Source organism: Nothobranchius furzeri, chromosome 2 (assembly GCF_043380555.1).
Source record: "Nothobranchius furzeri strain GRZ-AD chromosome 2, NfurGRZ-RIMD1, whole genome shotgun sequence".
NCBI lineage: Eukaryota > Metazoa > Chordata > Actinopteri > Cyprinodontiformes > Nothobranchiidae > Nothobranchius > Nothobranchius furzeri.
In genome coordinates this window covers 22,611,153-22,682,544 of record NC_091742.1, presented here as the reverse complement: position 1 = coordinate 22,682,544, position 71,392 = coordinate 22,611,153, and the positions used below count along the sequence as shown (strand labels likewise).

Here is a 71,392-nt window from a genome sequence, read left to right as displayed (position 1 = left end):
GTTCTGCTTTTTTCACAAATGTTGTGCAACTTTGACCATAGCTCCTGCAAATCAATCAAAGCTCAAATTACCCCTTCTGCAAACTATTTACAATTACTACAATTTATTTCCTGAGTTACTGCAAATCTTTTTTATGTTAATTAATACAATCCTTAACTAATGAAGCAAAGGTTTCTCCTCCAGTTGATCCATATAATGGGACGTCAAACATATTATTCAACGGTTTATATAAATCCAAAGGTCCACAACAAATAGTGATTAGAAAATTCCTTTCATTAAAGAAAATTAAACAAAAAATGTACTTGAACTGTCAGTCTGCTGCAGTTTGATTAACTTCATTACTTTTTCAGGCCTCAACAAATAACTTGTTTTCACAGAAAAAAAGAATTAAAGTTGAAGGATCACTGAGTAAAGGCTGAAAAATAGTTTTTACACCAGGTTTCTGTGTTTTAAATGTCTCAGGGCATCTGTAAGTACAATATAAAATATGTTAAATGCTATCAAACAAAATAATTATCCAGACTCTTGAGAATCATTGATCTACTTCCCATCAGAGGCTAGATACAACCAAATGCTCTTCCACATGAAAAGAAAACACATTTGATGGTTTGGAAAATGTCTTTGGGTTTCATTAAATTCAGAACCTACTTGGAGGATAATCACTAAACCTCGGGAGTCATTTGGCAGTGATGTCAGACCCAGCAGTTTCATTAAACCAGTTGAATTGGACAATAGTTCTGATCCATCACCAGGCTGCCTATATTTGCAGTAATAGTCACTAACAATGTATTTGCAACAACCTGATCACTTATTGAGGTTATTACTGAGACACAAGCCAACAGAAATGAAAATAAACCATTTCTTCGATCATTTTGTCCCTTGCGAGGCAGCCATATTTGATTTTGAGTTTGGGGTTTGTCTGGAATATTAAACTTTCTGAGTAAAATTTCTGACTTTGTTGGATTTTTCTGACTGGAGACTAAATAATTTCCAAGTGAAAATGGAAATGTGGCATATTTATTCATTTTTACCTGGGAACATCCCAAGATCCCTTGGGAGGAGCCAGAGAGTGTCACTAGAGGGCTTCCGTCCATGACATGTTGCTTCATAGTCAGTTGTTTCGTCGTAATCACTTTTTCACTTTCAACCAAAGTTCAGATGGTTAGAATATATCTGATGACAGAATATAAACTGACCCCCAGTCACATTTGACAGGTTCTACATCAAATCCAGAGGAGAGGAGAAACCCCAGTCCTTCCAAGCATCAGTTGATCCCAGTTATGAAAACCTGAGACCTGTTATGAAGTTCAGGGTCTCACTTGGTGGTCTATGGGAACAAGCTGGTGCTGAAACTTTTGTTCTTAGAGCAGAGTACCAGGAGGCTGCTTCCAGATGAAGTCCACTAGGGTAAACAGACTGGGTGGTATGGGACCAACCCATTCCCCACACTTTTCTCATTAGTGTAATAGGCTTTGTGTAAACCACTGGACTGCCATTGTCAAGGACACACGCACATCTCCTTCCTCCACTCATCCATCCATCCATATCTGTCCAGATGGCACATATGTTGAACTGTTTCTCATTGGACCTATGCATTTTAGAAAAATAAACAATACTCCATTTAGCTGTTGGTGCATTTAATCCCAAAAGCAGATGCTGTGAGTGCATTTGATAATTTAATTGATGAAAGAGCAGAAAGCAATTTGATTCTTTTAAGAACAGTAACACTATTCCTGCACACTTGTGCACGGTGAAAAAAAAGTCAGCCACTTTGAAAGGAGACGTCATTAATCTAATTGTAGAGGGAGATGACAGATGACCTGTTTAAGCAAGCAAGTCCAAGACTCCTGGGAGCCCCAGCCAGTTCAGCCACAGAGCGTAAGTCACAGTCCTTCACATCACACTCCCACAGCCTGTCACTGGTATGGCAAAGTCTGCCTCACCAAGCTTCCTGTGACTCACTTCCTGTCCCAGCCCTGCACCTGCACTCCCCTGGGTGATGTCATGGCAGGTTTTCCTACTTCAGAGCACACTCGCCATCTGGTAAAATATGCGTATGCATGTGTTTATGCGTGCACATCAGCATGGCTAGGGCAGACATTTGTCAGAAGACATTCAGTGAATGTGGGCCTTCATAACTTCAGCGATGACTTCTGTTTTTATGTTTTGCTGAGGAAAGTACATGAAACAAACATAAGAGGAGACGGGCTGTGGCAGTAAAAGTTTGACTGTTCCTCCTTTCTTTACTTGCACATGCACTTTTGTCCTCTTAAAAGAATGGCAGAAAGCATAGAAATGGCCTGTCTCTGATATAGCGCCTTCTAGAGTCCTGGAACTCCTCAAGGCACTTTACAACACAATCAGTCATTCACCCATTCACACACACATTCACACCCTGGTGGTGATGAGCTACATAGCCACAGCTGCCCTGGGGCACACTGACAGAGGTGAGTCTGCTGTACACAGGTGCCACCAGCCCCTCCAAACACCTCCAGCAGGCAAGGTGGGTTAAGTGTCTTGCCCAAAGACACAATGATTGCAATAGACTGAGTGGGTCTCGTACCTACAACCTTCTGATTACAGGGCGATAACTTAACTCCTGTGCCACTGCCACCCCATCTAAATATATAAATATAAAGCCCCCATAAAACCAATAAATGTTTTGAGTTATTGTACTTTCTCAGATCTCTAACTAGTAGAGTGTTTTATGGATCTTTGATTCCCATTAACATTTTATTTTTATTTTGTTATTTTTGCGAAAGAGCACCTTGTTCTCTCACGTGGTCAGTGCACACCTTGCTACCTGACACAAATGCCGAAAATTGTTAAACTAGTAAGCATCCATCCGTTTTTGTCTGCTTGTCCGGAGTCTGCTCACGGGGGTAGTATTCTAAGCAGGGAGGCCCAGACTTCCCCCTTCCCAGCCACTTGGGCCAGCTCCTCCAGGGGAATTCCAAGGTGCCGTATTTTCACGACCATAAGGCACACCTAAAAGTCTTAAATTTTCTCCAAAATGTACGCCCCGCCCTATATGGTCGCCTATTGTGTTGTTGTGAGATGCGAATGTAGTAGAAGACAAGGGGCGGGGCGTGAACGTGCGGACGTGGGCGAAGACAGACCCCGAATAGTTCAAAAGGGCAGGTATGCGCGGTATGCTGAACATTGTTCTGACAACCCTGAGAATGGCACCTGCTAAGATACACGCCTATGACGCACAGTTTAAACTGCAAGTGATCAGCTACGCGGAGAAACACGGGAATAGAGCAGCGGCGAGACAATTCAGCATTGAGTCCATGGTTCGCAAGTGGAGGAAGTTGGAAAACGAACTCCGACAAGTAAAGAAGACGCAACTGTGTTTCTGCGGGCACAAAGCCAGGTGGCCTGAGCTGGAAGACCGCCTCGAGCAATGGGTTAACGAGCAGAGGACAGCTGGGAGAAGCCTCTCTACCGTCACCATTCGTCTGAGAGCAGTAACGCTCGCACAAGAAATGAACATCGAACATTTTCAAGGAGGTCCGTCTTGGTGCTTTGATGATTTTGTTCATGTGGAAAGTTTATCCACCAACTACCAGTAAACACATTCTGAACTTCAACACAGCGCATCAGCTCATAAGAAGAGCACGAGCCATCAGTGCACGCAGTGAGGAAGTGCACGTGCGCTCTAAACCAGGACTAGACCAGTAAAGTGAATCATGCTTTTGGCTGTTCATAATTTTCACAATGTCTGGCTTGCACTGATATCTTCCGAGTCCTGAGCCCGCACAGATGTTTTACCGGTACGTTTTACCGTGCTCGCGCCCGCACCCTATAACCCGGTGCGCCTTTTGTATGTGTTAAATACCAAAAAGACACCCGTAACTGAAGCTGCGCCCTATGACACGGTGCGCCCTATGGTCGTAAAAATACGGTATTCCCAGGACAGCCAAGAGACAAAGTCCCTCCAGCGTGTCTTGGGTCTTCTTTTAGATCTCCTATCGGTCAGACATGGCCAGAAAACCTCACCAGGGAGGCATCCAGGAGGCATCCTACCTAGATACCCGAGCCACCTCAACTGGCTCCTCTTGATGTGGAGCCCTCCCGGATGACCGAACTTCTCACCATATCTCTAAGGGAAAGCCCAGCCACCCTGCGGAGAAAACCCATTTCATACCCGCAACCTTGTTCTTTCTGTCACTGTCAAAAGCTCGTCACCATAGGTGAGGGTAGGAACATTGATCAACTGGTAAATAGAGAGCTTTGCCTTGCAGCTCAGCTCTCTCTTCACCATGACGGATCGACGCAACGCCTGCATCACTGCAATCGCAGCACCAATCCTTCATCAATCTCACGCTCTGTCTTTTCATGAAACACCCCAAGATACTTAACCTCCTCCACTTAAGGCTAGACCTCGTCCCTGACCCGGAGAAGGCATTCTACCTTTTTCCGACTCAAGACCATGGTCTCAGATTTAGTGGAGCTGATTCTCATCCCAGCTGCTTCACACTCAGCTGTGAACCGCTCCAGTGAGAGCCGGAGATCATGTTCTGATGAAGCAAACAGGACCACATCATCTGCAAAAAGCAGAGACCCGATCCTTAGGCCACCAAAACAGATCCCCTCAACACCTTGGCTGCACCTAACAATCCTGTCCATAAGAAAGCAAAAAAGACCACTTTTTTGCCCTCAGTTGATCCAAATGGAGAAGACTGACTGAACAAGTGGACCTTGCAACTGCATGGGACAAATGCCAAGACAAAAGTCTCAAATTTACCTTACGTCAACATATTCCCCATTACGTACCTGTTGCACTTGGGATTCAACACTACTATGCATCTACAGTTGTGAAAGCACTAACTGATGCTCTCCTTCCATAGTGCACATGTGCTGAGAATCTTCTTTCTCCAATTAGAATGGGCAGAATTTAGATGGTTGCAGTTTACCAACATTCAAAGGTTGATGTTGGACTGCTTCTCCACAGTGTTACTGTGCAAACACCAGGCGTTCTATTGACTGGGACATAAAATAGTGCTGTTGGGTTTTAGGTTTCCAGAACGGGACCAGGGCTGCAGTATATTGAGTCCATGTGGGGAGTACGTTTTTAATCTGAGCCTTACCCACAGTCCTTCCTGTTTCTAATTTGGCGCTGCAGCGGTTTTGTCCCGAGGCCAAAAGCCTCTCTTCCACAGAGTGTCTATTTCCTCTGAAGTGAATAGTAGCAGGTGTGCTGGCCCACGATCCCTTGGAGAAGTCTGCTTATGAATGGCCCACATCACACTCTTTCTCGCCCGTCTTTGTTTTCTTTTGTCTTCCTTCCATTTTTATTTTTCCGCCTGTATTGCAATCTCTCCTCCTTCTCTCAAATACTTTCTGCCTCTCTTTGCTGTTATGTCTTTGCCCTATGTGGTGAATCCTCTCTCTCTCTCTCTCTCTCTCTCTCTCTCTCTCTCTCTCTCTCTCTCTCTCTCTCTCTCTCTCTTGGCTGTATTAGCTTCCTTTCAGATCAAGATGAACATGTTGATAAGTCATGAAGCAACAGCTTGTGGGGATGAAAACAACAAAAGACAAAAGCAAGAACAAGGGCAGCACGATCACACATCAACACAAATCAGACATCTGACGAAACAAAAGCGTCAAAACATCTAAATTAGTCTCTGACTTTGAATGTTTCTGTTTGTGCTGGCAGACACACAAACCCTTACTCACCTCTAAACATTAACATCATGAATTGATTTGGCCATGCAACTTTATTCAGCTCCAATTACATTAACAATGAGCACGATTGAGCTAAGAACTGCGTTTAAATCTTTTGTGTGTGTGTGTGTGTGTGTGTGTGTGTGTGTGTGTGTGTGTGTGTGTGTGTGTGTGTGTGTGTGTGTGTGTGTGTGTGTGTGAGCAAATTAAAGTCCCCATCTGGCACATTTTGTCATCTACAGAAACTCATCTGATCTGACAAGGCATGCCATGTCAGATCAGATGTCACTTCAAGGGTGTGCTGTATTTTAAACGAATGTTTTGACCTTTTGTTCATTCCACCTTCCTTGAAAAACACATTCTCTAATGAGTCGGGTTTGAATGTGTGCAGAGTTCGCTGTAAGGCAAATACATCCGAGCATGGCCAAGTGGTGTTCCTACTTATCAGTGAGAAAAAAAAGCAAGAGAAACAACGCTTGTTGCCAGTGATTTGTGACAAACCAGCAGTGGAATACAGCCGCAAAGCCATTAAGGAAATGAGAGTATAACTAAAGGGTTGTTTAACTGAAACACATGAACTTTTAATGATGTTTGTGTTTCTTCAGTTTTGCTTCTATATCATTGTGCCAAGTAGAATTTGGTGTAAGGGTTATGAGGTAGGAGGTTACAGATTCTTTTCCCAGAGGTTGCAAACATAATGAGATTCACACGTCTGAAAACTTTTGACTAGTTTATAGACGACAGGAATAATAAAAGGGGCATGCACTTTCAAATTATCTCAATCCTCCCACATCGTAGCACCCAAAGTCAACCTCTAAGCTGTTTTAGACCATCCAGTAAAAAATGGGCCAGTGAGTGTTCGATCTGTGCTTCTGATTCTTTTCCAGCGTCAACGACGGGCATTTTTGTTTCCAGCCGTAGCATTTCCGGGATCTGCACACGCTTGTGTTTACACAGGATGTTCAAATTTGATACAGAGTACACAAATCCAATTTGGAGGCTGAGTTCAATCACCACTTTTATTTCATCATTAAGGAGACGAAGCTGGGAGCCTGATCACCACGGCCTTTTCCAAGAGGATTGGCTAAGGGGAATGAACTGAACACCAGGAAGGCCAGAAGGTGTTTGTTAAAGACACATGTCATCAACAAGTTCCCACAGAGTTGGATTTGAATGGATATTTTTTTTTATCTCTATCACTTGTCAACAGAGATTTTTCCGACATCCAAAGAACCACGAGTAGTTCAAAATGCGTTTATTCTCCACACTTGTAGTGAAAATGGAAGCCTGGCTTTTTGCTCATGTGCACAGGCCAAACACACATAACACAGTTCAGATTGATTTTGCACTTTAAATCAGATAATCGCTGATTACTGAAACTCAGGAAACACAGTATGGCTCAGACATGAATTGTGCCAAGTTGACTTTCCAAGTTTGGCCGGCAGACCTACAGGCTTGCTGGCCCAGTCCTTTGTTCGAGTCAGTCCCCAACTCAGGATAGGGAGGGGAGAAGCTGCAGAAGACTGGATGGTCTCTGACCTTTTCACAAGTACAAAAGGACCTTTTTGTGACCAGAAAACCTTTCATTAGTTCAACAGGATTTTTAATTGCTGCCCACTCAAAGCAAAAGCCTTATTTAGCTAGTGTTTGTGTCCGCACCTGGGTCCTCTATCGCATTTGGGAGGGACGTTGACCTTCCAAGACACCTGTTTGGCTAGGGTTTTGTTTCCAATCTACTCTTAGAGGACACAGTCATCCCTTTTCTATGAAGCAGATCTATTCAGTAGAGCTAGCTGTCTGCCTAATTGTATCACATTCTACAGCTTTGTCTTGGCCTTCCCAAGCCAAGCTAAAGGTTGCCAAAATCTCATCCGCCACATCAGAGGAGCCCTATTAACCACTGACCCCTGGTTGGTGTGCGAGGACAAGGTCGCTCCTCACACCCAACTGGGCCCATTAACACGTTGCCCCACAGCAGAAAAACTATTTTGACGGGCTGTAATTGGTGCTAAGTGACGGCGGACAAAGGCCCCCTTTGTGCAGCCTACTGGACTGAGCATCATTGACCACTTTTGGAACTTCACGCTTGAAATTTTCCTTCTGAGTCGAATGTGAAAAGAGAGGAAGTAGAGAAGCCCCTTCTTGAACAACCTCTTCCTTCGTTTCTCAGTTTGTTCAGCACCCTTCCATTTGCCGTGGTGCTCCTTTGACAATGTGTGATAATGAGGTCCCAGTGGGAAGAACAGGCTGGAGCAAAATTGCATGGTCAAGATCAGTAGAGGCTGATTAATCCAATGGCGGACCCACTCCTTTCAAAGCCACCCTAATTAGTTTATGTTAGCTGGTAAAGGTCAGGGGGCGCGTTTGACTGAGGCCTTTTCGGTAAATGCCACATTGGTGTGATGATCTGTGCATGCAGGTGCAGCGTTCGGCTGCTTTCATGTTGCTAAGCTGCTTCGGACACTCGTTGTACGCTTCAGTTGCAAACTGGCAAAAACAATGAGGCCATTTACTTGTGAGTATATGACAGATTTAAAAACCAGCGTCCAGAAATTTTGTTTCCTGATTCCCAGACTTTGAAGATTTACTGCCACAAACTCAAAAATTATAATCCTCTGCAAATAACCAGGGGAAATCCCTCAGCTTTTCTGTCATTCAGTTCCTAGAAACCTGCAAAGATGGCGAGTCAGAACTTCTGAACACCGTAAGACTGAGGACAATCATCACACTGGTAACCTTGGCCAGTCTTAATGTATTCCTAATCCTACCCACTACAAGAATTTATGATTTCTGACTGAATTATGTTAGTAAGACATCCCTCCCCTTTCAATGGTATTGCAGTTTATCCTGGCTGAAATCATGATTACACCAAAGACTAATCCCTCTAAAGAATAACTGCAATTTCGGACTTCCTCCTTGCTGTGTATCGCGTGAATCCATAGAAACAGTCCAGTGGAAGCTGGCCATACTTCCCTCACACAAAGCTCTAAACTTAAGACAGGTTTAACTCCCTATCCTGTAGGCCATGCAGGCTCTCATCCCCGTATTTAAAAATCTGACGTCAGACAGGAGCAGAGGAGGCAGTATAGGAGACTTTAATACTAAATCTCCCTGTCATTATAGGGCTGTGTGACCGCCTATCAGGGGCCCGTGAGTGATGTGGGAAAGCCTGGGCCATGTCCTCCCAACTCCTGTAGGCTAGGCCGCCTGCTCTGTCCAAACCAAACTGAAAACTAAAGGATAGGCACAGCTACAGCTGACATCAATGAGCCGCCAGGCCCTTAATGCCCACTCTGTGGTCAAGAGGAGAGAAGCTTATATATTAATCTCTTTCTAGTCTTTCCTCTTCAGCCTTCTCACCACACAACCTTTAAATCTGGGCTCTCCATACCAATAAAACTAATCAAAGTCCTCTTTCTAGTAGGAAGCTTCTGAAACACTGCTGCTAGAAGTTGAAGGTAGGGGTTTAGAAAGATGTTAAGCCTGATCTGCCCTTGACCCAGTAGTGTGATGGATCTTAACAGCAGCTACAGATGATGTCTGGGTCATGTTTTGCTGTTAATCTCTCCTGTAATAGTTGCCTAGAGTGTTCAGCTTTGGGCTGAGGAAGTTAACCTAACTTTCTTTGACACTCATAAATCCACTTTTATTTCATCCACAAACATGGACGTAGTTTTGCCTTTAGAAGTGTGTGTGTGTGTGTGTGGGGGGGGGGGGGGGGGCACAACTGGCATGGGGGGAGACAAGGGCCAATCCCATGTTTGGCCCTGAAGGCCCTAACTATCACTCCAGTCCACAGGTTGTCTTTGGCCTTGCTAACTGTTCCATGAAATGGGCCCCAGGAAGAGTGCAAACCTCCCAGAAACAGGCCGCTCACTGTTAGCTAACAGTGCTCTCTTTGTGTGGAAATGGTCAAAGCTGGCCCTTTTCTGCACCGGTCTTGCCTTTCTTTTGAGCCTCAGCTGTGAGCAAACAAAGCTGGATTAAAGGTTTGCAAGATGGCTAGCTCGGTAGCTGACTAGCCATATTATTGTGTGTGCCAGTGAGAGCAACGGACTTTGTGCTTTCTTTGTTCTGCAGGTGGGACTTTAATGGCCGAGGACGAGGGACCATTCTCACAGTTCAAACGTGTAGCACATCACTTCCATACCCATTTATTTAGAAATATTACAGGAACAACGTGTTTGTAATTTCTAGAGCATCCTTTCATGATAACAAACATGTGGCTTTCTGCATTTTAATTAGCTAATTTAAGTCCTTGCATGCCGTCCATTGGGTGGTGTTTTATTTGGATGTATTTGGATGTCAAATGAGCTTTGAACTTTAAAAAACCCTCTACTACAGCAGAATTTACTATCTTCTTAAAATATTTTAATGATTAATTCCACCACTAGGGGATCACAATGCTCATCACAGGACCTATACTGAGCCCTGACATAGATAAATTAATTCTAAGGATTATTCCTGTGTAAATAAAAAAAATTTAAGTTTTTCACGAAACATTTGGGCATCCATTCCTAAATATCAAAGAGTGTGGATGTGAATTACATGCCACCATTGCTTTATACTGCACAGTCCTCTGCATTAAATTAACTCAGTTAACTCTGTTCACAAATATGCTTATTAGCTAAGTGGCTATTATAAGTTATTCATAGATTTAAGTGTGTATGAGTGGTTGTGTGTCTTATGTTTTCTGTAATGGACAAACAACCTGTCCAGCATTAAAGAGATACTTTGCAACTTTTCATTTTTTTAAATCCTTTTCTTGAGCCAGTATGTGCTAAAATTACCCTTTACAGGGTTAATGAAAAACGAGTCGGACCCCACTGTCGCATTTGCAAATTCAGAGTGTCATTCAGGTCTGTTGGACTAGAAAAAAATTGAGCTGACATACCTGGTGCTGCAGTCTGCTTCCAGCACATTTCCTGCATATTTTAGATCATGAACACAACTGTTGGGAGACGATTCAGCTGTTAGAATAAGGTGTTAAAAAGACGAACACACAGCAAGGAGAGAAGTTTTGCTTTCTGCTCTACTAAACAGACACTAGGGGGTGCTAAAATTGAAAAGAGTTCTGATGAGAATTAAAAAGAGGGATCATATCTCTCCTGTCTTAGCTTCCCTACATTAGCTGCCAGATAAATTCAGAATAGATTTTAAGATCCTCCATCTCACATATAAAGCTCTTAAAAAGCAAGCACTTTGCTCTCAGACTGCAGGTTTACTGGTGGTTCCCAGAATATCTAAAAATAGGATGGGATGCAAATCTTTTAGCTATCGGGCTCCTCTCTTGTGGAACCAACTCCCAGCTTTAGTCCATGAGGCAGACACCTTGTCTACTTTTAAGACTATAGGACCTATGGTTAAAATCTGATGTTAGCCTAGATCTGGACAAGTGGGGGAGTAGAGGGAGGTGAAGAATACAGTCGGTAAAGATGGCTCTCCCTTGCCCTGCCTCCAACATGACTCCATCTAAAAGGCAAGGTTATCCAGAGTCATCTCTGTAGTTATGCTGCTATAGGCTTAGACTGCTGGAGGGCACACTGACCACTTTTCACCCTCTACTACTTTCCTCTACAATTTGCTCTTTAAATGTATTATTTACTGCTATTTCAGCTGTTAACTTTATTTTTTCTCTAAGTGTTTTTCTCCCCAGAAGAAGCTACAATGATGTTCTGTTGAGCTGTGGTAGCCTCATGGAGGAGGCCATCATCTTGAACACTGTTGTTAACCATTTAAACATTCTCCCTCTCCTGATAATAACTTTTTACTTTCTTTGAGATTGAATGTGCTACTACTAGTTTACCTGTTTAATCATAGATTCACTAGGATAAATACAATAATGTTAATCTCTCAACAAATAGAATATGTGCTAAGACATCACAATGCAACCATGGACACACTGGTGTGTGTGTGTGTGTGTGTGTGTGTGTGTGTGTGTGTGTGCGTGCGTGCGTGCGTGCGTGCGTGCGTGCGTGCGTGCGTGCGTGCGTGCGTGCGTGCGTGTGTGTGTGTGTGTGTGTGTGTGTGTGTGTGTGTGTGTGTGTGTGTGTGTGTGTGTGTGTGTGTGTGTGTGTGTGTCTTCTCAATCCCCAGTGAGTCGTGGAGGATGGCTGCTTATTGTGAGCCAGGATCCTCTGGAGGTTTCTTCCTGTTAAAAGGGAGTTTTCCTCTCCACTGTCGCTAAATGCTTGCTTAGTCTGAGGATTGCTGTAAAGCGATGTGATAAAAAAATGCAATTTGCTGGGTTCCTTATATAGGATACTTTTAAATCTAATTGGCTCAATGAACCGAACTGTATTGGAATGTTTACTATGTGAAGTGCCTTGAGACGACTCTTGTCGTGATTTGGCGCTATATAAATAAACTTGAATTAAATTGAATTGAATTAAAATCAAGCAAAACTGCCTAGTCTCCTTTTCCAAACTGAGGGATTAAATAAGTTTGGGGGCCATAAGTTTTCATTCCTCAGCGTGGCTTCTGTTTTGCTCTACACTAACGTCTGAGAAATACATCGAAACATTGAAAAAAACGGTTTGACTTGATCATCATTTATGTAAAATGTTCTGACTGTGTTGTCAGAGCATGCAACACGTGGTTAAAACAGAATAAACCATTAAATGTTATCAGTTATGGGTTTCATTTGTGGCTGAAATGGACCATCAAGTAACCACAGCTTTGGGTTTGCATTAATGAACTCCTCAGAAGATGTGTTCACTTTTACAGCTGTGTGTAACACAAAGAAGCTACACAACATGGGAAAATGAGCTACAGCTACCTCAGCCATGAAATGAATAAATGCTTCAGCATATTTATTAAGTTGGACAAACTCTCCTTAAACCCTCTTGTACATTTTTTCCTCCTGGTGGATGGAGTAGAAAACCAGTAGCATTTGGTTTAACAGCATTTTACATTGCTTAATTGTTCCCAAGGTTGCTGTTTTTTATTTCAAGACTTTCTAAGCCAATATAATTCAGATTTTGTGGCCAAGATAAACATTTACAGCTTGGCTTTTGCTTTAAAGCTGGAGTGTAGTTTGAGTGAAAGAATTTTGCCTTGCCACCAGCGTTGCACAGACAAGACAATAATTTTACTCACAATAACCCTGCAATGGTCTTTTTTTTTAAAAACAAGCTCCCCTGATCCTAAACAAAAGGCTTTATTCAATACCTTGCAATCTACTACCAAACAGCAAAAGGCTTAAAGGCCAAGTTCACTAATTTTTTAATTATATTGTAATGAATTAAATTACATGTTATTTAATAAGCCTTAAGGCGTAGGATTCCATCTGAAATATGAGATTCACCTTATGAATCTTTGAGGTTATTTAAACCAGAAGATTGGAACTTTTTATTGCAGGGATTAGATAGCTTCGTATTCACTCAGAGACAACAGAAGAGAGAGAGTCAAGTTTAAAAGTTTAAGAATTTTATTACTAACAAATTAAACTAGACTGACTTTAAACACTAGATGTATGGTGTAACTAAGGTGGATGAGACGGTTAATGGGGTGAGGTGTGATGTTGCTCAGAACCAGCAAATCCGAAGAAGCGATTAGCTCTGATGGGAACTGAAGGTGATGTCTTCGCGTTAAGCTTTGGTTAGGAGATTCATAAACACATTCAACGCCATTTTGCCGGTCTGCATACCCTGGTGGATGTCCCCGTTAGATCAGGAATGTCGAGGTCCAGCTTGACCTTTCTGGAACTGCAGCCGGTAGGAGAAGCAGCGGTTGCCGACCAGACCAGTCTTTGAGATACTCCCGGGTCACGACAATTTTATTGGCGTCTGGTGAGACCCGAATCTGGGTCTTGATGGTTCAGCTTTTATTCTGAAAGGAACCGTTGCAGCAGTTGGAACAGCAACGAATTTTCAGCATGCCGTTGGTTCTTTTGGTTGAAGAGGAAAGTTACGGATTGGCCACTCTGACAACTTCTCTAGAACGCTTTGAACTGGCGTTAGAGATGACGTGGGCATAGTTTTATACTTCGGATGTTATGGTTTATTGTCAAATGAAAATTACCAAACACCATCAAAACCACGCCTCCATCAGATCTGTCAGATTCTGATTGGATCAGTGAAAGTAATGTGTCATGTCTTTTAACGCTACGTGAAATCAGTCCTGTTGGAACATTTAAAGTCATAGTACCTTTATATTCTATATAATAAAGTAATTAATATTTTGATTTCACAGATTGGTCACATCTTATTTATTGACTAACACTTGGTTGGATTATCCTTATTAAAATAGAGTTTGTTGATTAATTAAAAGAAAAGAGTCCATTCTTCATTCTTCTGTTGAGCTGAAAATAAGCAGGTTAGAAGCAAATGCATGAGACCTTGAGACCGTATATCATGCAGACTAGTCCTGTGTCAGAGGAGGGGGGAAACAGTCATTTCATTCTGTTACAATATTTACTGTGGTCTCTACTGTTGACCTTTTGCACGTGACATCTCACCACTCATGGTGTCATGTTTGGGTGTAAACTGTTGACCCACGACACTTAGAATCACCACGGGAGACAGAAGGTAAGTAAAAAGTTATTTATTATGCTTGGTTGAGGTGTATGAGGAGATCGGAGGTCCGTGGCTCCGGTAGATTGGTTTCCTGGATGTTTTGGGAGCTCGAGGGGAGGGCAAGTCAGGTCTGGCTGAGCGGGATGGTTGAGAGACAGAGACGCTGGCTGGGAGCTGAGCACGGGCGAACAGGAGTCCAAATTTTTCCAGACTGGCAGGTGAGCGGTGGAGAGCAGGCGGCCGGAGGTGAGCGGCGTGGCTGGCAGGCAGGGTTGATCCAGGGAGTTTTGTTGAAGAGGAGTGAAGTCTTAGTGGACGAGAAGAACCTGAGTGAGTCAGAGGAATAGGGCAGGTTAATACGAGAATCGCTGTGAAACACAGGAAGCAAATAAATCTTGACACAGGCAAGAGCATAGGCTTGACACTACCCAATACTGAGTAATCATCCGGCACTGGTGAGTTGTCACGCCGCTCCTTAAATCCTCTGACCACTGATGAGATGATCTGCAACAGCTGCTCTCCGGAACACTCCAGCTCAGTGGCCTAGTGGTAGAGTGTCCGCCCTGAGACTGGGAGATCAGGGTTCGATTCCTGGTCGGGTCATACCAAAGACTTTGAAAAATGGGACCCAATGCCTCCCTGCTTGACACTCAGCATTAAGGGGGTTGGATTGGGGGGTTAAACCACCAAATGGTTCCCGAGCGCGGCTGTGTCTGCAGCTCACCGCTCCCCCAGGGGATGGGTCAAATGCGGAGAACAAATTTCGCACACACATCAGTGTGTGTGACAACTAATGGGACCTTAACTTAACTTTAACACGCCCACCTGCAACAGAGAGACTCAGATCCAGACAGAGGTTAGCTCAGCACAGACCATGACACATGGGGTCACCCCTGTTGTGATTTGAAGTTTGTATATTTATATACTGTAATAAGATAATTTAATTACCTGATTTTGTATATTTATACAATCTAAGTAATCAATCAGAAGACTATCTCAATGATGAATGCATATGGATGTAGATGTTTAGTGTTGGTGTGTGTGTGTGTGTTTTGTTCAGAATCTCTAGGCTGAGTAGCGGATCTGGTTGTTATGACTAGGCTACCACGAGGCTTCGATTGCTGATGACATGAGCCGCCATTTTGCCGTACCTTAGATGGAGTCTCCCGTGTAGATCAGGAATTGCCAGGTTCCAAGACCTCGGTTGTACTGGAGCTGGTTGAAACAGCGGTCACAGCACACAACGCCCGTCTGAGGATAACTCCGTTAGTGGTTGGCAGGCGTCAGCAAGTTCACTCTTATTTTGAAGGACCGCCGTCTCGTTGGTATAAACGACGGAAAATCTCCAGCTTGACAGATTTCAGCTCAAAGTAGGAAGTACAGCTGGCCAGTCTGAACTTCTTAATGATGACGATGGAAATCCTTAGGAACTCGGATGTCCTGGAGCTGAGTTTAACATGTAACTGCTTAACGTGGAACTGACTGAAAATGGCGTTGCCTTCTTTTTATATCTCCCAGTTGTTTGATAATCTTAGTAAACCGGATTGGACTACTTTCATAAACAAACCAGATTCTGCCCTACCACAGACGAAAGTTCTGATTGGTTGAAAACAATGTGTCATGCGTTTCCATGATAATGCATATCAGTGTGACTGGTGCAGCCCTGTTTATTCATTTAAACACATAACTCATGACATCTTTATTTCACAGATCATTCACCTGATTATTAATGATCAACAAATGCTTTGATTAGCTTATCACAAATAAAGTACTTTGATTAATCCATGAAAAGCATTCTTCTTCTGTTCTTCTGTCTCTTCTCCTGGAATGTAAACATACTGAACCAAGCGTCCGACCTTGGCGGTGTTACTGTGTGAAGGGGCAGCTGTTAAGGGCAGACCACTACAAACTTCCCAACGCTACACCCCCTTTCACCACAATGGACGACAGAAAGACAGTTTACACACGTTGAAACTCCAGTGAAGCTAGTCAAATCAAGCCAGTTTGTAGCCTTTTATCGCTTTTATTTAGCTGATTTCACCGTCAAATGGTAACAGCTTCCTGAGCGGTTGGCTGCGCTAACAGACTTGTTTTGTTTCTTTCAAATAACTTTGATGGAGACTGAGGATGGAGATGAACTGCAGCGATCAATCAAATGGACTAGCGGCCCTCAGATTTGCAGCAAACATTTTTTTATTGGGTTAAGATTAACATTCACTTATTTCATGAGGAAGACAGGTACAAATGTGACGCGTTCATGCTACTCATTGATAATCCTGATGGACGGATATTTCACCACGGTGGACGCACAGTACTGTCCACTATAGTGAAATGCGAGATCATTATTTACAATATTATTACTCCAATGTAGGATTATATGTGTTAAATTTACATTATTCATTTGGTGTGAGCATCGCCGTTCAGAGATCTTCTCATCCCGGTGGGAGAGCAGCTGAACCCGGTGACACCACCAGCAACAAAAACTGGTAGGCATCCGGACTTTTTTTAAAATCAGATTCGATGTGAAGTGAAGTGCTGTTTATGACATAATGTTTTAAATCCAACGGGGTAAATTTTGGCAAAGTGGGCTACTTATTTACAGCGGCAGAGAGAACTTAAGCTAACGTTCATAAGCTAGTTAACATACCGCTCTCTAAGCCCCGCCTAGGTGCGCTACTTCTTCTGATAACTGAACTGGGCTTGAACTAGTTGAAGGACTGCTAAAGTTCACAACATTTTCAGGCTTTACTTTTCCCTTTGTTAGTACTCATGTCGCTCACTGTTTACATGCTTTTGCTATCCAGTATGGTGGACCCACATGATTAGGTGACGTAGGTGTAAAGGGTCAATAAATTAACACCTTGTAATTTGACCTCTTTGAGAGGGAAGCTCTGGCGCTCCTGTTTCAGGAAGAAAAAGTTAGTGTGAAGAAAACGGCAGGATCTAGGGTCTTATTTCCTGATATTCTGACATCTTGCCTCTGATTGGCTAAGAGCATCACCACTCAGATTGCTTTGCAGCACTGATATTTTACGTCAACAAATTACACAAGCGTGAAGGAGTTCTGTTGTGTTGTTGAGTTGATAATGCTAACGGTTAGCTTCTTCTAGCCAAGACGAGCTTTGCTCTCTCCTGGATGCTAAATCAACTCGTCGTGAAATGTAGATCTGAGCGGCTTTTTCTGACCTGAGTGCATCCCTGTCTATTTTCTATCAGTGGCTAATGCAGGAAATAGGGGTAGAAGACTATTTTGACAGCCATTTCAGACAATGAAGACCATTTCAGACAATGGATGGATGATGAATGGATGATGGATGGATGGATGGACTATTTTGACATTCAGTCTGCATGTGAATCTCAAAGTGGCGGATCATATTCAAAAAATAACAAGTAAAACCAGTTTCTCTGTGAACTTGCTTTTCAATGGCAGTGTGACTGTTTACTAGCATTTTAGGAACAGATGACACAAACTAAAGTCATTTACGTTAACTGGATTCCCCGCTGAGAGGCCCTGGTAAATGTTTCTTCCACAGACCTTGCTGGGAAATATTTGCAATGGTTTCCATCCAGATCTGGGTCATTCGGTTCTACAGCCGCTGCACAGGTGAGCTGGAGCAGGTTTGTTTGGCATTGCTCATTGGCTGTCCTTTCCTTTCCACTGGACTGGGAAAAAGCAGCACCACAAACAGCTTGGGACAACAAGAGATGCTTTTGTCCACCTCACCGCAGCAAGATGGCACCGCTGAGCCGCCTGTTGCCAGGGCTGAACAGGTCTCCCTGGACAGTCCCCCCAGTGCCACTGAACCAGCTGCAGGCCAGTCAGAAAGGGGCAGAAGGAGAGTAAGAAGTCCCAGGAGAATAGGTAACACTGTCAGCCAGTTGTTCTGCTGTGGCATGCAGATGAAAACAACCTCTTTCACATAACGTGTATTTTGGCGTCCAAGCCTATAATCATGGATGATTAGCTTAAGAACTCAATTCTGAGCAGGGGACTATTTCTTATTCCTGTCACACTGTCAGAAAATATATTTACCTACCACTTTTCCCAGCTGTCTCAGGACATGAAGGGAGGCTTGACTGATGAATGGAAATAAGAATGATGTGTGATATTAATTTTATTGTTTTAAAAGTCCTCCTAGATGTCAGTCGCTGACATCTGGGTACTCAAAGGTGATTTAATGATAGGCATTAGATTCACTTCAGAATGTTGGGATTAAAACTTTCTGTTTGGCACACTGAGATAAAAACCTAGGAACTGCTCAGCAGCCTTACATTCATCTTCCTCGCATCCTAAACATAAAAAAATTTGGTTAAAGGAGTCAAAAGCTGTTTTTACAGGACCATAGCATTTGCAAAACGGGATTTGCCTCGGCTCCCTGGGGGGGATAAAGGTTGTTTATAAGATCAGACCGTGGCGGCAATGTAGCTCAATCGTGGCAATTTTATAAAAGATTAGGTGATGGCGGAATAAAGGGGGTATGGGGGCGGTCTCTGCGCTGCCACAGACTTCCGTTTATCTTGGACATAACTTGCTTTTTATTGCGATTGAACCCGTTATCGTTAAGTTTTTTTCAACAAGCAGCTCCTAAAGGTGTCTGTCCCCATCAGTCCCTGTGCATTCTCTGGTGATCTGAGCTTCAGCTCTAACAGAGAGGCTCATGGAGCGCAGCGGTGCTCCAGTTTGCCATCTCAGCTAATTTTGTTCAAAAAGCAAACCTTACTGCCTCTGTTTACTTTCATTTTCAATAAATTTGCCAGCCGGATCTCAGCAATAAATCCCCACGTCATCATGACATCTGCCTCTGTTGCACCAGGGCGCATACGACAAAACGTTACCACAATATTACTACCAAGCGAGGCGGAACGAATGCCGCAAAATTGGCGCAACGCCATGCCGGCACGGCGCGTTTATAGACATACCATTGTGGTAATATTATGCCAATTTGCCGGCATGGTCTGTCTTATAAAAGAGGCTAAACACTCATTTAGTCAATACACTTTAAATATAGTTCCCACAACCGATCCACCATTTCCAGGATAGAAGTGAGCCACGTCACAGCTGAGCTTCAGGCAACAGGTTTTGGAGTCTTTTTTTCCTGATGTTTGGACATCTCGCTTTGGACTGGATAACAGCAACGCGACTTTACCACAGACTTGCCACAATTATGTTTTATCTCCACAAATAACACAAGCCTGGAGGAGTTCTGCTATGTGGTGGAGCACCTAATGCTAATGGTTGGCTTCTACTAGCCGACACGGTCTCTGCTGTTACCTGGGCGCTAAAACAACAGTCAACAGCCTTCCCCGTCGCAAGCCAAGAGGAGCAAGTCCATGAATCAGTGCGTTTACATGCGCATCAGAAAACCGAAGTATTGCCCTGAAAAGACTCATGTCGGTTTTTTAATTGCATGTAAACAGGCTAGCCGAACTAAAGCAGTACGGAAGGGACAAGACCGTAAAAGCGGTCTTCTGATAATATCATCGCCACAAAGTAACTTGTGTTACACCATCAAACAAGACAGGATGTACCAAATAAGCTGTGCTGCAATGTTGTTGTCCATTCCTTCAGCCCTTTTGCATTTCCTGTTTGATTTCTGTCAGCTTCATTCCCGCCAGGCTTGTTTATTGCTTGTGTTGCTATAAGCTAACCGGAAGAATGCTGACATGAAAGCGCGCATGTCGACACCTACTGTATTGAAATGGATCAAACTTTATTTGAGAGTTCGGTTTTCTAATGCACATGTAAACTAGGACATTACAGTAAAATCGACCTGGATCAACTTAGATGTCGATCACTGCTTGGGGCAGCAGTAGCTCAACAGGTTGAGCGGGTTCTCAGTAATCGGAAGGTTGCAGGTTCGATCCTGGCCCCGGACAGAGAATTCTGCTGTAGTGTCCTTGGGCAAGACACTTAACCCTTAAGCCTGCTGGTGGTGGTCGGAGGGACCGGTGGCGCCTGTGCTCGGCAGCCTCGCCTCTGTCAGTGCGTCCCAGGGCAGCTGTGGCTACATCGTAGGTCATCACCATCAGTGTGTGAATGGAAGAATGATACACTGTAGTGTAAAGCGCTTTGGAGTCCTTACTCTGAGAGGCGCTATACAAGTGCGGGTCATTTATCATTTATCATGTAACTGCACTGAGTGTTAAAGAGCAAATTGCAGGTTAGAGACTCCCATGGACCAATGCAGGGGCGGCGTTAGGCCCGGCTACTTGGGCTCAAGCACCGAATGTTTTATGAAAAGACTAGTGCATGTTACGTGTGTATGTATGTGCGTGCGCGCTCATGTGTTAAGCCCCAGATCTTCTTCAGTCATAAATCCGCCCCTGGACCAGTGTTTAGAGAAACATAATAGAAACACGTTTTAAACATTTTTTCTATACAAACATAAATTATTGAGGATTTTAGAGTAATTTTTGTGGGAAAGTTTGGTTTTTTTTTTTGGCCAAACCAAGTGACGTCAGCTGAGGGAGTCCTGTTAGCTTAATCCAGAGAAAAATATAGACCCCGGCTCTGATACAGAAACTTTTAATGTTCATAATTATAACTCTGATGGACCAAAATCATAAAGTTATGAGTTTGCTGCACGCTCCAGAGAGCAGAGACAAACCAGAGGGAGAAACGATCGGCCAAAGCAGAGAGATTGAGAAGAAGCAGCGCGGGAGCAGCAGGTAAGTTAACGATGCTAGCATAAATCGTGTGCTAACATCACAATATTGTACGGATTACTATCATGTACCAGACAATTAAAATAGTATTGGTCAGTTAATACAATATTAATACTAATCAGCGTCTGTCTGCTGTCTCATACTCGTTAATATCGGTTCACGTAACGTAGTTTAGCGCTTAGAGAGAGAGAGATGCCTGTCGTTCGGTTCTGGAGCTCATGCGGGGTTCTGTGAGCTGGATCCAACCCAAACACCAGAGAGCCAGTCGAGTTGGTATTTTTAAAAGCTGCACATCCTCTCCTGGTGGTCCAGGGGGCAGTTCTGATCTGGTTCTGACCCATAAACCAGCTCGACTGGCCCACTGAGCCACATGTCTCTTCTGGTGGTCGGTTCTGACCTGGTTCTGATGGTGATCTGAGCTCCAGAAATCCGCATTTAAATATTTAAACCTCGTCCCGGATCTTCGGAGCCCAGCGGGAACCTCCCTGTCCCGGTACCGACTGATGTGGGCTACAGAAGTCCGTCTTTTCGGCTGCACAAAACGCCCTCAGACACGGAGATAGAGGCGTTGTTTCGCTTATCTGGAATCCCGTGGATTCGATGTCCAGACAGGCTGGAGTTGGTACAGCCTTCACAAACAATAGTTTATCAAAATGAACACAATCCAAAACCAGTAAACACACACACTGACTCAATAACATGACCTCTCTACCCTAAAACTAGCCACTCTCCATACGGAGCTGAAGCAGCGCCGAGCTTCTAACTCCCTTTGGTTACGTCAGAGCAGGGGTGGACTGGCCTATCTGGCATTCTGGCACTGTCCCGGTGGGCTGCTTAGCCAAGTGGGCTGCTTGCCCAGCTTGGGCCGACACTACTCCACAGCTGGTGATCTGCAAATCATTAGCTACATGGTAACCCAAAGCTAACAGCGTTTTTCCAGGCATTTTTAGCAAGAAAAATGCGGTAGAGTGATAACGTAGGACTAGTTTTACCGTGTTAGCATGTAGCTAATGTCCCGCTGATCTCCGCCCGTGGAGAATGAGCTGATCTGGAAGGCCAGGGCTCCTGGTCGCAGCGGTCTGGCCCTGCTTGTAATTTAACAGTCCCAGTCCATATTAGATCTCACATTTGGCCAAGAGACGAGTCCGTGGGCGGCAACACCCCCCACCCCCACCGCTCTCCCAATGGGGAGGGCCGACGATTCGTAAAAATGCCAGGGCCGAATTTTGGTCCCAGTCCACCCCTGCATCAGAGGTTCAGATTTAGAAAAAAAAAAAAAACTTTTTAGAAGCTTTGCTGAGAAAGGCCACTTTTTACTAGAAAACTCTGCTGTTTTAAAACCAAATATCCACATGAAGCATTTCAAATAGGATTTTTGGACAGCATTTTATATGAATTAGAAAAAAAGAATTTTACCTGCACTTTGCTCTTTAAGTGATGTAGATCTGTCAAGCTTTTTAAATCCTAGAGTCTCACCATCTATTGTCTATCAGGCGCTAATACAGGAGATGGGTGTTGAAGACTATTTGCATGTTCAACCTACATGAAAAACTCAGAGTGACTTATTATAATCAAAAATACGATTTTAAAATTTGTTTTTAGTGTTCCACACCTTTAAATATCTCAAAGGGAAGCGGGAACACAAAAGAAATTTGTGCAGAACACTTTTTCTACTTTTCATCCAGGTAATGCGTCCAGGAGCATGACTGATGTGTCCAGATCATCACCTGAAATCAGGTACAACCGTCTCTGCTCTGTCGGCATGTGTTTATCTTGCTGCAGCTTGTTGTGTTTCTACACATGGAAAACATCTGCATAGGTGGGTCCTTTGTTTTTCTGTGCCTCCAGGTTTCTTTTTCCACTTCCGCAATTCAACTCAATCGTTGATGGTGCTTCTGTCTCTTTAAAGTCAAGGTAAGGGAAGGGTTGATTGTAAATATGCAAAAGCATCGGTGCCAGAAAAAAACGGGCCACATCGTTCTGGATTCAGACGGTCAGGTTTACCGTAACGTATTTTTATTATGAAAAGCCGACATGGAAAAGGACAGCTATGAGCAGCTGCTGGTCTAATTTGCTTTAAGCATGTACAAATAGGACGGCCCACACAGACCATAAAAGTGGAGTGGAGGTTTTGCTCAACGCAGCACTTTTGTCTGACCAGAGGCGCATGGACGCCTTCCAACGAACAAACAGATCACAAAAGAAAAAAGGAGGAAATCACACACACACACACACACACACACACACACACACACAACAAATATACAGGCAATAACTCAAAAGATAGATCTTCTGTATTGCTGTCATAAACTGTATAGCACTAATGCTTAAGCACATAAAATCATGCTGAGAACACAAAAAAATGTAAAACCACTTTATCATTAATAACCAGTGTATGGGAGAATACTTTGTAAATGTATTTAGTTACAGAGTACCGAATACCTGCTTTAAAATGTATTTTGTAACGTATTCCGTTACTTTGCCTAATCCTGGTTCTGTATTCTGAATACTTGGAATGTCTCCCCTTAAAAACAGCATTTAAGTCTATTAAATATCACAGTATGTGCTGGTGGCTACTCCCGCAGCAATCAGAGGGCACTGCGCAAAGACCTATTTTGGACGTCCTACAGACGTGGTCTGGACCGACAGACTCAATAGAGACATGATCCGCACGTCCATGCGACGTTGACTGCAAGCGTGTTATGCTAAACATTGTGTACCGACAATGTGGAAGTGGAAAAAATGTATCCATCTATCCACCCATCCATCCATTTTCTGAACCCGCTTTGTCCACACAGGGTCGCGATGGGGGGCTGGTGCCTATCTCCAGCGGTCAACAGGCAAGCAGGCGGGGTACACCCTGGACAGAGAGCCAGTCCATCGCAGGGCAACACAGAGACACACAGGACAAACAATCATGCACACACACACTCACACCTAAGGACAATTTGGACAGACCAATCAACCTAACAGTCATGTTTTTGGACCGTGGGAGGAAGCTGGAGTACCCAGAGAGAACCCACGCATGCACAGGGAGAACATGCAAACTCCGTGCAGAAAGATCCCAGGCCGGGAAGCGAACCCAGGACCTTCTTGCTACAAGGCAACAGCTCTAACCACTCTGCCACTGTGCAGCCGGAAAAAAAGGTAAAACAATTTAATTATTGTGGCAAGTTGTAGTCGTGACAATTGAATAAATGGTTAAAAAGGTGGTTGCAACAACGCCACCCTGGGTTAACCCCCCCAGGGAAGGGTAGAAGGCCCCGCAGGTAAAAAATCACAGAGGGAACAGATGATACAGTTGCAATAAAACAAATCTTTATTAAAATATCTAAACTAAAAACATGTTGTTGGAGCTTAAGAGCTCGGGGTTCACTAGTGGTTTCCCCGGCAACCAGGCGTTCAACGCCCAACAATAAATTAACACCAATCTGGTAGGCGGAACAAATCCATACGGACAGAACAGCAGTGAGGAGTCTTTTGGGCCCACAACTGGCTCCGGAGATGAGATTGGTCGTGGCGGGATGGCGAGATGGATCAGCAGGGGGGTCAGTGTACCGCCGACGCCGTCAAACGCTCCGTTACTCTGGGTGGCACCGCTGCGGGCAAAGCTGAATGTAATAGCAGCTCTCGGCGCACAGACGGGCAGCCACACTGCAAACAAACAAACTGGTATGGTTCCCCTGGCTCAGTTTTGTTACTTCATTTATTTTTCTGTTTCTGTTATAAAGTGAAACTTCTCTGCAGGAGCTGCTAACCAACTCAGCGTGTTAATTTGGAAAAAATAAAGTATTTTTTATGTTAGATGTAGTTCTTACACGATGCAATGGCAGGTCTGCCCAGTTGACTGACATCCGTGTTGGTCCAATGACAGCGTTCTGTTGGTGGGCGGGATGATACTGATACAACGATGGGGACGGCTCGTTTGAAACAGCTTTGGACTATTTTGACTTTGGCTTTTCTTTGAGTCAAGAGCAGATAGTGGTACTTAACTTTATTTAGAATGCATCTTCTTTGATGGAGTTTGGCGGACTGCCCCGTTGCCTGGCGTCTGTAGCGGTGAGTGTGTTGCGTTGTTTGTTATCCAATAGCATGCACAGACAGTTTGAAAGACAACTGTAGATCCCGTCCCACTGAGAGCCGTCAATGGACCATGGCCAGACTATTCAACACAAGGTGGAGTTACGCATTGCTCGAAATTTATTTATTCGTCTTTTGGGTTGAATGTGGAAAACGCACAAGTATCGAAAGGGTATCGCGAAAGTAACTGTATTCTAAAAACAGTAACTGTAACAGAATACAGTCACTTATAATTAGTATTCTAAATTTGCAATGGCGGTACATGTATTCTGTTACTCCCCAGCACTGTAAACAATCATAACTCCTTGTCCTAGTGGTGTCATTAGGATTTGGTTTAAAAAGGTCAGTGACGTTCAGAAAATAAAAACGTACACATACACATTTATTCAGGTTGTTTCCCAGCTTCAGAGTGGCACCAATGCCCCTACTGTTCATTCTGTAAATGTTTTATTGCAGCATGGAAAGTTTTATTTGCTCTCGAGCCATTTGCTCTGGAAACCCCCTGTAGATCCTTTGAGTCTTGTAGATTTATACAAGTACACAAGACATGCAACAAGCCACATGCACACAGCTGCAAATATCTGGCCGGGGTTCCCCTTCAGATACCGGATAAATAACTCGCTTCAAACAGCAAACCAGGCGCTAATGAACTGGATCCTGACAAGGTTTGCTTTCCGCGAGCGAGGACCCACCCCACAATGGATCTATTCACAGTATCTCAGCCATGGAAAGTGTTGGTAAAGTAATCCCACTAGAGTTTACGCGACCTTTTCTAACTCTCAGTACGGCTTTCTCCCCTAAGGCCTTTAAGGTCCGTCCAAAAACAACATGGCCCTGCATCAGCTGATACAGGCAGAGGCTACCCCTATTTGCATGTTTTAAAATGGCATCCATTCACAACTAGTTTGCAAATTGATGTGGTGAGGAAAGGAACACAACGCCCCGCTTCCTCTCACGTTGTACCTGTGAGATCAACTTCAGGTTCAGGGTCAACAGTAGTTTCTTCAGCAGAGGCATGGCTGGGTGGCACTTCAATGCTCCATTGAACATCTAGCTTAGCACAAAAAGCTTCTGGAAACAATAAACTGCAACAACTGGAGTTGATTTATCATTAATAGAACATAAGCCGGGCTCCTACTGTGCGTCTATGTGCCTTGACAAAACTAATAAAAGTCACGGCGTCGTGTGTATGGCATTTGAGACGTCTGATACTCCTACAGAAATGTCAGCCGCTTCAAAGTTTCACACACCTGCTGAAATTGACAACGTTTTCAACAGATAAGGACAGTGAGCTCATCGGGTTTAATATCTGAAAATGTCATCTGTGTGGCTGAGCGTCTTTCAGGTTTGGACAAGCTGACCATCTGTCAGAGGCGGTCGGTCCGTGCGCCTCTGTTCATTCATGTCTTCTTTTTTTTTCTGCAGCTCCGGACAGCAAAGCATAAACGATATGAAATACTGCCAGAGACAGTTAAAGCGATACTCTGTGATGGAAGCCGTTTTACGGTGGCCACCTTTCAAAAGAAGAAAAATGTTTAAATACCTGATGTCTTGCTCCAAACCGCACTTTAAAACAGTCTCTCTTTTTAAGATGCGAGGGTCAAAGCTGCACTGGCAACCTGTATTTATGGCTATCTGACCTGACACTAAAGGATGTTTCCATGCAAGAGGAGAACAGGGAAAAAAGTAATACCGACAATGTTGTGTGGAAAAAAGATAAATGCACAAACTTGTATTTTTTTTAAAGTAATAAGAAATTTAAAATTAGTTCTTTCTCATGATAAATAAAAGACCCTTTCCATAGAGTCACAAGAATTCAGGGATGACATAGTCTGTCTGGGGACAGCTACATGTAATTTAGACAAATACAGGCACTATTATGAACCTGGAGCCTATATTTAGTGAACCACTTTGCTCATATACCTGGGCTGACTTTCATTGTGGCCAGATTTCTAATTACGCTGACATTTGGAAAACAAATAACTTGGCAGTTGCAGGTTCTTCTTTCTTGACTTGGTGTAGAATGTCATAATAGCTACGTGAGTCTGTGGCATAAGCATTAAACATTTTTTTTCTCTCTCTTTTTTATGAAAGGGAGAAAACAGACATGCTGTGATTTTAACTGCTTCAAAGACAGAAACCGAATCCGACCTGTAACAGTTTCCAGCCCATAAGGCAGTGCATGTGTGGTTCCCAAGGGCCCTGTGCTGTCAAAAGCCTCACTTCCAATATGGTTTCTGAGCGTTTCTGACCCCTTTAGCCTTCATCCCCCCCAGAACCTGTGGTTCAGTTGGACTAGAGACACTACAGTGTCCAAGAGATGCGAGGACCGCTTTTACATTATAAAAACAACATATTCAACAGTGTTTATTTCTAAATCCTTATTAAGTCACGAACGAGGCCAGCAGTCACACGTCAAAGAACGCATTGAGTTAAGGTAGTTTCTCTACATATTCATTTCTCTGTTTCACCTATACTACCTACCCACTAAAGGAACATTCCCCCCCACACACACCCCAAATCCACCTAACCCCCTAAGCATAAGGCTGAGCATGAATGGAGCATTGTGATGCGTCTCCGTCACGGCAGCGAATGTTTTCACTTCCATTTGATCCGTCGGCAAGGCTGCTAATTGGGTAAGCGTGTTCCCAGGTCACCGGGAGGTTTCTCTTTCCATAAATACAGAGCACCAACGAAGGCTTCTGCAGATGTTGTTTCCCACTCGCTTCCAAGTGTGTTCAGACCAGCTTCAGGTAGTAGACTTAATTTATTGTGTCTGAAACCACAGTCCAAACATTTCTCCTCCACTCTAAAGACGGTATTTTATCATTCTCCCTGGCAACGCAATAAAGCTCAATATTGTTTTTTTCTCTCAAGCTTGAACTCGGTCCACCGGGTCTTCTTTCGAACCACATTGTGTCTAGATCACAGGTCCGAATTGTCCTATTTTCTGTGTTCAGGTGTTCCACCTCAGGAGGTTCAGGGATTGTTTGTTTCTGTCATAGAATTTACGTTTCTCCTCTTTTATTTGTTTTATTTTGCCTTTATTTAACCAGGTTGGTCCCGTTGAGATACAAGATCTCTTTTGCAAGGGAGACCTGGCCAAGACAGACAGAGCAGCAGCACAAGTTACAAATGGTAAATGGCCTGTATTTGATATAGCGCCTTCTAGAGTCATGGAACTCAAGGTGCTTTACAACACAATCAGTCATTCACCCATTCACACACACATTCACACACTGGTGGGGATGAGCTACGATGTAGCCACAGCTGGCCTAGGGCGCACTGACAGAGGCGAGGCTGCCGAGCACTGGTCCCTCCGACCATCACCAGCAGGCAATGTGGGTTAAGTGTCTTACCCAAGGACACAACGACAGCGACAGACTGAGCGGGTCTCGAACCTGCAACCTTCCGATTACGGGGCGAGCACTTAATTCCTGCGCCACCGTCGCCCCTTACAAGTTACAACATTAATGCATTCACATTTGAATACATTTCCACATAAACTCAATTAAAACATGGGCTGCAAGGTGGCACAGTGGTTAGCACTGTTGCCTCGCAGCACAAAGGTTGCAGGTTCAAAACTCAGCTGCGGCCTTTCTGAGTGGAGTTGCGTGTTCTTCTCATGCATGCGTGGGTTTCCTCCGGGTACTCCGGTTTCCCCCACAGATCACAACATGCCCTATAGGTTATAAATTGTAAGTCGCTTTGGATAAAAGCGTCTGCTAAATGAATAAACATAAAACGTGAACACACTGATAATCTGGATTCCAGTGACCTAATCAGAGTCTTAAATCCACTCAAGGAAACCAAATCCTTGATTTTTAGATCTGTAACCATAGATACATTGCTTGGTGTGTGTGTGTGCGTGCGTGCGTGCGTGCGTGTCTGCTCTGTCTTCTCGATCCCCAGTGAGTCGTGGAGGATGGCTGCTTATACTGAGCCAGGATTCTCTGGAGGTTTCTTCCTGTTAAAAGGGAGTTTTCCTCTCCACTGTCGCTAAATGCTTGCTTAGTATGAGGATTGCTGTAAAGTCACTGACACTAGTCAGTGACTTGATGCAATTTGCTGGGTTCCTTATATAGGAAACATTTTTTCTGATTGGCTTAATGAACTGACCTGAATTGGAATGTTTATTATGTGAAGTGCCTTGAGACGACTCTTGTCGTGATTTGGCGCTATATAAGTAAAATTGAATTGAATTGAATTGAACTATGAAACACACTGTCCAACATGCTCAAACAGTGCACAAGATGTCTCCATAGTCTATTACAGACATAAATATTGATTCTACTAACCTCTTTTTAACCGTAAAAGAAAAGCAAGATTTATTTCTGTATTAAAATCCTAATAAAATGTCAACTTTTTTGTTAAATAATGGATATGGAGCTTAAAAGATAACTTATCATAAACCCAGATATTTAAAACTAGAAACTAGTTCAATCTGATGACCCAGACCAGTAGAAGTTGACCTATTCTCTGTTTTTCTTTGAGCAAACACTCAGCAGCTCTAAATGGTCCGCTTGGAAACAGAGCGCTTGGACAGGAACCTTTAGCAGGGTGTGGTTAAATGGTCAGACAACATGGCCATCAAATTGACTGTTTTAGTTTAAACCTATGGGTTAGCACGCTGAAGTGTCCTTGAAGACTTACCCACTCATTCTGGGCGTTTATGCCTGACACAGGTCCCTCTTGATGGAGGAATTGAAAAAACAAACTCAATGGATCTACAAAGGCGTACAGCCTTTCAACAATGTCTTTGAACATGTTTGTGCTATCTGAATTATAAAAACCTATAGAGAACATAGTTAAGCTGCAGTGTCCAGTGACCTCCATGCTTTTCTGCGTCCTGGTGGAACTGACTAATGCAGCAGGACATGCCGTTTGTCAGAGCCAACTTTTAAAACCCAGACAGTGTGAAATATTGTCCTTTATAACACATTCATGGTCAAGTTCACCTGAAGGCAAATTAGAAAAGAGAAACTGAATGTCAAAACTAAAGAAAATGTTAAAACTGATTCACGTGGGTCTCTTCTGAGTCTGGTGTGTGTGCTAATGGCTCCCTCGTGTGGCAGCGAACAGATACCAGAGATAATGGGTTATTCTGGGGTTTCATTCATTCAGTTCATTAAACACAATAAGTGTCCAGATGCTGTCACTACAACTTCCAGATGTTCAAACCGAGTGTGTGTGTGTGTGTGTGTGTGTGTGTGTGTGTGTGTGTGTTCCAAATCCAACACCCTGAGACTGTACACTAGCTGTGAGGAAAGCATAGCATAGCATAGCATAGCATAGCATAGCATAGTTTATTTATATAGCACGTTTAAAATGCAGCATGGGAGCTGCCCAAAGTGCTGCACAGGCTAAAACAAAACACAAGGAGCTAAAACAAAGGATAAAAATCTCAATCAAAGGCAGATAAAACATGATGAATACTAAGAACACATTAAAACAATGATGCAATAAAACACTAAAACGAGTCACTGTCTAAAAGCCAAAGTGTAAAAGTGGGTCTTTAAACGAGATTTAAAAACCGCCAGAGACAGAGCCTGCCGAACTCCAATGGGCAATGAGTTCCATAGCTTTGGGGCAGCATGCACAAATGCTCGATCCCCCCGCGATTTGAGTCTCATCCGCGGCGTGTACAGCAGTAAAAGGTCAGCCGACCTCAACGTGCGAGTGGGCACATATGGAGTGAGAAGGGCAGAGAGGTAGGGAGGTGCCAGGTCATTGAGTGCTTTAAAAACAAAAGTCAGTAACTTAAACTGCACTCTGAAAATGACTGAGGCTGGGGACTAGTGAGTGTGAGAGCCACTGCCCAGGATAAAACATCCAAGATCCATAAGTACATCAAAGACAAGGCCCAAACAGATGATGGACTCAGTGAATGTCTCAGACAATGGTGAACAGAGGACGAGACGCTGGAAATACCATTGCGGGAGGACAAACCTCTACATGGGATGTATCACAGACAGATAACTGAAGTGGTTGATATCAACAAATCCTACCAATGGCTAGAAAGAGCTGGGCTTAAGGACAGCTCAGAGGCATTCATCTTGGCTGCAGAGGAACAGGAGCTGAACACCAGAGCAACAGAGACCCGCACCAGACAAGACCAAAGGTGTTTAGTTTAGGTTGGTTTTATTGTACTAGGACAACATAAAAGACAATGTAAGGGCAATGCAACCATTGCTTTGTACAGAGGTTTTCTAGCCAGAAGCTAATTTGCAAACCTAGTTCTTGGACTTTTAGAGACAATCAACATTTATTACCACACACACACACACACACACACACACACACACACACACACACACACACACACACACACACACACATACATACGTACATACACAGGCAATGCAAATGCTATCTGATGTAGGCTTTGCCAAGAAGCCCGTGAGACAATCCACCACATAACTGCAGGGTTTAAGATGCTGGAAGGGAAAGCAAAGCATACAAGTGGCTGGTATATTGTACAAGAAGATCTGTGCAGAGTATGGACTGGAAGCCCCAAGGTCAAAGTGGGTAAGACCCCTTAAGGTGGTAGAGAACGAGAGAGCCAAGCTCCTGTGGGACTTCGAGATCCAGACTGACAAAATGGTGATGGCGAACCAACCGGACATTGTGGTGGTGGACTAACAACAGAGGACAGCTGTTGTGGTTGATGTGGCGATTCCAAGTGATGGTAGCATCAGGAAAAAGGAACACAAGAAACTAGAGAAGTACCAGAGCCTAAAAGAAGATCTCGAGAAAGCCTGGAGAGCGAAGACATTGGTGCTGCCCGTGGTCATTGGGACACTTGGGGCAGTAACCCTTAACCTGGAGGAGTGGCTAAAGCAGATCCCAGAAAAAACATCAGACATCTCAGCTCAGGAAAGTGAAGTTCTAGGAACAGCTAAGGTACTGCACAGAACCCGAGAGAGAGAGAGAGAGAGAGAGAGAGAGAGAGAGAGAGAGAGAGAGAGAGAGAGAGAGAGAGAGAGAGAGAGAAGTTTCTGAGTGAAACTTGAACAAATAAGTAAAATGAAATAATTGTAAACCTATTTTCCCAAAAGCTCCGAAATAATATTCAGCATGAAGGGGATTTTATGGAACACGAGGAGGCTGATGTTCCCACTGGGACTGTTAAAACACTGCATGACTGTAAAACTCCAGAAGGTGGCAGTCTTTCTTCATGCTTCCCACAGGATTAAATGATTGCAGGAGATGAGCGTCCCACACCACGCTGACTAATTAAAAGCCCCAAAACTGACCATAAATCAGCACGAGTGGCTGGAACACCATCAGCAAAAACGTTAAACATTACTCATGTGTTGGAACATTTTCAAAGGCTGGTAGAAATGTGTGAATAAGACTAACTGAAGTGATTCATCTCGATTTACTCCATGAGCAAGGTGTGGGCATTAAGGAAGGTGGGTTTGATTTTCTGAGGTAAGACATTATTCATCACGCAGTGGGCGTTTCTCTTCCCTATAACACCAAACAAATCAGAATTTCCAAATCAGTGCTAGTTTCTTCAGTTTTCTTATGTGTCACACAAATCCATTAACATATTTCAGTATCAAAGATAACCTGAGCAAATAAAAAGGCAGTTTTTTAACTATAAATTCCTTTATTAGGAGAAAACGTTGTCCAAGCCACCCCGGATCATTGTGAACAAAGATTTCCTTCCTGGTTAAATCACGAATGCATTTCTTTAATGAAGAAATCTCTCCAACACAGCCTATCAGATAACACCAAGTAAGCTCAAAGCTCAAAAAGCAACAAATATTCATTTCTAAAGAAAATTGAGACCAAAGAAAAACAAAAACGTCTTAAAGGAATAAAGGCTGTACTTAGTTAATAGGTTGGTTTAGAAAAAGCTTTTTTTTTATAATTTCATCATTTGAAAATTACATTTTGTTTATCCTCGTTTTTTTAGATGAAACATTTTTTTGTGACACAAAATCAAAATAGGAAATAACATCTAATGTGGCAAATGCAGCCCTGCCAATATCATTTATGTTATGTGGTTCTTTAAATAAAACTTGACACATTTGTTTCAGTGTTTTTACCGATCTGGAACATAAATATTTGACGGCTACACCCCACCAGCATGTGCATTGTTCCTCGGTGAGGTAGGTAAGGCCCCGTCCCTCCTACACCTCTGTTCCCCACCTGTCTGAACCGGGCTGGGCGTGTTTTAACTCCCAAGGGAGACTTACTCCAGATTAGTTTCACCTCTCCAGAAATTTCTTGGAAAAATCTAACCAGCAGGAAACTTGAAGTCACGGTAAGAGTGCTTTCATGTTTAAATGAACAACTCAGTAACAGTTAGGTCAGGTTTGACCTGTCCAGGTGTGTTTGATCAAAAGAACTTTATTAACTGAGCACCACGAAGGCTCATAGTCCAGGTGCTGATCAGCGTAAGGCTAGCAGAGTAGGAAGTACATATTTACTAGTACTAGTTTGAACTGGTCTGCTGGGAAACACAAACCCCAGTTAAAGTAAACATGAAAGGATGTGATTTGGGTCAGTTTTATGTTGTCTTTGAGGAGAAATCTTGATGTTCTGTTAAAATGATCCCCGCCAACTAACATCATATGTCTAATATGCTGGGAACAAATGCATCATATTCAAGCACTTCTCATGCAAGATCACACTTGAAACTGTACTCTGAAGCAGCACAAAGAGATTAGAGTGTGTTCATTAAATCTGCCCCCCTCGGCTACACATTTCCACTTCCTTCTAGCAGCAGGACTAGCAGCACAAGCATTCTGTTTCCACACGATTTCACATTAAGTTACCAGAGAGTGGTGCAGTGAGTGAGTGGAGGTTGTTTAGTGTGCTCTCTCTTGCACCAAATTCGTGTCCGTGCTCGTTACACATTCCATCGTTGCACCCTGCCCACTCCCCCCCCCCCTTCCACCCCCTCCACCGTCCTTGTTTTTCCGATCTGCCCGAAGTCTTGCATCTATTCGCTCTTGTTTCATCGAACTCAACCTATCAGCCAGCAGATCAGCGTCATTATCAGCAACACTGTTCAGCAGAGTTCTGCAGGCTCATCTCTTCTCTCTGAAGTCACCAGCTCGTGCGTGTGCGTGTGCGTGTGCGTGTGTGTGTGTGTGTGTGTGTGTGTTTGTGAAGTCTCAGTTAAAAAATGTTCTGGCTGACTTCGAGGGCTGCAGTATCATTGCAGAGACACTGCAGCAGAAGCATTGCTTTATGAGGTCAGACAAAAAATAAACACAGAAATTTACCAAGGCTTGACATGTTTTCATCCAGTTTGACACATTTTGTTCCAGGCCATAGAAGATTAAGTGAGCATTTAGGAAATGTCTGTTTTCCTTTTTGAATTTGCAAGTTTTACGAATCTGCAAAGAGGTTATTACCCATGATCATTGTCTCTCTAATAGAACAAGACCATGATCAAAGCTGCAGAGATTGGAGACACATCGTGGGAGCTGTCTGTGCAGGTGGACCAAAAACAGGGAGACGAGTCCATGAAATTTAGGCTTAGGGTCAAAGGAGACTTGCACGTCGGAGGCCTCATGCTTAAGTTGGTGGAGAAAATCAGTAAGTTTTTCTGAAGTTTCTTAACTTGCTGCTCACACTTTGGATTTTAAGTGCATGTCTGTGTGTCTGGCCACACCCTTGTTTGCTCAGCATTTTTCTCCACCGCAGGGCCATTGTTTGGGAACAATGCATCAGCTTTTATTGCCTTCAGGAGCTAAATAACTCCAGGGTCTGATCTGACACCTCTTTAAAGTTTGCCATTAACATGAAGGAGCTGATTACAGCAAGTTTAGAGTAAGGTGGTTAAAAAAAAGTTACGAGGCGTACAGGAGTGCAGAATTATTAGGCAAGTTGTATTTTTGAGGAATAATTTTATTATTGAACAACAACCGTGTTCTCAATGAACCCAAACAACTCATTAATATCAAAGCTGAATGTTTTTGGAAGTAGTTTTTAGTTTGTTTTTTGTTTGAGCTATTTTAGGGGGATATCTGTGTGTGCAGGTGACTATTACTGTGCATAATTATTAGGCAACTCAACAAAAACAAATATATACCCATTTCAATTATTTATTTTACTAGTGAAACCAATATAACATCTCCACATTCCCAAATATACATGTCTGACATTCAAAAACAATACAAAAACAAATCAGCGACCAATATAGCCACCTTTCTTTGCAAGGACACTCAAAAGCCTGCCATCCATGGATTCTGTCAGTGTTTTGATCTGTTCACCATCAACATTGAGTGCAGCAGCAACCACAGCCTCCCAGACACTGTTCAGGGAGGTGTACCGTTTTCCCTCCTTGTAAATCTCACATTTGATGATGGACCACAGGTTCTCAATGGGGTTCAGATCAGGTGAACAAGGAGGCCATGTCATTAGTTTTTCTTCTTTATACCCTTTCTTGCCAGCCACGCTGTGGAGTACTTGGATGTGTGTGATGGAGCGTTGTCCTGCATGAAAATCATGTTTTTCTTGAAGGATGCAGACTTCTTCCTGTACCACTGCTTGAAGAAGGTGTCTTCCAGAAACTGGCAGTAGGACTGGGAGTTGAGCTTGACTCCATCCTCAACCCGAAAAAGCCCCACAAGCTCATCTTTGATGATACAGCCCAAACCAGTACTCCACCTCCACCTTGCTGGCGTCTGAGTCGGACTGGAGCTCTCTGCCCTTTACCAATCCAGCCACGGGCCCATCCATCTGGCCCAGCAAGACTCACTCTCATTTCATCAGTCCATAAAACCTTAGAAACATCAGTCTGGAGATATTTCTTGGCCCAGTCTTGACGTTTCAGCATGTGTGTCTTGTTCAGTGGTGGTCGTCTTTCAGCCTTTCTTACCTTGGCCATGTCTCTGAGTATTGCACACCTTGTGCTTTTGGGCACTCCAGTGATGTTGCAGCTCTGAAATATGGCCAGACTGGTGACAAGTGGCATCCTGGCAGCTGCACGCTTGACTTTTCTCACTTCATGGGCAGTTATTTTGCGCCTTGGATTTTCCACACGCTTCTTGCGACCCTGTTGACTATTTTGAATGAAATGCTTGATTGTTCGATGATCACGCTTCAGAAGCTTTGCAATTTTAAGACTGCTGCATCCCTCTGCAAGATATCTCACTATTTTTGACTTTTCTGAGCCTGTCAAATCCTTCTTTTGACCCATTTTGCCAAAGGAAAGGAAGTTGCCTGATAATTATGCACACCTGATATAGGGCGTTGATGTCATTAGACCACACCCCTTCTCATTACAGAGATGCACATCACCTAATATGCTTAATTGGTAGTGGGCTTTCGAGCCTATACAGCTTGGAGTAAGACAACATGCATGAGGAGGATGATGTGGACAAAATACTCATTTGCCTAATAATTCTGCACTCCCTATAATAAATGATGACTAAGCAGCTTGTCATCAGCAGATGGATTTCAGCCCAGTCTTACACGATGATATCAGGTGGACTCACTAAACCACACTCCTACACACCAAAGGGTATTTATGTTACTGTAGTTTAGTAGCTTTAAAGCATGAGACAAAAAAATCGTGAAGGTTCCATATCAGGCTATTTTTAAACTCTGAGAGCAAAGGTAGGCACCGTATATGATAAAATATTACGGTTGGCACTACTGAGATGTCGTCAAATATGATTATTATTTTTTTTTTTGTCAGCCTGAATTTGTAATAAAACGGACGGTTTCAGACCCACAACCCACAAAGCATCATGGGCCATGAGGAAGCAATAAATTAAAAGAAAGCGTCTTTGGAAACAGCACCGGTGCTCCGACCATGCCCTAGGCAGTTCATTCATACTGGGTTTGGTGGTCTAGTGGTTAAAGGATCTGCTTTTCATCTTCTTTTGCCGTGTCCTGATGTTTGATTCCTCGTGTTGGCACAAATGTATTTAGCCAGCTGAAGCAGATTACAGTTTTAAAATATTTTTGTTGAATTGGTTATTTTATGCAAAGTATTTTTTGTCTCTAAAGATCTTTGAATTTGGTCATTTTCCAAGCAGCATTTTAGTTGCAATGCTCTGGGTGGGACACAAAAGTCCCAATACTCTGCTCACCTCACATCAATCAATCAATCAATCAATCAATCAGATTTATTTATAAAGCGCTATTCAAACAAAGTGCTACTCAAAGTGCTTTACAAAATGACCCCAGATTCCCATAACAGGTTAAAAACATTAACAGACATATTCCGGAACTGCGTTGCTCATGTTGGAGTAGCTCTGTTGACTATATGTAAGTTTTGCCTTCTCTTGGACATTTTTTCTTCTAGTTTCTCAAGAAAAACTGTATTTTCTTAGACACTTTACTTTTCTGTTTCTGGTGCTGTGAAGCAAGGAGGATTTTTACTGCTATTTTTCAGCTTTTTTCACTTTTTGAGCATTTGTTATGATGTGTAACCATGGCAACAAGCTGGTTTACAATTGGGAGCAGTTGATTAACATTGGAAAGGCTGAAATAATACCTCAACTGAAGCCACAAATCCCAAATGAGCTAAAACGCAAGAAGCGTGGGTGCAGAGCGGGAGCAAAACGGAGACAGAGAAAGAGGAAATTCAAACCATCTCTTCCATCGATCATAATGGGCAATGTGAGATCACTGGCCAACAAGATGGAGGAACTCTAGGTCCTTTCAAGGACTCAGCCAGAGTTTTGGCAGTTTCGGATCCACTGGAGGAGATAATGCAAAGAAGGATTCTCCAGAGAATCAACAAACCTATGGACACCTGTGAGCATTCTCTTCACAAGACTGTCCGACAACAGAAGAGTGTCTTCAGTCAGAGACTTCTTCAGTTTGGCTGCAACACTGACCGCTACTGGAGATCCTTTCTGCCAACAGCCATTGCAATATACAACAACTCTTTGATGACTTGATTATTATTATTATTCTGGGCTACTACAGCAATCAATTTCCCTCTGGGATTAATAAAGTATTTTTGAATTGAATTGAGTACCAGCTGTGTGACAGGTAGAAATGTTTTTCTCAACGTTTCCCTACAGAGGCTCAACAGGACTGGTCTGACCATGCGCTGTGGTGGGAACAGAGGAAGTGCTGGCTGCTCAAAACTCACTGGACCTTAGACAAGTATGGAGTTCAGGTAAAATGAGTGTTTAAAGCCGAAACCAAATCCCAGTTTCTCTGCAAATGTATCCTGTAAAAGGCATCCTGATTCCAATGGGAACATGCGGAATCCTACTGTATACATTCATTGTGGAGCAGGTTACTTCTAGCTGCTCTTGGAAGCTGCTTCATAAAATCCTTCTCTTGTGCTAACAGATGGTTTTCTTACCCTGTTCTGTGCAGGAAGATTGTTCTTCATGTTATGAAAATGAGAAATCAATGCTGTTTTTCAGAGTTGCAGTTTGAGTGCAGTCATGAAACTAAGTTAAAGAAATTGATTTCAGCTCCAAATGATCGCAGAAAGAAATGATTGACCTGTTAAAATTATTGGTCGACAGACATAAAAATGGCAGAACAAGAGTGTAATGATTTAACTTACATGTTATTTAATAAGCCATAAGGCGTAGGATTCCATAGCAAATATGAAATCAACCTTATGAATCTGTTGGGTTATTTAAACCAGAAGATTGGAACTTTTTATTGCAGGGATTAGATAACAGCTTTGTATTCACTCAGAGACAACAGAAGAGAGAGAGTCAAGTTTAAAAGTTTAAAGATTTATTACTAAACAAATTAAACTAGACTAACTTTAAACACTAAATGTATGGTGTAAGTAAGGTGAATGAGATGGAGAATGGTGTAATGTGGAATGTTGCTCAGAACCAGCAAATCCGAAGAAGCGATTAGTTCTGGTGGGAAATAAAGGTGATGTCTTCGCGCTAAGCTTTGATTAGGAGATTCATAAACAGATTCAACGTCATTTCGTTGGCCAACATACCCTTAGCGGAAGTCCCCGTTAGATCAGGAATGTCGAGGTCCAGCTGGACCTTCTCTGGAACCGAAGCCGGTAGGAAAAGCAGTGGTTGCCGACCAGACCAGTCTTTGAGATTCTTCTGGGTCACAACGGTTTTGTTGGCATCTAGTGAGACCCAAACCTGGTCGTGATGATTCAGCTTTTATTGTGAAAGGAACCGTTGCAGCAGTTGGAACAGCAACAGATTTTATCCAGCTTGTCGTTGGTTCTTTCGGCTGAAGAGGAAAGTTACGGATTGGCCACTCCGACAACTTCTCTAGAACGCTTTGAACTGGCGTTAGAGATGACGTGGGCATAGATTTATACTTGGAATGTTTTGGTTTATGGTCGAATGAAAAGTTGACAGATTTACCAAACACCACCAAAACCACGCCTCCGTCAGATCTGGAAGATTCTGATTGGATCAGTAAAGCAATGTGTGATGTCTCCTAACGCTACGTGAGATCAGTCCTAGTGGAAACATTTAAAGTCATATTACTTCTTATATTCTATAGGATTATAATAAAGTAATTAATATTTTGATTTCACAGATTGGTCACATCTTATTATTGACTAACACTTTGTTTAATTAGCTTTATTAAAATAGAGTTATTTGATTTATTAAAAGGAGAGAGTCCATTCTTCATTCTTCTCTTGAGCTGGAAAGAAGCCGTTTATAAGCAAATGCATGAGACCTTGAGGCCATGTCTCATGCAGACTAGTTCTGTGTCAGAGGAGAGGGGAAAAATGACTTTTGGTGGAAAACAGTCATTTCTTTCCGTTACAAGATGTAATGAAGTAGAATTACATTTATTTAATGAGCCATAAGGCATGGGATTCCATAGGAAATATGAAATCTACCTTACGGATCGCAGGGTTATTTAAACCAGAAGATTCTATTTTTTTATTGCAGGGATTAGATAACTGCTTCATATTCACGCAGAGACAACAGAAGAGAGAGAGTCAAGTTTAAAAGTTAAGAATTTTATTACTCACAAATTAAACTAGACTGACTTTAAACTAAATGCATGGTGTACCTATGGTGGATGAGACGGTGGATGGATGACGTGTGATGTTAAATCAGAACCAACAAATCCGAAGAAGCGATTGTTCTGACGGGAACTGAAGGTGTTGTTTTCGCATTAAGCTTTGGTTCAGAAGTTCAGAAGCACATGAGACACCATCATGCTGGTCTACCTACCCTTCGTGGATATGCCTGGTGATATGCATTTTTATGTTAATAATGAAACCCTGGTGAGTTTTAAACACCACTAACCAGCACTAATCTGCCACCAGCTGACACTAATTGGGACCTATCTCCTTAAAACTCTTAAATATTGTGTTAAACAAGCAGGAAATCTTTTACTGACCACCAAACACGTTCTAATTAGATTAAATATTAACGGCTGCTTTTGCATTTTTAAAATCTTAAAGATGTGTAAAGCATTCCAGTGTGGACGTGTGAAATGTGTGTACTTAAAACACAATTCAGTGGAAATGCTGAAGAGATTATTGATTTTGTCTGCATCTTTTTAAAAATGGGACCCATGTAGGCTGATGCTGACCTGCGCTACACCCCCCAGCACAAACCTCTGCTGCTGCAACTTCCCAACATGAAAACTATCAGGATCACAGTCAGCTTCTCCAGCATGGTCTTCAAGGCAGTGGAAGAAATCTGCAGAGCTCTCCGTGCGTGTGTCTCAGTTATGATTTTTATGCCTCATAGAGAGAAAATAGGACAGTCATTTTGCATTTTTCATGTGTGAATCCTTCCTACTTCTCCACTTTGCTCCATCGCAGAAATCAGGAGATCAGAGGAGCTGTCTTTGCTGAAGCCTCCTGATGATCCATCCAAAAAGAAGAAGAAGAAAGAGAAAAATTCTCCTCAGGATGACATCTGGGATATATGGGACTCACTTAACGGGGGTCTGGGAGGAACAGGTACTGCAAGTTTTATTAACCAAGCTAAAAGCAAACGTTTTGAAGAGCATGTATGTGTCACGAGGTGGTTTTGGAGAAAAGCTAGGACCCAAGATGCAGAACCAGATAAACGAGGCAGGAGGTGGAAGAAACGTAAAAATCCTTTATTGAGGAGTACATCCAGAGAATGCAGGGCGCCAAAAAACAAAATCCAAAAATCACATTAACTAAACCTAGAGATTCCAAAAAAAAAAAAACACACACACACACACACACACACACACACACACACAAGAGACCTAGAGATTCTAAAACAGGGGTGTCAAACTCATTTTAGCTCAGGGGCCACATTGAGGAAAATCTAGTCCCAAGTGGGCCGGACCGGTAAATTAAAAAGAACTTCAGATTGTTTTCTTTGTTTTAATACAATCAATATAAAACAAAGCTGTAGCCTGAGGACAATGTATCCAAAATAGTACAACACCTGAAGTGTACTTGAAAATTTGAAAATAAATAAATAAATAAATAAATAAATAAATAAAACATTCCTTAGTGATTCAGAGCTTACAGATCACATGGCTAGATCAGTTTCATGCAGCACTTAAAGTATATTTGACTCATTTTACTTAACATCTTTTAGCTTTCACCAGCACATCAACATCAGAAGTCACATCCTGAGTGGCGGCCAACTTCAGGATGTGATTCAAGTTCTTGTGTGAGCCTTGAGCGCAGCTTTGTTTTATTTATACTCATTACAGAGGAAACTTGCTCACAAAGATACGTTTATTTTCACTCTACATTGTAAAGTATGAAAATAAAGTTTACACAACCATCTCGCGGGCCGGATTTAACCTGCTTGCGGGCCAGATCCGGCCCGCGGGCTGTATATTTGACACCCCTGTTCTAAAAGCTAAAGAGGGGTACGAGATGAGGCTGACACAAACAATGAACCAACAACAAACTGAGACGCAGACAGGGTTAAATACACTGGGGCAGGATGAGAGGGAGATGAGCTGTAGGTGTGTGGGGAGAGAAATCTAGTGAAATCAATTAACTAATCAGTGAGGGGAGAGTAACTTGACCTCAGGACGCAGATGTCTGGAGCGCGTCAACAATCAGAGCTTTGCATGCGTAAGCTGGCTAAGGTTAGGATGGGGGTGAGGGGAATGTTAAATTGCAAGAGGGTAAAGGTTAAATGTCCGTTTTACGGTGGGTGTCAGTACCGACGCTCTGGCACAGCGCGTCGCCTCCCGACTCGCAGGAGCTTGTCACCTGCTGACAGCAGGCTGCTGTCTTTTCCGTGGACTGCATCTTGCCGGTCATTATCACGTGACAGCGACTAGTCGATGACAGGCATAAAAAGTCACTATAGAGCGGTGAAGTCCACTAGTCGACTAGTTCATACAACCCCTACTGCTCCCCAGAGTGTTCTGCAGCATAATCAGCACGTTCTCTTTGAACTTGATATAAAATTTTCACCTTCTCTTAGTCTCCACATGGTTAAAGTTACCCTCGCAGTCTATCACTGCCAAATCAAAAGTGAGACGGATGACACAACTGCCCCCCGTACTTGCTTGTTACCACATTCCACCCGGCCACAATAAAAAAAAAACGGCCATTATTCACCCCCGCCGACTCCGACACCGGCCAAAATATGATACCCGGTGTCGGTACAGGATCTGCTCGTGTGCAAGATCGGCTCGGGGTCCGTCGACTGCCGATGACGTCTAAGTAGTTGATTGGCTGAACATGAACCTTACAGAATTACGTAATCACGTTACGTTGGTCCAGGCAAATCTTTCTGTCGGAAAGATGGACAACTTTTACAAAGAAATCCATCATTACCTCTTTGAAAGTACACTTTTAGCATAGAGCTGCATGTATATTAGGGCTGAACAATTAACTGCATGTGCAATTAAATTGCGATGTGACAAAAGCAGATTTTCTAATCGCAAAGGCTGCAATTTGGCAGCGAGTGGTTAGCGCAATGCTAATATACATGGGGAATCCCATAGGAATGCTAATGCTAATATCACCGGTTACATTATTACAAATTATGAATTAGAAACGTGCCAAATGATTACATTTGGAGTCTAATAGAAAGTAAAACTACCATCAATCAAATAAGTACAGACAGGTATTTTAGTAAAGCCAGAACACTTTTAACTCCAGAGTTTTGGCTAGCAGCTATGAGCGTACCTGAACTACGCATAGACAAGACGTCATAAACTCTAAACACAAAATACTTAAATAAACGGGACACACTTCTTTCCTGCAAATACAATTTCACAGGTGTTGCTAATACCTATGATCCTTCAAGGGATGTGCTCAAAGAGGAGTTCAACATTATGAATACAAAATAGTGTTTTATTTTACAAATACCATTATAAACACAAAGTTACGTCTTGAGAAACATTATTTTAATGACGAAACTGCTAAATTTTTTCCAAAAGTATAGATGTGTAGTGTATTTTGTCCGAGTGGGTTTGCCGTACTTTGACGTCATCGGCAGTCGAAGGACCCCGAGCCGATCTTGCACCCGAGCAGATACTGTACCGACACCGGCAGTTAATTAAATACAGGCTAATATTAGAGGATTTACGGTATATGACTTTTTTTTTATTATGCAAGAACTCGTCTAGTTCTCATATGAATTTTTTTCTTCATTCTTTTAGGTCAAATTGAATCTGTTCAGGGTTTTTTCCTAAACATGTTGGGAAAAGTTGGGTAAAACAACACAAAAAAATTAAAAAATTAACTGACTGAAGCAAAAACTGATCACATTAAAGTTTGACACGATTCAAATCTTGTGGCCTGGTCTACATCCTGACTCAATAACTCTTTTTTATAATGAGTATTTTCCACAGTTTGCATTTTAATATTTTTTGTGATTATGTCTAAACTGAACACCGAAAGTTCTTTTTGTTGAATGAGCAAAAGCAATAAAACATTTCTGACTTCTAACAACTTTGAATCTTACATTTTGCAAAGCCATCTTTTAATTATAGTTTTCTTTGCTTCCAAAACAAGGCCCTATGTACAGTAAGACCATGACAGCGACCTATGACCCAGAGAATGGGATGCCGATGTCTTCCACCAGCCTTTGGTTTGGAGAAAACCCCCTAGCTGAGTGTCAACCAAACGTGCCGTCCGCTGAGCTTGCTAAGCTGTACGAGCCGCTGTCGCTTGTGGACAAAGCAACCAACAACGCAGGGTAAAGTCAGAAACCCTTCAGTGGATTTGCAAGGTGTTTTCATCCACAGCTCATCTGGTTGGTCTTTCTGATCACCTGACAGGTGGCTGGACTCGTCGCGCTCTCTGATGGAGCAGGAAATTCAGGATGATGAAAAGTTGTTACTTCGCTTCAAGTACAACGTCTTCTTTGACCTTAACCCTAAAGTAAGCGTTCACTTTTCAGTCTCCTTGCATCCGTGGCAGAGTGATATAATTTTTACGTGAGGACAAAAGAGGGGTTAAAGATTCAAGGCAAGGTTGGAAATGCTGGACCTTCTCAGCAAAGTCTTTGAAAATCCCCTTTTTGTAACAGGAGTCAATGAAATGTTCACGTTTGTCAATTTTTCTTCTAGGAAAACTACGACAGTTTTCTAGTATAAACAAGAAAAATGTTCAACAATATAAATAAATACAGAAACAAAAGACTGATCCTGTAGGAGAGCTTATGGCCCTTTTACTCTTGGGTCAGCCCGGTACAGCACAGCCTGCCCCCAGCTGTGCCTGGTAGGGTTTAAGGTTGGTTTATGCTTGACGCGTCCGCAAGGTCCGCACGGCTCCGCGCGGAAAAGTTGCGTCATTTTGCGTCATTTTAACAACCACGCCCCTCCACCGCGCCTCCACACGGCCCAAAATTTCCGCAACGCGCACTTAGGAAATTTTCTAACCACGGGGATGGTCGGATGCAGAAAAACATGGCGGACCGGCAAGAACTAGTATGGCAGAGGTTCGTAAATACAGACATTTGTGTGATTCAGCTCTCAGAGATCACCGTGATCAACATGTTGTTAATACTTATTGGAGAGAAATAGCTCGCACTGTCGGAAAAGACGAGGACGCTGTTAAAAATGCTGAAATGCCATGTTGTAAACAGTAATTTCTACTTCTACTATGGTGTAGTGTTGGATGCATGCTGTAGAGCTCCATGTTGCCCCGTTCAGTTTGGGAGAACATGGGCTCACCGCAGAGACAAGCCGCACGAACCATAAACGCTGCAAGTTGTGAAGCGCGTTCCATCCGCGAGCCGCATCACCAAGTGGAAAGTAAATGTGTCGAGCATAAACCAAGCTTTACTGTGTCTTCCAGGAAGTGGGTGGGCTCTGCTTAGCAACATGGCATGGAGACGTCTGTGGTGTCATTAGTAATTGCCAAAAGTTAGTAAACAAAAGCAGGTGTGAGCATGGCAAGTTTAGACAAGTGGAATGACACGATTAAAATTAAAGAAGACGTTGAGGTGATTATATACTTGGTGCTCGCACTTGGAGGAAGGCTCCTTTGAAGAAAGAAACGCAAGAAGGATGCACCCAGCAAGGATTAGGGCACTATTCTGAGCAGCAGTAGCTCAGGAGGTAGAGCGGGTTGTCCAGTAATCGGAAGGTTGCAGGTTCAATCCCAGACCAGAGAGTGCTGCTGTTATGTCCTTGGGCAAGACACTTAACCTACTTTTCCTGCTGGTGGTGGTCAGAGGGACCGGTGGCAACAGTGCTGGGCAGGCCTTACCTCTGTCAGTGTGCCCCAGGGCAGCTGTGGCTACATCGTAGCTCATCCCCACTTGCCTGTGAATGTGTGTGTGAATGGGCGATTGTGTTGTGAAGCGCCTTGTACCATAAGAAGATGCTATACAAATACAGACCATTTACATTTTGTATTTGTATTTATTTTTCCGTCATAACAATACACATAAAACACATGAAAAGGAAAACAATTATCTGATAAAGATCATAATAATAATTGTCAGAAGTACAACTTCCTCTTATAAATTAAACAGTTTCTTTAGATATAATTTATGAACGAAAAGGAATAGGCTGAAGTTAAACTTATTTAAGCCTACCCATTAATTCATTACAAAAATCAACAGTGTCACAAAATCAAAAGTAAATAAACATGTAAACAATACAGTTATTACATGTAGCATCCTAATTTCAACAAAATCAATCAAGAGGTATAAACATGTGACAAAACTAATTCATCACTTCACACACACACCGCCAGGCCAATCAGAGGCTACCACTACAAGTAAGCGTGAGCTGATCACTTCAGCCGGGCCCGCCTCAGCTAACCTTAGTGTAAAAGCACCATTAAGGTATATTCTAAAGGCATAAAGGTAGGGGGGGGCAACATTCTTCACAGCAGGGAGGCAGCTGTCCCACCTTTCAGTCCGCCTCTGGATCAGTCTCAGGTTGCAATGGTTGGTCTAAAGTTTTCGTGTGTGTGTGTGTGCGTGCGTGCGTGTGCGCGTGCGTGTGCGTGTGTATGTGTGTTTATTTCAGTATGATGGTGTCAGGATTACCCAGCTTTACGAACAGGCTCGGTGGGCCATCCTGCTGGAGGAGATCGACTGCACCGACGAGGAAATGCTGATGTTTGCTTCGTTGCAGGTTTATCCCAATTTTAAAAGCAAATTAATGGTTTACTGTGTCTGAATTATTGGTGAGGGTTTTACACATCACTTCCTCTAATGCATCATTTAATGCCCTTTTTGTAATTTATTAATTTAATTTATTATATAGCAGGTTTGTCTTCTGAGCCTCTGTGGTAAACATGTTGTCTCAGTCCAAAGAGCACAACTTAACCACTGCAGGCACGTTTTATATCAAGATGCTATTTAACATTTTGAATAAATAACATAGGATATTAAAGGTTTTGTAGACAAAAACAGAATCATGTAAATTCTCTGAATTGAACAGAAACAACCCAGTAGTGAGAAAGATGTTTGAATTTAAAGTTAAACATCATTGCAATTTTTGTGGTTCCCTGATGGATTGATGTCCAGTTAGGGACCAGGAGCCTCATTTATCAAACTTGCTTACGCACAAAACGGGGTTGGAAAACTGCGTAAGCAACTTTCCACGCCAACTTTGGGATTTATGAAAGAATACTTAGCGGAAAAATGTGCACAACTTTAAGTTGACTAAGGACCTGGCTTACGCACATGTTGGACATGGAGAGCACCTGCAGCAATGCTGCTGAGAAGGATACAATTATGAATTCCTGCAGCATTATCACTTGTACTGCTTCGTTTTCACACAGAACATAAGACCCCACACATGCGCACACACACACGCGTGTACACACACACACACACACACACACAGCGTGAAGCGCAGAATACGGAATGCAGAATATCAGCAGGGGGATAGATTGAGACAGAATGTCATGTGTCTGTGACAGTGTGTCCTGTCACTGTGACCCAATAGATTATGCGCCCTGGCTTTTTGCACAGGGAAGTTCTCCGTTTGGCTGACTGGTTAGCGTACGTGACTTTCACGTGGCAGTCTGGAGATCGAATCCCGATTGGACCATTTTTTTATGTCCGCCACAGATCTCTCTGAAGAACTCAGCATTGATGGCTTCAGCAACGCTGTGCCACTCCGTGGATTTTCTCTTACTTGTTTTTCAAAAGCACTTCCTTTAATTTCTCCACCTCACCCACAAGTACCTCAATTTCTGCTTCTGTGAAATAGCGCTTCCTTGATCTGCCTTGATCTACGGTCGCCATCGTCATTGGCAGAGCGCTGCAACAGCTGGCTTATGTATATGCATGAGGTCCACAAGGCACTTTGCATTGACTATTTATGGCAGTAAGTGGGCGTGGTGAGGGCGGGATGTGACTAAAATGCAGCTGAGAAACATTCTCGTTAGTCTCCAATTCATGAAGCGGAGATTGCGTGCAGCTGTGCGTACTCCATGTTTGATAGATCACAAACCTACTTGGTGTAAGTACTTTTTTTTCCTGAGCTTACGTACGGTTTTAGTAAGGATTCTACGCAATGTTTGATAAATGAGACCCCAGGTCCCCGTGACCCTACTGAGTTGTTATAATTGCTTCAACTACAAAAAGAACATTTTCAGTAATTTTTTCCTGGCTTGAACAATAAAGGTGCAATTATTGAAACATTCAAACAACAAAGTCTTAAATTTGGAAAAAAATAAATAAAAATTATATATATATATATATATATATATATATATATATATATATATATATATATATATATATATAATTTCTATTTATGTATTTGATAATGATAATTTGATAATTTTAAACTGACAATAGAAAAACATTATGTATTAATTTAACTTTAAATAAGAAGCCTTTTGGCATTTTTTTATTTTTGGTTTTTCTATTTTATTTAAGTAAATACAGTTAAATAATATAGTGATTCAAATGGAGGGTTGCATTCAACTGCTAAATAATTCTTTCTTTCTTTTTTCTTTCTTTCTTTTTTCTTTTTCTTCCTTTTTTCTTTTTCTTTCTTTTCTTTTTTCTTTCTTGTTTTCTTCTTTCTTTTTTCTTATTTTCTTTTTTCTTTCTTTCTTTCTTTCTTTCTTTTTTCTTTCTTTTTTTCTTTCTTTTTTCTTTTTCTTTCTTTCTTTTTTCTTTCTTTCTTGTTGTCTTGTTTTCTTCTTTCTTCTTTCTTTTTTCTTTCTTTCTTTTTTTTCTTTCTTTCTTTTTTCTTTCTTTCTTCAGTACCACATTTGCAAATTGACCATGTCGAAGGAGACGCCGAACCACTCCAATGAACCAGAAATGGATGAAATAGAAGCTGCCCTGTCCAACCTGGAGGTGACACTTGAAGGTGGACACACAGACAAACTTCTGGTAAATGAAGACTCAAGGGACAACAGAACGCAGGAGGGAACGCAAACAGAAAATTCAGATTTATAAGTCAACACTGCCATGATAACATAGCTGATGTTTTGTTTTTGTCCTGGCCCCAGGAGGACATCACTGACATTCCAGAGCTGGCTGCTTATCTCCGGCTGTTTAAGTAAACCTCAAGCCACTGACGTCACCACTGCAAAGTTCTTCTGTGTTTTCAGAGATTCTAATCTGCTGGCAAATTTGCCTAATTGTGTGTGCGTGTGTGTGCTTGTGCGTGCATGTGTGTGTGCTAAATCAGACCCAAAAGACTGACCTTGCGATCATACAAAGAGTACTGGTTTGTATTCAAGGACACCACCATCTCCTACTACAAAAACAAGGACACCTCCAGCGGAGAACCGATCGAGCAGTTTCATTTGAGAGGTCAGTGACACCGAATCATTTACTAAACAGTTTTTATCACTGGTCGTCGGTGGAAGGAGGGATTTTAATGACATTCGCAAAAATAAATGCTTAACTGTTCATCTACAGCTGATTCACTTTTCAAATCAGCTTCATTCAAGATGGCTGCCATAATGGCTACAAGTCACTTGTTCAATAACTGAGCTATAATTTTATGTGGTGGCAACAGAGAGTCATTCATGGTAAAAAGAAAACCGACGGGTAAACGTACGAGTCAGAAAGCTGCACAGAGCCACGTCACGTTCTAATTATCATTAATGGACTCCTCCATCTTGGTTCACGACAGGGAAGGCTGTTGTTGGTTTAGCGTCCTGGAAACAACAGAGAACATCTCAACTAGTAGAAGCTAACCGTTAGCATTAGCACCTCCACCATATGGCAGAACTCCTCCAGGCTTGTGTTATTTGTGGAGATAAAACATCTAACAAACAGAGTCCACGGTAAAGTCATGTTGCGGTTATCCAATCACAGGTGAGATGTCAGAATATCAGGAAATAATAACAAGTAAGATTCCAAATCCTGATTTTTTTTTACTGCTTCCTACCCCTCTGACTAATTTCTACTTCCTGAAACAGGAGCACCAGAGCATTTTTCCCACAGATGTCGACTCACGAGTTGTTTATTCATATTAGGGACCACTGCAAAGGTGTCGATTAAACAAGGCACCTTGTCCGTAAAGACTTGACCCAACAGGTTGAAGGCTATCATTCGTTGGTTTAGGGCTCAGGCACAAAAGGCAAAATAAGGGTGCATTAGATAGTCGTGTCATTAATCATTCCTTACACTGTAATTTATTGTTAATTTTCCCAAATAATAGAAAAAAAATTGAGTAATTTACAATAAAACATAGATAAAACATCTGGATGAGGAGGTCACTTGGATAAAAAGTCCTCATTTTTCCATGTCCTGTCTGGCTCTGAAGCAAACAGAATTAATGTCTGAACGTTGGATAAAAAGTTCTAAAACAGGAACAACCTGAGTTTAAAACTACAAAGTCTTTCATTTTCGTTTTTATTTTATTTATTTATATATATATATATATTTTTGCTCTGTTCTAAATTACAATGTTTTCCAATGGAATCAACAGGCTGTGAGGTTGTTCCTGATGTCAACGTCACAGAAAAGAAGTTTGGCATCAAACTCCTGCTCCCAGTTGCCGACGGCATGAATGAAGTCTACATCCGCTGTGATAATGTAACACTTCCTTCCTCATCTAAGTGTTTAAAGAAGAGAATTATGAGGTAAATTTAACAGCGAATCCCCTTTTGTTCTGTGTTTCTACCCTCTGGTGCAGGAAACACAGTACGCCAAGTGGAAAGCTGCTTGTATCCTGGCCTCCAAAGGCAAAACGATGGCCTACAGCTCCTATAAGACAGAGGTGAGGAACATCCAGTCCTTCCTGCAAATGAAGAGCCTTGCGCCACCTCCTGGTCAGGCAGCTCCTGACCTGGATGCCATGGATATGAATCCCGAGTGTTTTGTTTCCCCACGTTACGCAAAAAAGCAGAAGACCAAGCAGGTTTGTTTGAGAAACTTCACCAGGAGCAAAACTTACTCTCCTTGCTGACTAACTCTGTATTTCATGGTTGCATCAAGCTGACAACGCGCATCCTGGAGGCCCATCACAACATAGCACAGCTGTCACTGATGGAGGCCAAGATGCGCTTTATCAAGGCCTGGCAGTCACTTCCAGAGTTTGGCATCAACTACTACATTGTCAGGTACAGAGCTTGTTTTTTTTTTTTGTTGTAATAAATGTATGTGGCAATACATTTGAACTTTATGTTTGGGGAATTTGCCTGCTTTTATGTGTCTTTTAGATTCAAAGGGAGCAAGAAGGATGAAATTCTGGGCATTTCCTATAACCGACTGATTCGTCTCGACATGTCCTCGGGCTTACCCGTCACCACATGGAGGTTTGCCAACATGAAGCAGTGGAACGTGAACTGGGAGATCAGACAGGTGAGGGAGCTTTTCTTAGTCAGGATGAGACGTCTTCGGTGTTTCCCTCAACTTCGTCTTTATATGTTTGTGTTTGACTTCAGGTGACAATAGAGTTCGACCAGGGTGTGTCTATAGCCTTCAGCTGTGTGAGCTGCGACTGCAAGGTGGTGCACGAGTTCATTGGTGGTTACATCTTCCTCTCCACACGCTCCAAAGACCAGAATGAAACCCTAGATGAAGAACTGTTTCAGAAGCTTATCGGAGGCCAAGAATGAACAACAAAAAATAAATCCTTTAATCTATTTCCTGTTTTCGTTTATGTTGTAATGTGAAAGACTGCTGTAGCAATGTTATCTCTGAATGTTTAACACGATAAATCACTGGAATTAACACATTTTACACACAGAGCAATGTTATTTTTGCTTTTCTTTTCTTCATTTTGACGTGTGTGAAAACAGTGATGCTGATGTAAATATATAGTTGTGATTGGTTTCTTAAAACTTAGAAGATTTGAAGTTACTCAGAAGCTGCATTTTTTTTACATTCATTAGACAACTTTCTTTTAGGAAAATAGAAGAAACAAAACTAATCCTTACAGTGGTTTTAAATAACGTTACTTACACACATTACATTCATATTCTAAATAATCTCATTCTCCAAACAGTGAAGTGTAGTAAAAATGCAATATTTGTAAAACAGGCCATCTGTAATCTGTTGCTCTTCTGCGATTATGTGTTGGATGCATGTAAAATACAGTCTAATCCAGGGTGAACTACTGCCACAAAGTTCACTTTTCAAAACTCAGAGGTCTCCTTCCTTTGTTAAAGCTATGATTGTTTAGTATATCAAATTATTTCTAGCATGAAGCATACAAATAGTCCCTCAAAAACAAATTCAGTTTATAGGCCATTTTTTGTTATTTTGATAATTTTATTTAATTTTATCCACTTTTTTTACTGCACAGTAATATGCTTTTGGTATAAAACCCCAATTACAATTATTCCACACAAATTAGCAAACTATGTGTCTTATTTATTACAATTAGAAAACTGGCTCCATCGAATATTTGTGCAGATCAGGACATATTTAACCAGTGAATTTATCAGTCTTATATCTCAGCAAAAACCTTTTCTTTTACTTACAAGAAAAAAAATCATGTTTTTTTTTCATGATTAAAATCAAACACTTTTTTCTACAGATTTTCCTATTTCTTTCATTCCTGCAGTTTGTCTCCTACTCTGATAAGAAGGCAAAACAGTTCCATTAATGAAATAATTAGTGTTGACTTTAATTTTTATTTGAGTTTGTCACAAAACAATTGAAAACAAGTTTATTTGAAACATATGTTTACTATATACACTCACACAGATCACAGTGTTTTAAGTATCATAGGTTAGTCTTTTTAATGAGAAAGAAAACTCACACTTTTGTTTCGTTTGGGCTTTTTAAATTAGTTCTTATATTTTGTTATAAATCATTCACAAAAGAATAGTCACTATAAAAAGCCGTAGATTTTATTTATTTAACACTGTTCCCAATAATGCAGAACATTTTTTTTTATTTCCCATCTGATGTATCTCACAGGTTTACAATAATTTCAGTACAATGAGGCAGATCATATCAAGCATCGGCTGCGTTCGAGGTGAGCCAGTTCTGCGCAGATTAGATCACCGGTGATCGGCGAGCAGTGCATGCCGGTAACGCGATATCTTCAGCCATCGTCATCACCTCCGAGCTACAAATGTAGGGAAATCTGTCCGGTGTACTCCCCCTGCTGCTTCCGTCTGCTCTCTCAGTTTTCCAGGCGAGGCGCAGCTCAACTCGAACACGGCCGATATTGAGTCATTTGTGTATATTGACTGTATTGTTAACGAACCAATATCCTAAATAAAAAAAATAAAATAAAATAAAAATTCGAACACGGCCATCGTGAAGTTCCTCGTTTATCGATTTTTCTGAAATCTACAGTTGACTCACACTTTGCTCTTATTGGCTGGTTAATCGCTTTGACATTTTTCCAGCCAATCACAGGCGCGCTTACAGGATCATTGCTCTGAGATAAATCTGTTTTCGTTCAGTCATCCTGGGAGGCTAGGGAAAGAGTGCTAACACGTGTGTTAAACAACGTAAAGTATTTTCTAGTTCTCCAGAAGAAATTAGTGCCTTATCCTATCTTTGCCTCTATTTTTTATCTTTATTTTGCTGATATAAAGTTAACCGAACAGGATTGTTTTGAGCAGTTTATTATGGCTGAGAACGAAGACGATAATCAGTACAGAATCGAAGAGGGTGACAATGTTGTGTTAAAACGTGGAGACATTTATAAAGCTGTGCAAATTCAGCTAAAGAAGTAAGTAAAAACTTTAACCACGTAGATATAAATATGTGAATGTATTTTAATTTCAACTTGTTTGGTTATAGACGCTTATATAGTGTCTGTGCATAAATATGACGCTATTAAAAGGTCATTTACACACAGGAAGGTGATCTTTGAGAAGCAGTGGATATTTCTGGATAATGCAGTGGGACAGTTGTACAGCACCACGTTTGAGATTGTATCTGGAGGAAACCTGCAGCCAAAGGAGGACCGTAAGGAACAGGACACAGAAAGTCCTGCAGGTATAGCACCAATAATAACATTATAATAGGTATGATTCAAGATTTCTTCAGACAAAACTGTTAACATGTTGTTCTTTTTCAGGATTAACTGTGTACTCTGTGTTTGATTCTAGATGTAAAGGTGGCAGGTACGGACAACAGGAACATTGTTGATGACGGCAAATCACAGAAGCTGACCAGAGATGATATTGAGACGCTGAAAGAGCAAGGCCTGAAGGGTCAGGTACATTACTAACTTTAATCACAGATCCAGTCATGTGTCTGAAAGTGGCTGTGACTAAACGCCGCTTAGACAGACACATAAATCATGCAAAACCCAATTTATTATCGGTCAGCTCATTTGTAATTTAATTGTTTAGATTTAGACTTTTCTGCCTTTGCACATAGTTTAAAATGATTTAAAAGTTTCTTTTTTTATTTCTTTTTTTTTATATATATAGAAGTGCAGCGCATATGTTTGCTGGAAGAGAATTTTAGAATTTTCTTTTTGTTAAATTCTGCATTTGTAGTTTGGTAGAGTTTCAGATAAACGGCTCGCATTAAACGTGGTTAAAGTGTTAAAAGGAAGCCATGTCCTAGTTTCCTTGTTGTGCCCACCATTCTGGTATTTTACTTAAAGGGACATTATGGAAGTTTGACAGCCAAAACATGTATAGAAATAATAAATGTCTTCTTCATACATTCTCCTGCAATGCCCTGGTCCTGTAGAATGAGCCCTGGCATTTTTACTGTGATTGCCTGTTTTTCTGTAAAATCACAGAAAAAGAGAGATGCTCGGGTCGAGCAGGCTGCTTCATGCGCGTTCACGCTCAGGCATAGCCCGTAGCATTTGCTATCAGTAGCTTTAGCAGCAGAGAGAGAGGCAGTGCCACTTTGTCGCTGTTCCTAACGCCTAGTGACAAACTAGCTACATTTCTGAGGACCCTTAGCTACTTTCTGTAGAACTTTCTTCTAGATATTTCCTGCAAATTAGCAACAAAATAGCCATTTTCGCTTTGAACCGTTCTTTGGTTTGACGTTGTTTCAGCTGTCATCAAGGATATAAAAGTTACAGATACTGTGTATGTTACTAGAGTGTAGCTCACCTTGTAAGATGTCTGACTCTCATGCAGAAGACCTGGGTTTGATTCTGGGTGTGAACATGGAAGAAGAAGAAAATATCATTTCTAGAGCGCCTCAAGATAAAAATCACGAGGTGCTTCACGAAAACAAAAAATATAAACAAGCATTTAGAAAAAGTTTTAAAATATATTTAAAATGAGCAAAAATGGACAATTGTGATTAAAAATGTAAAGAGAGAGAGAGAGAGAAAAATCAGTGGATCCTGGGGAGTGCAGATTTTGGGGGGGGGGGGGGGTTGATGAGGTTACGCAAAAGCCTGCATTAATAGGTTCGGCTGCTTTTTAAAGGAGAGCACTGAGTCCACTGATCCCAGGCTCAGGGGTTCTAGAGTCTGTGCGTAGTCCAATGTCTCTAGGGAGCTTGCTGAAGAGGTTATGAGGTTCTGGACTTTTGCACGTGTCGTGCACAGGCGACCCAGCGACGCGACCCCAGAAAGTTGAATATTTCCAACTTTTCATCGCTGTCGCTCGGACGAGGACCAATCAACAAGAGGTTTCATTCACCGACCAATGAGTGGACAGGATGCTCTGAACATCTCCGAGCAAACATGGAGGAGAAGTTGATTATTATTATGTTTTATAGTAAAATCAGAAGTAAGATTTCACATAACTCTAGCAGCACCATATCTGCCGCTTTTTTAGCTCTGAACCGCTTAAATAACCTTAATTCCCTCCAACCTGACACAGCCAAACAAAACAACGGAAGTTTCGATTTCGCCATGGAACAGAACGCGTAGACGGCTTTGCCGCGGATCTCCTCCCGTGTGTCAGGTAATAAAAGTGACAGCGACGAATTTCGCTGATCGCGGTCCTTTGTCGCCTCCCGTGTGTCGAGCCCCTAACGACAACAATAACAATAATAACAACAAACAATTTTCAGTCAGTCGTAGGTGGCAGTGAGGCAGCATTTTGAATCATGGAGAGGAGGGAACAAGGAGTGGACAGTTCTTGTTCTTCAAATTCTAGTTTAGACATCAAAGTGCACAGTGGAATGGTGATAATTTGGAAGATAGGCCAGTGTTTATCTGTTTGTTGGTTCTTGGTTGAAAAACTAAAACTCAGTCTTTATTGTGACATGAATGAAGCACGTAGAGGCTAAAAATGTGAAGTGGGATAATGTGTGTGCGTGTCTGGTCCGCAGGAAATCGTGCAACAGCTGATAGAGAACAGCTCCACCTTCACTACTAAGACTGGATATGCCCAGGATAAATACATCAAGAAGAAGAAGAAGAAGTGAGTCCCACCTCCAGATAAACTCTGTTGCAGCTTCAGGTGAATTGTTGTTATTGCTTTGTTGGAAGTGTTATTGCGGTATTCCAGGTATGAAAACACCGTGACTATTGTAAAGCCAACCTGTCGTGTCCTGGCCATGATGTACCATGGCCGCGAGCCAGGAAAGATCTGGTGAGCCAGCGCAGTGACCCACAGAACCAATGAAAATGGTCCAAAAGTACCAGTGAGATGATTTATTCCTGCGTGTGTTCCCATGCGATGCAGCCACCTGCGGTATGACACACTCGCACAGATGTTGACTCTGGCAAACGTCCACGCTGGCAGTAAAGTTCTGGTGTTTGAGACCTGTGCGGGACTTGTACTGGGAGCCATTATGGAACGAATGGGAGGCAGGTTTGATTTAAGAATGGCCGTTTTTATTTATTTATTTTTATTTTTATTATTATTATTTTTCTCAGTTTGAACAAAGCCTTCCTCTGCCCTTTATTTAATTGCTCTCCGTTCCCTCCTCATCCAGGCTACGGATCAGTGATTCAGATGTACCCAGGAGGGGGGCCTGTTCGAGCGGGTGTGGAGTGCTTTGGCTTTCCTGCTCATTTTCACAATACGCTGCATGAGTTTCCCATCTGCCACGTCAACGCTTTGCTGGCAGGCTCTCTGGACACCTCTGCCAAAGACCCCTCAGCTGGTACGGCATTTTGCTTTTCACCAAGTTGATATAAACTAGTGATGGACCGTCAAAGGAAGCTAACAGAGTTAGCTCTACCTGCTCTACCTTTAGATGCCATTCTAACAACCAGAATTTGCAACGCAACTGAGATCATGTCATTGTCTTAAAAAATGTTCACCCAAAGAAAATAATCCTCCGTTAAATGTCCAATCATTGGTTTCGGACCAAGCCGTGTTATTGACAGAGGTTTTTAGACAAATGTGAGAGGGCCACTTCTAGGGGTGGGCGGTATAAACGGTATACGGTAGAAATGATACTAATTTGGCCAATGGTAGAGATTTTGACTATATCGGCCTATCGCGGTAGCGCATGTTGATGACGTCATCTAGCGCATGTTGATGACGTCATCAAGCGGCGTCTGTTGAGGCTGAAAGCATGGAGCCTGTGGTGGAGGAGGTTCTCGTAAAGAAGACCGGTGCAACATTGGTCATTTGGACTTGGTTTGGCTTTAAGGAGTCGGATGTGGAACAGAACAATATCATCTGCAAAGTATGTCGGAAGAAAGTATTGGCGAATAGAGGGAATACATCTAATTTGTTTTACCACCTCAAAACGAAGCACGTTGCGGAATACGAAGAAAGCCAAAAACTGCGTCCTCAACAAACGCCCAGTCAGTCGAGCGGTAAGAAAAAAGGTGGTCTTACACACCAGCAGACGGATATTTTACAAGCATTTGCTAAAGGCACTCAGTATGAGAGAAATAATCAACGGTGGATTGATATTACAAGTGCCTTTACCACGTACCTGTGTAAGGACATGGTGCCGTTTCTTACAGTGGAGAAAAGCGGCTTTCGGGACATGATTAAGACACTCGATCCACGTTACGAGGTACCGAGCCGCAAACACTTCAGCCAAACAGAGATGCCAAAACTGTACGAGAAAGTCCGCGAGCCAGAAAATTAATACATTTTCTTAAAATGGCATTTTATCCTGTTTGAAGTGTGTTTATTCTGCTGCTGCAATGTATCTGGTACGTGAGTATGTTTAGAAACAGTCGTTTTTGACAGATATACAAAAGAAAGTCATATATCGTTACCGTTACCGCACTTTTTTCAAATTATATCGCAATACAGATTTTAGGCTATATCGCCCACCCCAAGCCACTTCATTAATTTTATTCATTTTTATTTCCACAAAATCTTCATTGCTATACTGTGTTGGAACGTTGTTAAGAGGCGTTTTTTAAGTAAGTTCTCTTGTTTGGCAGATTTGCTATTGCAGCTTTAAAGACAAGCTGCTCTAGAACCCAAGATCTGGTGCTAAAGTAGCCACAGGAATCATTTTATTAGAAAATGGTTGAAAAACTAAGATTTCAGAGTTTAGTTTTCTTAATTCAAACCTGAATAACACAATAAAACTACTTCTTTTATCTTTTATTCTCTATAATGCAAGATGCTGATTAGATTAAAGCTCCAGTAAAAACCGATTTATTTTATAATAATCATTATTTACCAATGTTACAGGTGAAAATCAGATTGTTGACAGGCAGATTGGTGTTGCTGCAGAGGAGCAACAAAACCAGCCCGAGTTGGAACAGCAGGACGGTGGTCCAGAGGAGCAGAGCATGGAGACAAGTTCTGCTGAGGACCAGGAGAACCTGGAGAAGGAAAAACGCAAAGAAATCAAAGTACGTCCCAAGTTTAAAGAACAAGTTGCCCCCAAATAAACTTTTGTTTGCTGATAAACTATAAATGAGTGTCTAACTGTGCTGTTAACATGTGGAGTCAAGAATTTGGCACTTTAGTGCATCTTAGTTAACATTTAAATATTCTGCCTCAAACTATTAGTGTTGCACCCTCTTCAGGTAAAACCTCTGCACTGCATTTTTATTTAAATCTGCCATTGCTGTTGCCTAAGAGGTACGCTATGACGTTAGCTGGTACATTGTGATGTCGTTATGAGCCTGTTTGTGTATTTGGTGGCGGCTCCACCCTCTTGGTAGACACTGGCCCAGTCCCAATACTCTCAATTGCACCCTTGCGCCTTTCATTTGCGCGTTCCCGGCCAGGGGTGTGAGTGCGTAGGGTGTTCTGATTCTCAAGTGCGGAAGTTGACCACGCCCCATTGCACCCTTAATCTGCTCTTCACCCAAGTCCGCAGCGATGCAGACCTCGGGCAAGGGTATTACCCACAAGTCATTGCTGCAGGAGAAAAGGCTCAAGTTACTGTTCTGAAAATATTTATTTTCTAATGAAAGTAGTTAATTTTAGGACGATTAGTTGATGCTCTGAAACTCTTAGATAAAGCAGCAATAAATGTAAATTTATTTCAAAGAACTGTTTGGTTGTTTGTTTAAAAGTTGTTAATAAAGGTTTTTGAAAAAAGTATCACAGCGGCCAGCATCCCAGCACGCGCTGCGATCGATGACGCAATGCTCCCTGTCCCAATTCTGCAGTTATCTGCACACTTGTGTACCACGCACTCAAACCTTACAGCACACTTTCTTCAAGTGCACTTTGCTGAAGTCTGCAGGGCGCAGTGCGAGTGTTGAGATTGGGCCAGTATTTGTTGCATTTTTCAAACAGGAAGTGAGAGTGGAGTAAGACTCTGGCAGGGGGTGACTTGCTCTTTAAGAACAGAAGCTAGCTCATGTGTTTTATTTGTGTAAAGGTGGGTATTTCCTTTTGAGTTAATGGAGTTTTTTTTTTTTTTAAGGCTCAAGAAAAAAAGTCAAAGCTGGAGGAGAAGCGACGGAAGCTGGCAGCTGCCGCTGCCCTGCTGGGAGGCAGGAACGCTGATGGGTCGGTGTCAGATTAGCTCTGCCGTTCTCTCTCTGCACCACTCTGCTCTCCTCAGCATCAGCCGTCTCCTCCTGCTCTCACTCTGCTTTCATCAGTTTACAATTAAACCGTGCACTAAGCAAAAGCTACTCGGATAGATTTCCAAACATAAAAAAATATATGTATTCACGACAAAAGCCTTGAAAATGATCATAGCAGTCGTAAAGCATAATTAACCTTCCTCTGGGTGAACACAGAGCGATTAGTTAGCGGTGCTCTTAGGGGCGTGAATGAATGGATTGTTCCTCGTATAAATGTGAGAACCCTAAAGGTTCTTATGATTGATGCATGAGCTGAAATGAAGGTGGCATCTGCTCCTGAGGCATTGATCTTCTCTATATCACAACAGCTTTAAAGACAGAAACCAGAGTCCAGAGTTCCACGTTGTCCTAAATCAGCTTCTGATTCTCATCCAGATAGAAAATATTGAGTGGTTCTCAGCTGTGCATGGGCAGGAACTCCTCCAGCACTGATGAGCTAAACTACTGAACTGCCTACCTACACATTTCTAATTAATCTACTGTTGACGATGCATTTTTTTCTAAAATGTTAGGCAGGTTTGCTTGATCATCTTTGTTTCCCACATGCAGGCTGGTCATAGCGAGTCGCTTTCACCCCTGTCCCGTCCTCCTCAGACTGATCAAGTTCCTCTCCCCCTCGCGGCCTTTCGTGGTTTTCTCACAATATAAAGAGGTGAGATGTGCACGACTGTCTCTTAAATGACTGCTTTTTGTTTGCTTTAGTATTTATGATTACAGATGAAACCGGAAACAGGAGAATATGGTGCAAAAGTCCATTTATTTCAGTACCTCATCTTAGACCGAGAGACCATTTAAAGGCTCAGGAACCTTTGGCAGGTGTTTTAGATTAATTCGCTGATTAGAGTGTGACACTTTGAGCCTTTTCATAATATTCTAATTATGTAAAATTTTGAATTTGGGGTTTTCATAAACTGTAAGCCATAATCATCCCAATTATAACACAGTTAAATGCAGTTTATTTAAATGGCGCCAAATCACGACAAGTCTCGTCTCAAGGCACTTCACAAAGTAGACATTCCAATACAGGTCAGTTCATTAAGCCAATCAGTAAAAGGTTTCTTATATAAGGAACCCAGCAAATTGCATACAGCGATCCTCATACTAAGCAAGCATGTAGCGACTGTGGAGAGGAAAACTCCCTTTGAACAGGAAGAAACCTCCGGGGGATCCCGGCTCAGTATGAATTATTATTTCCTGCCTGATTTCTACAGACGCTCATCGAGTGCTACACAAAACTTAAAGAACAAGGCGGCACGGTCAACCTCAGACTCACCGACACCTGGCTCCGGCATTACCAGGTAAATAAATACTCATCCTGAATCCCTCAGATTTTCTGAACAAATGGAAAAAAAAAAGTTTGCAAAGAAACAGAAAACGACGACGGCTTCTGAGAGTGGCTGAAGGTAGCTTTTGTCGACTTCCTTCTGTTTTCTCTCTCCCAGCCACGGCAGCAGGGTTTACGTCTCCTGACTGCGTCTCTTTTGGTCCCCAGGTTTTGCCTAACAGGACTCATCCTGTGCTGCTGATGAGCGGGGGCGGGGGCTACCTCCTCTCAGGGACAACTGTTGCCATGGACCACTCCAAACCAGCTGGCTCCCTACAAGCTGAGGGGCCAGCGCCAAAGAAACAGAGAATGGACGAACACTGAGGCATGAACGAATCTAAACCTAAAGGGGTTGTTGAACTACAGCTGTCAGATCGCTTCTTAGGCTATAATGTCAAGAACGTGGTTTAAAAAAGCCACCTGAGATGTTTTTGATGTAAAAAAAAGTGATGAAATTATCTTTTTCATTTTTTAAACAACAAGTTTATGTTTTGAAACCAGCTGTTAACTGTTTTTTAAGTCATTTGTTACAAATTAGACTTGCAAATATAGGTTTACTGTATCTGCACAGGATTATATTCATTATGTGACCACTTTGACCTCAAGAAATAAAAAAAAACTTGTTTTGGTCCCAGAATAACTTCCTTTATTCGGTGCAAACAGAACAAACTTTTTAACACGTTTGAATCGTTTTCTTAAACGTTTCTCAGACATATTTATAGAAACACCAAAAGTCATTCCCATGCTGAATAATGAGTCGTCCTTACATCACTAAACACTACGAAAATGGCAAAAGTTTGGTGTGTTATCATATTTAGTCACGTTTATCAATAAGAGCACAAAACTAGCAGAGGAACGGCAAGATGGAGGATTTTTATCCAAACGCTGCAGGATCACGCGGGCTTGTCGTGCAGCTTGGCTGCAATTTTCCGCAGCTCCGTGTCCATCGCTGCCAGGTTCTCCAGCTCGTTCTCCTGAAAGACATCAAAACTCTGAACTGTAAGTGGCCGCGGGTGGAAGTGTTGCTGCAGCATGTGTGTGTGTGTGTAGAGGAGACCCCTAATGGGTTGATTGCTCCCTTGAGTTGCATATTCTCTGATTGTCCTTGCAGCTAAAGTGTGGTGGAACAAATGCATCACTATGACACCGCCTCAGTAGTCTGTTTCTCTGCTCTAATGCACATGACTAGATAAGGAGACTCCTGCAGGCGACCGTCCTTCTTTTATGAGCATATTAGGGCTGATTGCTCTTGGAGGCAACTATCATTAGACTCTGATCACTGCGGCAGTCAAAGTACTGGCGGGAAAATCCAAACGGGGCAGAAAAGTTGAGAAACAAAACGTCGTCAGGAGTGAATGTGGATCGTGGGTAAGCCAGGGTTAAAGGCCGGTGTTGGGAGCCTACGGTGGATTCTTTTGAACGAGCGCGGTAGAGAAATGTGTTAAGTGCATCATGAGTGGAGGATAGGCAGCATGTATACCTCCGGTGGAGTGAGCGCCCTCGTCGTCTTTGCCTCCTCCTGAGCAGAGTGGTGAGCCAGCTGGTTGATCCTGTAGCTCAGCAGCTGGGCCAGTTGGTCCATCTGAACCAGTCCAACAGAGGTTAAACGAAGGGTTACCTTAAAGTCCGCAGCCTTGCATGCAGTTAAAAAGTTTGAACGGTTGGACATCTGCACAAACGGCTGAAAACTAGAAAAGGATTTTATCACCTTGTTTGAAGCAGCAGCTGGTTCCTCTGAATCCCGTTTATACCAGGCAGGGTGGTAGTAGCCTCTGGAGATCCAGGGATTACGCTTCTCAGCCAGATACCTAAAATGGTCCAATCGGGAAGCGGTATGAACACACGGATGTTTGGTTTGAGCATGTTTTGCTTTAAAATCTGGGAAGTTGGAAAACTGAACAACTATGACAGAAGAATTACCTCAAAGCTTCATCTCTGTCTTTCTCATCTTCTGTGTATTCATCCGAAGTTCCCCTCTGCTCTTCCTCCGACGGTCCTCCTGCTCGCTTGTTAAGTCTTTGTTTATGGTGGTATCTGTGTGTCGGCTTCCATATCCTTTTCTCTATTTCTCCCTCTTCTGTTTCCTGTCTCTTTTCATAACCCCAGTCCTCCTGACTGCGTCCTCCTTCCGGTTCCTCTCTGGCCTCCTCTGGTAGCTCTTCATCACGTCGTTGTCTCCTCTGGTGGAATCTGCCCGGCCTCCAGTTCCGTTTCTCCATTCCTGTATCAAAATCCCAGTATTCCTGACTGCGTTCTTCATCCGGTTCTTCCCGGTTGCCCTCGGATGGCTCTTCATCACGTCGTTGTCTCCTTTGGTGGAATCTGCCCGGCCTCCAGTTCCGTTTCTCTACTCCAGTATCAAAATCCCAGTATTCCTGACTGCGTTCTTCCTCTGGCTCTTCCATGTTGCCCTCGGATGGCTCTTCATCACGCTTGTGTCTCCTTTGGTGGAATCTGCCCGGCCTCCAGTTCCGTTTCTCTACTCCAGTATCAACATCCCAGTATTCCTGACTGCGTTCTTCATCCGGTTCTTCCCGGTTGCCCTCGGATGGCTCTTCATCACGCTTGTGTCTCCTTTGGTGGATTCTGCCTGGCCTCCAGTTCCGTTTCTCTACTCCAGTATCAACATCCCAGTATTCCTGACTGCGTTCTTCATCCGGTTCTTCCCGAGCGTTTTCCAGAGGTTCTTCATCACGCTTATGTCTCCTCTGGTGATACCTTCCAGGCCTCCAGTTCTTCTTGTCAACACTCCAAGACTCCTGGCTGCGGTCCTCATCAACCTCGCCCTCCAGCGGATCATCGCTGCGCTTGTGGAGCCTTGACTTGTGATGGTAACGATGTGTGGGCTTCCATATGCGCTTATCTCTTTCCTCCTCATCCTCGTACCTTTTGTTTACATCCCAGGACTCCTGGCTGCGCTCTTCCTCCGGTTCTTCTTCTTCTCCGTCATCTCGCTTGTGTCTTCTTTGATGATACCTGCCGGGTCTCCAGCTCCTCTTCTCTTTTTCTTCACTTTCCTCGGCCACTTCTTCATCCTCCGACCTCTTTTCCGTGCCTCCCCAGCTCTCCTGACTACGCTCAAAATCTTCCTCCTCTCCGCGTTTGCTTTTCCTCTGGCGGTACCTTCCAAGCCTCCAGCTGCTCCTTTTCACCCGTTCTCCTCCATCTCCATTCTCTGACGTTCTGTCTCCCAGACTCCAGGATTGCTGATTGTGCTCATCTTCAAGGTTTGCTCTCTCCTCCTCCACGGATTTCAGAAGCGCTTCAATGTCTTTCACATCTGCTGCCTTTGCTGCAGGTTCCTCAGTGTGACCTTTAGACGCCTCCTCTTGTGTTACGAGTCCATCGCTGCTCTTCTTGCTCAGCGAGGCGTGATTAACCCCTAAGACAAAAAGAAGGGCTAAAGATTAGCTTTAAAAAGATTTGAACGTCATTATGGGAACATGTTTCAGGCTGTTGAAAGAATGAAAGTTCCACCATGTTCACTGAAAGAACTGGACAACCCTAAGCAGCAAAGATCATGACAAACTTTAACTGACGGTTAATGAATGTCTGACTTTGCATTTGAATTGTGGTTGAACAAAATCATTTAAAGAAGACATAAACATGTTTCTGAAGTTTTTTGCTCTAAATCTCTATCATAAAAACCCTTTCATCCGTTTAGTTCTCGACAGTTTCAGTACCTTCCAGAATGAGCCGTTTTTGGGCTTTGCCACTTTAAAGAGAACAAGCTGGAGTTGGCCACGCCCACCCATCCCCGATTTGCTGTTATAAGATGAAAAGCTCTGATATGTCAGCAGCAGTTCTCCCTTCCTGTAATGAGGGCCTCTATTCTACTTTCCCTGTTTGTGACATCACAAAAGGGGACTTTTATTTCACATTTAAAGTGTTTACAGAGGCAGTAGAGACCCACACGGCAGCACTAAAGGATGCAAAATGTGAGTTTTGCATTGAAACAAACTAATTAATCATTAACTCTGACAAAGATGCATCTTGCGTCAAAACGTTAGTGCCGTTTTTCCGACTTTGCACCTATCAAAACTTGACTCACCTACTGTAAGTGCTCCAGCTCCTCAGTTTTCTTCAAACCAATTAAACTTATTCGTACAACCAAGACTTTTGTGTTTCAGGTCTTCCTCATTCTGTTGGAGGATTGATGGGTTGAGACAAGACTTTCTGACATGGGCGGCACATTTAGCTCCACATTGCCTTGATGGTCTTGAAATTTCATTAGACCCTGCCTAACATGCAGCAAACCTGCTGCACACACTGGATTGAGCCTCCTTCACAGCAGGTTCAGTGCTCTTTTCTTCATGTTCGTTTCGGTGAATATGGAGCTCACGCTGTCGTGTGTCCAAGGGACATTCTCCCACAAGCTTTGTGGCTTGTTGTTTTTAATTTATCCAGTGGTTCAGTTGTCCACTTTGTTTCAAACAGCAGCAGTTCAACATGTTCAGATTTAGTCGGAGGAACACCAAGCTGCATTGAAATGGTCTTCCAGCCTTTACCTGCACACCACTGGTCAATAATAGTCTTTCTAATCTCATGAGACAACTCTGTCCTGAGCTTTCTGTGGTCCATTCAGTGTGGTACACACTCGGATACCAAACAGCACTGTGACTGTTCTTCTTTCAGTAGGCTGACTGTCGGATTAGAAGAATGAAGCGGTGGTGCTGATGACGGGACACATCTTGGTTTAGCGTGACCCGATGGTCAAATTATTTTCTTTAGTTTTTTTTTCCATTTTTGTCCAAAGTAGTTTATTAATTTCAATGTTTTTTTCTGTTAAACCACAATTCAAAAGCAATATGATGTTGATTTTCAGTATGCTTATTTATTTAGTATTGTTGTTGTATTTTGCATTGAGGGCATTGTTTTCAGTAACTGAAGGCTAAAAACTGTTTTATTCACATCTTTAATTTAATTTAGTAACAAAAAAAAGAGCTCGTGCTCAAAAAGAAGCTATTTTTTTCTTTTTGCATGTAGAAATACAAAATCAGGTAAATCTATGAGCTCGATCTGAACTGACCTGCTTTTATGATGTCTCTGCATTCCTGATCCAACTGAGCGTCCGGTGTGGAGAGAGCTTTGGACAGGACTTCAGCCAAACATCGTGTTACCTGCAGACGCCAATCAAGTCAGATCTCCGATCAGAGGCAAAGGTTTGATCAAAACAAAGCGTTTTATGTAGCTGGAAAAGCATACCACGTCTTCTCTCTGTCCCTCTTGGCTGAGTGGAAGCGCTAGACTTTCTGCATTTGAACAAACAAATTAATAAAGCAGTGTCTCTGTCCATGGTCCTGAAACTGCAGAAAGACACGCCAGGTTTTCGCTTACCTGTAAGAAGACAAGTAACGACTACCAGGATGGGTCTCATGTTGTTGAAGGGTGGGTGGAACCGCTGTGAGACCAGCTCCCGTCCCTCCGCAGAAGCCGGACAGAGCTGCGCTGCTGCTCTGAGGTCTGCAGCCCAGGAGCGCCTCAAATAAGGACGGGGAGAGGCGTGCGTGGGAGGACGGCTCCGGGCTTCATGTCATGACTCATTAGACCTGAGCGAAGACCGACACAAAAACAGGATCGATATTTGTTTTGCGTTTTCATTTGTTTTGAGTGAAACTGTAATCTGGTTCGTGTCACGACGCGTTCAGGTGACGCGCGCGGCGCTTGCTGCAAAAAGCTGCACGAACACGCTGCAGTCCTGCAAAACTTTGAAGATGTTGTCCTCGTTTCTGAGTGAATTCAGCCTCTGATCACTTCTGCTTGTACCGTTTTGTGTCAAAACCGAACACAATGTTTCAATTTGCTGAAATAATGAGGTCAGGCTCTTTGTAATAATTATTAACGATTCAGAGCTGGAGGCATTTTGATTATTTAAATGTATTAAACAAAAGTTTTGTTTTGCAGAAATATTTTATTTATTGTTATTTATATCTTTTCTCTATCCAGTTTTGCCATTGTCACTCTGCAGAGTGTAGTTGCTTCCTGCACTTTACTGATGCTTTTAAACTTTCTTTACAAGTGTGGATTTTGGGAATTTTTTTTACTCCAAAGTAAAATTCTAAATGCTCACCAGACAAAACGTCATGACACTGTTAACACCTGAAACTTTCCATAAAGTTTAAAGAACTAGAAAGCTAAATAAAACCTAACCGACAAACTAAATCTGTTGAATGTTTCAATAACATTAAACTTCAGAAGATGGTTGATGAGAGGTCTGGAATGACCTTTCTCCATGCATAGGCTCCGCCTCAGAATGCATCACTACTCAGTACTTACCCCCATTTTGTCACTTTGCACCACAGGTTTGTGTCGGCTAACATGATAGTTATTAAAGACAAAATCAAAGGTTCTGTGTATGAGTCAAAAACGGTCATAAATCAATCCTCATGAATTAACTCAGCCAAACACGGTCAGTCTGATTCTTTATTGGGAGCTGATGAGCTTAGTAGCAGCAGAAGGGAGACGTGGAGGCCTGTGAGTGACCACACTTCTCCAACACTATAATAAAAACAGGAAAGAAACGATTGGCACAAATAACATTCCCAAGATTTTTTTGATGAGTAGACTTTCAGCATTTAAAGACTCGGGTTTTAAATCCTTGTATAAAACATCCATCCATCAATTTTCTGAACCTGCTTTGTCCATGTGGGACCTTGGGGGTGGGGGGGCTGGTGCCTATCTCCAGCGGTCAACGGGCAATCAGGCGGGGTACACCCTGCGGAGAGCCAGTCCATCGCAGGGCAACACAGAGAAACACAGGACAAACAATCATGCAAACACACACTCACACCTAAGGACAATCTAGACAGACCAATCAACTTAACGGTCATGTTTTTGGACTGTGGGAGGAAGCCGGAGTACCCGGAGAGAACCCACGCATGCACAGGGAGAACATGCAAACTCCATGCAGAAAGCTCCCAGGCCGGGAAGCGAACCCAGGACCTTCTTGCTGCAAGGCAACAGCTCTAACCACTGCACCACTGTGCAGCCCTTGTATAAAACAAGGTGCATGAATAATAAACAACCCTTTTGTAATATTTCCTGAGTTGGTATAAACTTATGTGAAGAGAGGCAGAACTCCGGCACCACGGCCTCAGTTCAGAACATTCCATCTGACAGCTGTGGGCATCTTTGTGATGACTCTTCACACATTTGCTCCTCCTGTCTCCCCTCAGCGGAGCCACACTAGTGACCAGTATGAGAATTAAAAGCATTGGGGTGAAAAGCACGTTCGCATGAGCTGTTTACACAAAAACCACTGACCTTCATCTGTGCCAGAGTGTGCACAAATTCAATCATGTCTTGGAAACCACGAGTGCAGAAACTCAGCGGCTCTGAGCAGTGTGAGAGCATACCGTGCTCGTTAAATCAGTGCTTTTCATGCCTCCATGACTGGTTACTGGTATTTGTTACTGCAGACAGCCTCCACTGGGGTAAAATATTAACTGGCTAGAGCATAAAACTGTAATGTCAGATGGCGTATTGTGCATTCAAGCAATTCGTGCTCATCCAAAGCCGTCAGCATGGTCAGTCTTTTGTGTGACTTATAGGGAGGACATTTCATGTGTTTATGAGCAGCTGCAGCAGCAGAATGGAGCTCTGCAGATTCATAGATTATCACTGAGGAGAAGGTTTGACAGCACCCCAGCTACAATTGGTTATGAGTTACCCAGCTGTATGTGTTCCTGTGAATAGATTTGCGTGATGCACCGCATGTGGTTTTGTCCAGTTTCTGCTCTTCCTCCAGTTCTGATTAACATTTATAGATATATGGAGATTAACAGAGGATGTTTGACTCTGAGAACACTCAGCCCGTGCGCTGGTCAGTCCCCGTCTGTAATAAAACTCCACTTTCATCATTTCTATTTCCATTCAGGAACAAAAGACAGATCTGCTCACACAGAAAACAATACAAGTGCTGCATGAAAGCCTCATCTGTGCTTTGATCTTTGGTCTGAGACACACTTTAGATTCAGGCCCTTGTCTACTGAAACACTTTGATGACAATACAGGAGTCGTCAGCCGTCTGGTACAATAACTTTAGCAAATATCTGGTTAATGTATCCTTTTATTTTATCTAACATTTTGTTAACATTTAGTTCTATTACCATTATTTTAAAGGTTAATGAGTATTTTTAATCATGATCAGTCACTCTGAGTTTTTCATGCGGGCTGAACATAAAAACAGTCTCCTACACTTATCTCCTGGATTAGCTTCTGAGGGAAAACAGACTGTAAAAATCTAGAATTTTAAAAGCCAGACAGATCGATGTCATACTGTCACTTGTAATTCACAAACTCACCCATCTTGACTCAAGATGGAGAAGGCTGCTGTTGGTTTAGCATCCACAGCTAAATGGATTCCACATTCTTTCACCTGAGATGCCTTGCAAAAATCACGCCTATGCTGTCGAGAGCCCACCTGGAGCGGGTACTGCATGCCTTTGTAATTTCTAGGCTTGACTACTGCAACTCTCTCTATGCAGGGTTGCGTCAGTCATCACTGCGTCGCCTACAGGTTGTGCAGAACAGCGCCGCCAGGTTCCTGACTGGGACCAGGAAACGGGACCACATCAGTCCGGTTCTGGCCTCCCTGCACTGGCTTCCGATTTGCTATCGCTCACAATTCAAAATCCTCGTCTTTGTTTATCATTTCTTCCAGGGTGGTGGTCCCCCCTATCTGGCCACGCTCCTGAACAGACATTGCCCATCACGCGCTCTGCGCTCCTCTGACCAAGGCCTGCTCGCTGTCCCTCGTTCTAGGTGTTGTACCCGTGGAGACCGGGCTTTCTCAGTCCTAGCACCGTTACTCTGGAACCAGTTGCCACCCTCAGTTAGGCTGTCCCCCTCTCTGCCAGTCTTTAAGAGTCACCTAAAAACCCACCTCCTCCGCTTGGCGTTTCCTGAACGTGTTTAATTTGGCCCTCTTTTATGTTGAATTTATCTCACAGTTTTCATTGGTTCACTCAATCCATCCACTCAATCCAAGTGTGTTTCACACATTTGTCCTGTACCAGAATGTTTCATCTATCTTGTAATTTGTATTTTGTAATTTGAATTGCTTTTATTGTTGATTTATTCAATATATTTACCTACAACTGTACCATGTTCAGCGCTTTGGGCTTCCTGACAGGGTTGCAGAAGGCGCTTTATAAATAAAGCTTTGATTGATTGATCCAGGAAACAGCAGAGAACGTCTTGGCTAGAAGAAGCTAACCCGTAGCATTCGCAGCTCCACCACACAGCAGAACTCATCCAGGCTCGTGTTCCGAGGTGAGATGTTCAAGTATCAGAAAAAAGGACTCCAAAACATGCCATCTGAAGCTCGGCTGGGACGTGGCTCACTAGTTTTCAGCCAACTCCACCTCTCCTGGGATCCATTCATTTCCCTCTTTCCCTTTACTTACAACTTTTAATCACAATTTTTCACATTTTTATTTTACTATTGTTTTCTTTTTTAGACAGGATGTTTAAATTACAGTTTGAACTGACACAATCTTAATACTGCATTTATTGTGGAAAAAAAACTACAAAATTATTCACTACAAGTTAAAATTGTGGCAGCAAAATGTGCAGCAAAGGCCACCTGTCAAACCCAAAACCCTCATTGATTGTCACGTTAACAAGTCACCCCCCAGGACCCGATCTGAGGTCACCGACTAATGAAGCGTTACACATATTGACAACAGCTAAATGTTTGAACCCTGAGGAGAGTTTTGACAACATAATCTGATTACTTCCTGTGTGCTGTCTGAGTCCAGACTTCACATCGTTTAACGTTATCAGGATTGTTTAACATCAGAGTCAATTAACCAGAAGAGCTGAAGGCCAGTAAAGGTAAAACACTTAGGGGACAATATTAATCATCTTTAGCAACTACATTTAAAAATTTACTGATTTCTGTCATTCCAGTAAACTGTGTCAAATAAATGAAGAAATGCTGTATAAATCCTTTAGGAGACTCAAAAGATGCAGGTATGTAAGATGTATTCAGTTTGTGAAGAGCTTGTGATCTTTTACTAAAGCTGTGGTCCAGTAGTTATTACAACAAAACACTAAAGTGTACTTAAAAGTGTACATACTTGCTCATAACCACCAGAAAGATTGGATTAATGGGGCTGAAATGTTGACTGATTTGTGATGAAACTCAGTCCCATATCTGCTGACGTCTGCTGTTCCGATGCTGCACCGACTCAGCTGTAGAACCACTGAGCCAAATCCAGAACGCAAAATTAAATTACACAAAACCACATCCAAGTATGAAAACAGCTACAAATTCAGCGTCTGTTCCTGTAAAAAATGTTAGAAATACATCAGCTACAGCTCTCAGTCCAAAATGCTTTTTGTATGTTCCACACCCAGCTTGAGCTTACTTCTCCTCTAGCTCTCATCATTTGGCCATTTTTATATTATACGTTACACATGTTTACTATAATTAGCTAGGGTTGAAGGGCCTCAGTTTGAAAAAGGGCCAAACTATTCTCACAATTCTAACTTTGTCTGTATCTACTTTTGTCAGAGGGCACCATCT

The 71,392-nt window shown here is 42.6% G+C and overlaps 3 protein-coding genes across 4 annotated transcripts; 2 read left to right on the top strand and 1 right to left on the bottom strand.

Annotated features, from left to right (window-relative positions):
- Positions 1–33,066: 33,066 nt before the first annotated feature.
- On the top strand, positions 33,067–51,817 carry fermt1 (FERM domain containing kindlin 1). Of its 2 annotated transcripts, none has more exons than XM_015948152.3 (16): positions 33,067–33,207; positions 34,331–34,490; positions 37,937–38,034; positions 40,404–40,539; positions 40,651–40,791; positions 43,801–43,984; positions 44,067–44,169; positions 46,272–46,379; positions 48,473–48,604; positions 48,724–48,773; positions 48,906–49,030; positions 50,157–50,263; positions 50,364–50,588; positions 50,666–50,790; positions 50,890–51,031; positions 51,115–51,817. In XM_015948152.3, exons 2-16 carry the CDS (start codon positions 34,340–34,342, stop codon positions 51,286–51,288), a joined length of 2,001 nt encoding a protein of 666 aa, XP_015803638.1. In that variant the 5' UTR covers positions 33,067–33,207; positions 34,331–34,339; the 3' UTR covers positions 51,289–51,817. The 2 variants fall into 2 exon arrangements, with proteins under 2 accessions (XP_015803638.1, XP_015803639.1); XM_015948153.3 differs by lacking the exon at positions 33,067–33,207 and adding an exon at positions 34,018–34,144.
- Positions 51,818–53,085: 1,268 nt separating this feature from the next.
- Positions 53,086–61,501, top strand: trmt6 (tRNA methyltransferase 6 non-catalytic subunit). The gene is made up of 12 exons (XM_015948155.3): positions 53,086–53,363; positions 53,493–53,632; positions 53,746–53,855; positions 55,895–55,986; positions 56,074–56,157; positions 56,251–56,375; positions 56,504–56,674; positions 58,180–58,343; positions 59,372–59,457; positions 60,087–60,189; positions 60,749–60,835; positions 61,030–61,501. Exons 1-12 carry the CDS (start codon positions 53,260–53,262, stop codon positions 61,183–61,185), a joined length of 1,422 nt encoding a protein of 473 aa, XP_015803641.3. The 5' UTR covers positions 53,086–53,259; the 3' UTR covers positions 61,186–61,501.
- A 110-nt stretch (positions 61,502–61,611) lies between these two features.
- chgb (chromogranin B) lies at positions 61,612–66,357 on the bottom strand. The gene is made up of 7 exons (XM_015948154.3): positions 66,199–66,357; positions 66,067–66,113; positions 65,891–65,981; positions 62,782–64,243; positions 62,570–62,669; positions 62,342–62,443; positions 61,612–61,835 (listed from the first exon to the last, which is right to left on the bottom strand). The coding sequence occupies exons 1-7, from the start codon at positions 66,236–66,238 to the stop codon at positions 61,755–61,757; spliced, it is 1,923 nt and encodes a 640-aa protein (XP_015803640.3). The 5' UTR covers positions 66,239–66,357; the 3' UTR covers positions 61,612–61,754.
- Between the last annotated feature and the right edge of the window lie 5,035 nt (positions 66,358–71,392).

Coding starts and splice junctions, on each gene's coding strand:
- fermt1 (XM_015948152.3), top strand. CDS start 34,340: ATGATCAAAGCTGCAGAGATTGGAGACACATCGTGGGAGCTGTCTGTG. Junction 48,774..48,905: donor GCTTATCTCCGGCTGTTTAA/GTAAACCTCAAG, acceptor GTGCTAAATCAG/ACCCAAAAGACTGACCTTGC. Junction 49,031..50,156: donor CGAGCAGTTTCATTTGAGAG/GTCAGTGACACC, acceptor TGGAATCAACAG/GCTGTGAGGTTGTTCCTGAT.
- trmt6 (XM_015948155.3), top strand. CDS start 53,260: ATGGCTGAGAACGAAGACGATAATCAGTACAGAATCGAAGAGGGTGAC. Junction 53,364..53,492: donor GTGCAAATTCAGCTAAAGAA/GTAAGTAAAAAC, acceptor ATTTACACACAG/GAAGGTGATCTTTGAGAAGC. Junction 53,633..53,745: donor GGACACAGAAAGTCCTGCAG/GTATAGCACCAA, acceptor GTTTGATTCTAG/ATGTAAAGGTGGCAGGTACG.
- chgb (XM_015948154.3), bottom strand. CDS start 66,238: ATGAGACCCATCCTGGTAGTCGTTACTTGTCTTCTTACAG. Junction 66,114..66,198: donor CGTTACTTGTCTTCTTACAG/GTAAGCGAAAAC, acceptor GTTCAAATGCAG/AAAGTCTAGCGCTTCCACTC. Junction 61,836..62,341: donor GGGCGCTCACTCCACCGGAG/GTATACATGCTG, acceptor GATGTCTTTCAG/GAGAACGAGCTGGAGAACCT.